Source organism: Amia ocellicauda, chromosome 3, assembly GCF_036373705.1.
Source record: "Amia ocellicauda isolate fAmiCal2 chromosome 3, fAmiCal2.hap1, whole genome shotgun sequence".
Taxonomy (NCBI): Eukaryota; Metazoa; Chordata; class Actinopteri; order Amiiformes; family Amiidae; genus Amia; species Amia ocellicauda.
In genome coordinates, this window is record NC_089852.1 from 48,170,977 (window position 1) to 48,243,065 (window position 72,089).

The window sequence follows — 72,089 nt, forward strand, 5'->3', positions numbered from 1 at the left end:
CAGTTGATGGATTCAAATACATTTTTGATTCAAGGTGCACTACCTCAATAACATGGCTAGCACCTAGGAGAGAAGCTTTAACGTAATCCAGTTAATCACTTAATCATATGAATTACGTGACTGGGAGCTTGGTCAGAACAAAAGCCAGAACACATGGTGGCCATTCAGGAATTGTGTTTGAGAGCCTTGGCATCTTTCATGGAATACATTTTACAGGAAGAGGCATATTAAGAATATATGATATACATCACATATGAGAAACCAGCCAATCACAGAACAGCATTTCCAGACATGTCTCTTTTATTAATGTCATCCCATGCAGAGAATTATCCGTACTTACGATTAAACGTGCCTAGTAAAACCATTCCTACACCAAACCAGAGCAACTGTTTCAACTCTTCATTTAGAATAAATAGAAAGAAATACCTGCACACTTACTATAGCTCCAAAAAATAAAAAGTATTTATTTAGCCCATGCTTCACAGGTTTTTTAGCAACGTTTCTACCAGAGGTCTTCATCAGGATATGAAACACGTTTGCAAACCGTCTGGTCAAATACACACAGGTGATTAAAAACATGAATTATTCAGTCTCATTAATGAGAGTTAATACACATAATCTTGCTACAGTTCCAGCAAAATACCTGCTAGCATCATCTCTTTTATAATCATTTTATTTGATAAATATTATTTGTTTAAATAATTAAGTCATGGCACAAGAAATCACATATGAATAAATACACATAAGATACATGCAATTTCATATCAAACAAAAACCTGTTAAACATCAGCAAGGGTTATTTTCTTGTAAGTTTACAAATATATGTTCCCTCACCATTACAGAAAAGGTTTTAAGTCAAATTCTTCTCCTTTGGGAGACATTGTATTTAAATAGTAAATCTAAAATGTCTCTCTGTGTAACAACAATCGATTCATGTCCCCTCCTCTTCTTGATGTCTTAAGGCATTCAATCCCTATATACAGTATTTTAAGGATGCTATAAGAATGCTATAGGATGTTGTGCTTATATTGTACCTTCTACGGCACGTGTAAAAGAATTTACTGAATGGTTTTAGATTTCAATTAAAATATATAGGGATTGAATGCCTTAGACATCAAGAAGAGGATTGATGAATCAATTGCTGTTACGCTGAGAGACATTTTGGATTTACTATTTAAATATGATGTCTCCCAATGGATTTAATGAAGAATTTGACATAAAACCTTTTCTGTAATGGTGAGGGAAAATATATGTGTAAACTACAAGAAAATTACCCTTGCTGATGTTTAACAGGTTTTTTGATTTGTGTGATTTATTGTGCCATGACTTAATTATTTAACTTATTTGTGCTAAATAATCCACTAAGTAGCCAAGCCCCAAATCAATATAGATCTGACATAAAACTTAGATTACAATGGGATAATTTCTTCCTCAAAAGATCTTATTTTAACTGGCAACATTATAAAACAAAATTAATTCTGGGGGAATTCATATTCCTTACCTTGTGGGTGCTGGAAACTGTAATACATTGTTTTACATATAAGGTCCAGTTAGCTTTCATTGAGGAAGTGCATGTAGGTCTTTTGACAGATTTCCCACAAATCCTCTACAAACCAAAACTGAACATTGTGTGGCCTAACAGCACAGTAATGCAGCACTTAAACATGTCTCCGTAAAATTGAGGAAAAAGCAAAAACAAAACAAACAAAACACGTGCAGAAAGATCGTATCTGTATTATAGGTGGTTTGCCTCCAAGTGAAATGACTGGCTTCCTGTGTAGAGGTTTCCAAGCAGTATTTTAGTATGCAGTTAACTGTAACTGAAATGCAATTAGGTTTGTTATTATATAGAATATACCAATACCCTTGTTACCATCAGTATCTTTATTTAGTCAGATTGCTTGTTAAATGTATTGTTACTATATGCATAAAGGACATGCAAACATAACCAAAAACACTTTCTGTTTCAAGTGAAAGATCTTTTTCTAACAAATTAACAAGATTAGCATAGAGATCCCACTGCTTGAAACACTGATTGGGCATTTTCCCAAAACATGTACCACTGAGGGTGATCATTATAAACTGAATTTAAACTGATATTATAACTGATGAATTGATAATGAAATTAAATGTTTAGATTTTTATTTAAAAAATTCTCTCTACATCGAAACACTTGGTATCGTTATAGCACAAACAGTTGTTGCCCACTGCAGTATTGAATAGAAACTACAGAGTCGTGATACATTATCAGATGCATATAACTACACTACAATATAGTCGGTTTTCGTAAAAAATTTGATGAAATGTAATTTCTTGCACTTGGCATCCAATAAGAGCATTTATTCTGCATTTAGAACTTACTGTTGGTAGACAAATTACAATGATTTTTTTCATTTGTGATTCAGGTTATGACAGAGACTTCCGTCAGCAAAACAAAAACGACTTTAAGGTAAGGTAAATTTAAGGTAACTTAAGATGGTTTTCAGTAGGCATGAGTCTTGTCATATTGAGTCATGTCATATTGATTGAATATTTTATGTTTGTTGCAGGTCATGTTTGAGTTGCACAGGATTTCCACAGTTCTGCACAGAGCTGCGCAAATTCCACAGATGGTGTAGCTGTGCAGAACTGGGTAAGTCTGCGCTACATGAACGCAACCACAGATCTCAGACACTGTATTTACTTAATAAATTCACTGTGTTTCACTCTGACACATTTTTGTGGAAGTCTACAGCAGCCCAACATCAGAATTAAATTATAAATAACCCGAACAGGTAGCAAAATGTTATGCTGGGTGTGCCAGAGAATGATACACACACTCAAACATGGCAGCAGCATACACCTTTTTTAAATGTGACATCCACCCATTCAGACTCTCATGAACACCCACAGATGCATGCAGACATTGTTGATATGTTAAAATGAACATATGAGACAACCAAGAACACACATAATATTTGTTTATGTACTTTTTGTACACCTGTTTGGTGTCTTTGTTACAACCAAGACCCTAGGGGTGGTGGTAAAAACATGGCACTAGCACAAAATATAGCCGGGCTTCATACAGATGTCTTTAAACAAGGCATTGAATAATTAAAAAACACAAGAATATAATAGGTAATTACATTTTTTTTTAACTCTCGTGTAACAATATTGGTACATATTTTGGGAGAATGACCCTTATACATTTCCTCATTGTCTTTCATTTGTTACACAGAAGATTAATTTTCTTTAAATTTATTTAAGTGTGGACTTCCACTTCTGAAAGCAACTTGTAAAACATACTCTTAAAGAGCAATCCATTAGGCCCTGAACATAAGTACTCCGTATTCAGTGTAGCTATCTGCAAATATCAACATGACTTTCATAACATATGATTATCCAAAGTCAAGTGTAATGACAAATGCATTTCTTGAAAAGCATTCTATTTATGCACAGAACTGATTGAAGGTCTAGTACAGGGTAAAATTTATATAATCTTAATCTCTTATAACACAGTGTAGACATTTAGCTTTCCGTGATACATTGAAAGTAGCATTCAGCTAGATGTGATCCTTGATAGGGACCATAATACAAAATCCACTGGGGAGATCTTTCAAAAGCCACCATAGGATTGAGAATTTTGTTCTTACCTCAAGTTGTACTTTTTTACATTTCTGAAGCCTTCATAGGGCAGTACCCACAAGTGAGATTTTCACATATATATGGCCACGGTTAAATGGCCAAATTTTACCGACTGGAAGCTTCTCCCTCTGTATGCTGTGTTTTGTTGACAGATATAGACTACCCATGATTATTTCGAGCAGAGAAGTGTGACAGGATGTCAGAGAATACTGTAGCTGTCATGCTTCATCTGGTGCCGTTGCAGGCAGAAGATAGATTTTTATGTTCATTTCTTTCCAATAAATTAAATCGTGCTGAGACTGATGTATGAGAATCTCAAGGGGTGTAAAGAGGCTGGAAGTGATAGTGTTCTTTACTAAATGAAATGCATGGATTTTTCGTTGGAAAATACCCACTCGTAGCTCATGCAATGAAATATTACCTTGACGCAAGTGGCACAGGCATTTCTGCCTTCAGAAACCTGAACAGTCATGACATTTTCACTGAGATAACCATAAGAGCAACCCAAAATAAACACTAATCGCTACTTCAGTTGGCGTTGCATTATGAATATATTTATTCATAATTCACTGGCTGTGCTCTCATGTGAGTTTCATTTGTGGTGGAAGTCGGTCTTTAAGTGATAAATTTAAACAGGTAAGGCTGAATCACAACAGTGGTGAGACAAGTCCTCCCCATTTTGAATTTGTTTTGCCCAGCTGACAAATACACATGAAACAAAGCAGCACTTAACACATGCCCATGGACAGAGAAGGGAACAAACAAAACATTCTCGTATACTCGAATATAAGTGTTATTAGGTTTTCAAATATAATTATCATCCTTTGTCTCCTTTGTCAGCAAGCACCCCTAGACAAAAATGCTGCTGCTGTGATTTACCGATTGCTTACCGATTTAAATGTGGCATATAAAGCACCACATTCAGCACTAATGAAACTGGCATGAAAATGCAGCCATTGTTGTAAGCAAGTACAAATACGCATGCAGTTTTTAGCTCCTCCTCAATAAAGAAACAAACAATTAAATAAATAAAAACATACATAAAATAAAATAAGAGAGAAGAAAAACGAATGAGTAATACTAGGCAAAACCGATTATGTTCCGTCGTAAAGTGTTAAAATCCATCAGGTTTCAATCTAATCACAGTGCAATAAAGTCATTAGGCGTGAACATTTTATTACAAAAAATAAAAATAAGACACAATAAATATGATATTGTTTTATTGATTTTTATAGTGCATTGTTGTGGTGAGCTAAATGGAATGGAATGCAGTATATTATGTGATTTAAAACGGTTTCAAGTGGCAGTTTTTTTTGTGGAAACTCTATTACTGTTCTATATTTTATGCAAAGGTAGCTTTACCAGTGCAAAAAAAAATCAATATATTTACTTTCCTTTTTGCATGAGCAGGTACAAGGCTCACATGCCTAGTATTTTATAGCATCATGTATCATAAAAAAAGGAAAACTGACAGACTGCCAAGTAATAAATCTAGCAAGCATACTGTATAGTGTCTAATCTCACATTTTTATAGCTTTCATTCGCGACCATACCCACGTCAAAACAGGAGGTTAAAAATAAATAAATGTATAATTAAATAAATAACGGCATGTCAACGGCTAAATACTAAATATGAAGCTCGGTTGAATGTGATTAAAAATTTCCTGAAGTCGTAGGAAAAATTAAAAAGTTACAATTGCAGTTTAGGAATTGAAAAGGTTTGCATAGAAAAATTATTAAAGATACATTGCTTTGCATCAAAATCATAGAAATCCCTTCTTCATACATAACTCTATAAACTTAGCGTAAAGTGCTCAAATACACTGGATATGCTATGACAGGCTGCAGAACACCTGTGGTAGATATTGCTCTTACTTTACCGTGGGCTGTGACAAATTATATTGAAAGGACAACGTGCAGTTATTGAACTGTGTCAACTAAATGTATTTTTATGAATATACATTTTTGTTAAAAAAAACAAAAAAAACAACAACCTGGCATAGGAAATAAACATGTTAGCCATGCCAAAAGATAATAGTCAGATTATACACTGAACCTCATTTGCATTCGGTTAATGATGTTAAAGAAACTTTAGACCAAATCAAAACTTTGACCAACTTGCAAATTGCAAATTACAAATTCGTACCCTATCATGTTTTGCTTTATAAGCAGTAGAAAGTAGCTTCTGAGAATAAACGTAATTGTGATGGGGTACAGGTTTGTACTATGCAAATTCACAGACCGGTCAAAGTTTGGTCTACCCATTATCAGTGTGTTCAAATCAGCTAGTTCCAGCACACCATTCCCTGAGTCTTCAGGTTCCTTAAAAATCCACTTTCTCCTTCAGGAAAGATGTATTGAAATTCAAGCAGAAGTGTGACATCCTTTCCTGGGTTACGTTAGTGGCCTAATAACCTCAAATAAAGAGGCATCTCATGGTAATTCTCAATGCATAACCTCCAAACTGGACCACTACAAGACTTCATCTTTGCCTCTTCTAGACCAGACCAGGGTATGTTTCCTGTAATAGCAGCTCAAGGAGTCTGTCTATCTTGCTACAAATGACCACTGTGTCCATAAAACTCAGACCTGATTGTCACAATTTACTCTCACGGTCATCCTCTTCAACCACCTGATTATCTGCTGTGTCATTGTCCTTTTTGTCAGAATTTTCTAGTGAGTTCTTAGCATTCTCAAACGATGCTTCACATGGCTCATTGTCAGCAGAATGTCCATGGGAAAAAAACTCATCGTTCGGCCCATCAACGTATTCTATCAAATCCTTTTCGAACTGCTCATTGAGGGCTGATCTAGCACTTTCTCTTTCCTTCGTAACACGTGCTACATCCTCCAGCTCACCTTCATTGACCTCCTCGGAAACAGAGTAGATCATATTGGAAACAGACACAGGGTTGATTTTCGTCCGCCTTTGGAATAATCCAAAATTTGAAATGTCCTTCGGGAAGTCTTTCCTCTGTGACTTTTCCTTTGACATTTCAGTAACTAAACCCGCCGCCCCATTGACCAAGCCATTGTAATTTTCAGCAGAAGCTTTTGATGCCGAACTTTGCTGTAGAAAAGAAGTCATAGGGGAATATTTGAATGGATCCTCTGAGTATGTAAGGTTGCAGGCGCCTGTGTTAAGTTTACCTCCCTGTAAAGTGCTCTTACTCCCCTTCATTAACCCGAGAACCTCGTATCGGAAACTTGATATATCTTGCTTCAACTCCTAAGCAGAAAAAAAGAGAAGAAAATCATTACATATTAATTTTTATTTTAACATTTCAACAATTAAATGATTCTTTCCCCTCAGTCACCACATTGATGATTTATAAATATGGCCATTCAGACGCAGTTGAAACATATTCCCCACATATTTACATACTTGGCCTGAGTAGGAATACAAAATCTCAGAAAATATTGACAATTTTGACATATTCTGGAACCAGACAGTCTACTGATCAAAACAAGACTATCCATGTTTTGGTAGAAGCAACACACACCTGTAGAGAGCTCAAAATGGAAAGATGGAAAACTCTGTTTACAGTGTACTAATACACAATGATTTTACATAATTGGATCTAAACTTCTATGTGTTTGAAAGAACATTAAATAATATATACTGGATTAATCGTTAGGTTGTTCTGAACAAATCAAGCCTATTTGCAAAGAAATCCAATCGAAACTGAGTGATATGTAACACCGCATATAACATATACGTATAATGTACATTATTTTACCTCTTTACCGCTTACCTTTGTACCATATCATGTTATTCACTGGACTTGAACTGCTTAAATTTCAATGAAAACTGGAAAAATGGGGGCATTCTAAAACTTTTGACAGGTAGTGTCAACTGGAGAAGAACATACATGCTGATGTGGTACTGAGAATCAGAAGGAAGAATACAGCATCCAAACATGTCTCCTTCTCTCTTTAGTTTGCTAACTTTTGTCATGCTTTACAATTACAAACCTAAGAGTCTTCCTCAGCATTGCACCCTCAATTTGGACTTCTCTTCCAGCTCCGGTGCAGATGGCCCTTTCCAGTTTCTTTATTAGAATCAATATTTTTGATATATTTTGGCTATTCATGCCACATAACAGTGCCACAACAGTGCTTTGGCAACAGAAGTGTGTCATGCCAATAAGGCCAATTTAAACTGAATTGAATTGACAAATACATTTCTTAAATACATACATTAAATATTATTTAATGGGGTTTACTCACATGCAATACCTGAGCTGTATTTTCTGTATCATTCCTGAATGCTTTTACAGATTACAGAAGTTATGTGGTATTGCACATTCATCCGTAAAAAAATCAGAACACACAGAGCATTCTATGAAACCTTAAAAATCCACAACACTGCTAAACAAATTATCCCCTTTACACAAGCATCTGTGACCACCAATGACTTTACCTTGAAATTTTCCTCTGTGAGGCCTTCCTCTGTTTTTGCATCTCTGATCATAGCTGCAACATATCTTTTGACCAAATTTTTCATCACCTCCTGAAATCAAAGCAAAACCAAATGTATCATTCTTAAATACCTGCAGTAAATCAGAGCTAATGATACAAGAACCCTATTTATGCATATTAGACTATCATTGCAAAAACTACTTATGCTGGGGTCACACTACCCGATTTTAAGCCCAATTTGAGGCCGATCTGGCCCTCATGACAGATCGGCACTCATCGTCACGACAAGCAGCCTGGTCGGGGTGCTTCCCCGCTACCGATGGTTGTGTAGTGAGAGACGGACTGCAATGCAATTGCTTGCCCTCCGATCCAATCATAAGCTTGTCGGAGCCGATTTTATTAAACATGTTTCATATTTACGACTCGATCTGCACCGATCATGGAGGGTGACGTAATCAGCAGCCAATGAGAGCTGATCTGATTGAAGAAGAAAAAAGAAACAGGAAAAATAAACATGACAGGAGAATAAGACTTTCATAAGTATTTATTAAAATACTTCAACTACCAATGGTTGTTTTGGGCCAGGTTATTTTAAAATACTATAATAGAGGGGAAATTATATTTTCAAATACAAATACCAATTAGTATCTGTAATTGACCCAGGTCTGTGCAAAATATCGATCCCACAATGCGATGATCATACTGTGGGATGGATATAGCCTGTGTGTTGCTCACCTCCAGCTCTCATACAGAGTAGACAGGCTATTGCCCTCGACTCCCCAGCCATGTCTTCACACACATCCTCTTTTCTCTCCACTTTTTGTGTTTGTCCGCACAGATGAACACAAACAGCAACAGTGGCTTGTGGTTGCATTCTTTCCACAGTTTTGCACAGATCTGCAGAAATCCACTGATCCCATTGGTGGAACAGAGCAGATCTGCGCTACACAAGCTGTGACGCAGATTGCCACGACAAGGATTTCAGATCAGTCGTGTGTGTTTCCCTGTACTTAAGCGGTTGTGTAGTGTGCACTCCTTCATGATGCAAAATACATAAATATGGTGCAAAATAGTCGTTAAGTGTGAGCTGCCCACTTTTCACAAAATTGTGTCAGATTGTAGAAATCGTGTAGTGTGACCCCAGCATAAAGCATCTTTAACAAAGGACCAGAAAAATATAGTCAGATATTGCAGGGCTCATGTTGACATAAATGCAGTCTACTATACTTCCAAAAATTGTGTATTTATCTTTATTACAAGCTGTTGTTTTTGGTTCTTAGGTGTTGTCTGCTTAAAGTATATATATTTTATACTCAGTCTAAGACTCAGAAATACAAAAGTGTAAACTCATGTTTAGTTCACAGCACTCACAACAAAATTATAAGGGTGTAGGAGGAGGGAGGAAACACAAAGCATGAAAAGATTCATGAATCAAAATAACAAAATCCAAGTCAAAATGATTGTAATCTTTGCAATGATGATTCCAAGAGTAACTTTGGTGTTTTAGTACTAGGGTTTGAAATAGTAACAATTCTATTGTTGAATTTAGACTCACTGTTACCTGATACTGGTGACTTGTTCTTAGGTTTTCAGCCGCTCGTCTCTGTTAAATAAGAAGGATGTATATTAAAAAACAGCATGTTTTTTAAAATCAATCATAAAAGTGTGTTATATAATGCAAGCTCTGTAAACGAGCAGACCAATATACACTTAAGGGGAAGTTAATATGCTTATAATTAATTGAAATGTTAGTTTTGAATACATGTAATGTATATGGTTTTAAAACTTCTGATAAAACCAATGAGGGAGATACAAAAAATATTTGTGCATTATTCTTTTACATTAAAACAAAAAATAAATACATAACAACCACAGTATCAGCTCATCTCTGACTATTTAAATAACTTGTTTTACAATGTGCATGGTGAAATACAACTAAAACATGTTAAATCTGTATACACACACACACACACACACACACACACACACACACACACACACACATATATATATATATGTGTGTGTGTGTGTGTGTGTGTGTGTGTGTATATATATATATATATATATATATATATATATATAGAGAGAGAGAGAGAGAGAGAGAGAGAGAGTAACACATTGTGGGGTGTGATACAGGACGGGAGGTTCAGAAGCATGCACCCTCTTATTCCACTGCCCATCATTGACATTCCATTAAAAAAATCACAGTTTTCAGTCTTTACACCCAGGCCGCCATTTTGGTATTTTCAAAGGCTGATGTCGAACAGACACTTCTGATTGGCTGACGAGCAAATCACATTCGATTATACCGAAAATCGCTGCATCCGTCACCAACCCCACACCCACGCTCACAGGAATGTTTGCGCTTACAGAAAATCCTGGGGAAGATTATGATCTGGAAGCCATACCACCACATGGCATCCAAAGACATCACTTAAGAGCTTTTCCTGTACTTGGGGTGTGGGCATTGCTAAATAAATGTCCACAATAATGAAGGATCTATGCTGTCTCCTAAACGTCCAGCAAATTCACACATCCATCTATCATCCACAAACAGACTGACTTAATAAAACACTGCCGTGGAAGCTGACAGGGGAACTGGGAACAGCTAGTGCTCTATTAACTCTTCCCTATCTGAGAGGTTCTCCAAGCCTCTACCGACTTCACCCCATTCATGTTGCTATATGGCCGGAGACCGTGGGGGCTACTGGACAACTTGGGAAGAACAACCATGCCCACACCAATGCTAAATTAAGTATGTACATGAAATGAAAGAGAGGATAGATCACACAATGCCTATGGTCCGGCCTCATCCTCGTTTTGAAACCAGATGTCTCCCTGAGATTTTGCAATGATTACAGGAAGCTCAATGAGATCTCAGATTTTGACTCCTATCCCATGCCCCGTGTTGATGAATTAATCGGCCGTCTGGGGAAAGTCCAATTCATTAGTCCCCTGGACTGGGCATACTGGCAAGTCCCTCACAAACCCAGAGCAAGAGAGAAGACAGACCTATTTCCTATGGAGACTGGGGTATATCAATATTGCATGCTACCGCTTGGTGAACACGATGACCCCCGCACCATCCAGAGACTCATTAACATTGTCCTCCGACCCAAATAGAAATATGCAGCTGCTTACCTAGATGATGTCGTTATCCATAGTGAAGACCGTCACACCTACAAAGAGTACAAGCAGTACTGAGCTCACTAGGAGAAGCAGGCTTAAATGGTGAATCAAAAATATGCAAATTGGGGCTAACAGAAACCAAATACCTGGGCTTTACCATAGGCAGAGGCCTGATCAAGCCACAAGAAAAAAGTAGTGGTGATTCACTCCTGGCATCGACCGGACAAAAAAACCCACGTTAGAGCATTCCAAGGGTTGACGAGCTATTACTGCTGTTTCATTGCCAACTTCGCCCCCATAGCACATCCCCTTACCGAAATGACCAAGAATAAGCAGTCTTCCATGGTGATCTAGACAAAGGAAGCTTAAGCTGCCTTCCTTGCCTTCAAAGAAGCCCTCTGCCAACAGCCTGTATTGGCAAACCCTGGCTTCCACAGACCCCTGCTTGTACAGAAGGATGTGTCCAAGATGGGTCTATGAACCGTACTTTCACAGGAGATTTAGGGCGAAGAGCGCCCCATTATTTATCTAAGCCACAGTCATTACCCCAGTACTCCACAATAGAGAAGGAGTGATGCCATTAAATGGTCACTGAACTCACTCATATACAGTATTATATACTAGGACAACACTTCATGCTAATAACCAATCATACCCTCCTCACCTCCTGCCTCGCTGACCTTGGAATCTCTGGGACTGCTCTCACCTAGTTCTCCTCCTACCTCAATGACCAGACCTACCATGTGACATGGCGAGGTTCCTCATTCACCACCCAACCTCTCCTCACAGGCTCTGTCCTGGACCCCCTTCTGTTCTCTCTCTACACTCGCTCCCTGGGCCCCCTCATCACATCCCATGGTTTCTCTTACCATTTGTATGCAGGTGATGCCCAGATCATCCTGCCTTTTCTCCTCTGACACTCTCATCCCTTCTCGCACCTTTTCCTTGTTTGTCTGCTTTCTCCACTTGGATGCACTCGCACCACCTCAAGCTCAACCTCTGATCTCCTCTTTTTTCCCCACTCTTCCTCACCTTCTGCTGATCTCTCTATCTCTATCCCCTTGGAATCTATGACACATTCTCCCTCTTCTTCCGCTAAGAACCTAGGCATCACCCTTGATCCTGCACTCTCCTACACTCAGCACATCACCACGCTGACACGCACCTGCAGATTCTTCCTGAGCAACATACGGCGAATCTGACCCTTCCTCACCGACTACTCAACACAGCTGCTCATCCAGTCACTGGTCCTCTCCCGCCTGGACTACTGCAACTCCCTCCTGCCCGGTCTGCCTGCAACTACTACTGCTCCCTCCACTGGCTGCCGATTCTGGCACGCATTCAGTTCAAGACACTGACCCTCACCTACCCCTGTCTCAATCAGACTGCACCGAGTTACCTTCAGACCCTCATCTCTCCATACATCCCCTCCAGACTGCTGTGGCCTTCCGGTGCCAGAAAACTAAATCTGCCTCCTCTCCACTCCTCCTCCTCCAGAGCCCACTCCTTTTCATCCCTGGCCCATAAGTGGTGGAACGACTTTCCCACTGACGTCAAAACAGCAGAGTCCCTGACCTCCTTCTGGAGATTACTTATGACACATCTTTTAATCTTTTCAGTACTTGTAATTTAGTCATTTACTTTCCTGTAAGATTTGCACTTATACAACATTTTGTCATACTTCTTGCTTACTTATACAATTTTGATTTGCCCTATGCTCCCTTTCCCTTGGCCCTTGACTGTGACTTAACAACTTGTCTGCACTTATCAGTTTTTACAATCTAGGATGTAAGACCTTATATATTGTTTACTGTATATCTCCTATACACTTGTGTAAATTTGAATTTGTAAAATGTATTATGCCTTGAACTGCACTGTATTATTGCACTTTGTATTGCCCTTATATTTTGTAAGTCGCCCTGGACAAGGGCGTCTGCTAATAAATAAATAAATAAATAAATAAATAATAATGGAACTGAGAAGAGAGGGTGTAACAGTGAGTGGGGTGTGGTACAGGATGGGAGGTATGTGGGGAGCCGGCCCAAAAACCTAATTTATTGACAGCCTGCAGAGCAAAAACACACACACAGATGAGAGCTGTGCTCACACCTGTACTGGGCACACTGCTGCAGGGCGAAAGATGCAGCCACCTGTCTACAATAATTGCCAGCAATGATAGCCTAATAGCCGAATGTATTGCCCATGGGTTTGTCCGAATGTATCGTCCATGGGTTTGTCCGTTTGTGGATTTCCTGTTTGTCCTCTCAAAGCTAAAGATGTTACCTCATTGTTAAGAAAACCACAAGATCGTACAGTTTGTATGCTGTAACAGGACCAGACATCTGCCTCCATGATGGCCTCCTCCCTCGGGAAGGGCAGCTTACAAACTTTGCAGAGCTTGCACCTTTTGAAGCTTTTGAAGCTTTTGATTGCAGGCTTGATTAAAGTTCTATTTGCTTTATCTCAACAACTTTTCCAGTTATTTCCGAGACGGGTTCTACACTAAGACATCAAATTAATCACCCAACGTGGACTGGAAAACCGATACGGCTTATAACCCACACATTTCCCCACATGAGATTGCCTAATCCTCTCAAACCGACACCTGAACTGAACCACCAAGTAGTGGCCTGATACTAGTTTACCTTACAAGTTTAGTTAGCGCCCCAATCTGGGCTAGGATTTATTTTGTGTTGATAGCCCACTTTTCCCTGAGTCTTTCAACCCTGATACCCAGACTGTGTCACAGTGGTTGAGAATGCGTGCTGGGCACTGAAAGACCACTCCACCATGAGTTTTACAATGGAGGACATGATCTGCCAGTTGGTGGAGTCCAATATAGCCCAGATGGTGAGCACGGTGAGCACAGCACAGCTGTGTGGCAAGTTTCATAATGTCTCTCATAAACTGGCTCCAGCAGACACTTGGAGCACAGTGGTCTTAACCAAAATGACCAAGCAAGATGACATTGAGGCTTGTCTGACCTCGTTTGAGCGAATTGCTCAAAGAGAAGCCTGGCCACAAAAGGATTGGGCCAGTATACTAGGACTGTCCTGACGTGAATGCCGCAACAAGCCTAGCAAGACCTAGATGATGTGAAGGTAGACTGAAATCCTCAATTGGTTATGGGAAACAACCAACACTAAGGTACAGTGGTTCCATAACTGGACATTTAACCCAGCTGTACCAACATGCCAGCAAATGTTTGAATTAATATGACTCACATGTAAATGGCTACAGCAGGGGGGTACCCGGGGGTACTTTTGCTATAATAGTATTTGTACCTACCCCGTGGTAAAAGTACAATAGTAATTTTAAATAGGAATACCTGCGGCGGTAAAGCTGCAGGGGTAGACGAGATTCGTCCGAAGATGTTGAAAGCGCTGGACAATGTTGGGGTGACGTGACTAACGTGCCTCTTCAATGTTGCGTGGCAGGCGGGTACAGTTCCTTTGGATTGGCAAACTGGGGTGGTGGTCCCCATCTTTAAGAAAGGAGACCAGAGTGTGTGTTCCAACTACAGAGAGATCACACTCCTCAGCCTCCCTGGTAAAGCCTATGCCAGAGTGCTGGAGAGGAGACTTCATCCTATAGTTGAACCTCGGATTCAGGAGGAACAATGTGGATTCCGTCCGGGCCGTGGAGCAACGGACCTGCTCTTTGTCCTTTCACAGATATTTGAGGGGGCATGGGAGTATGCTAATCCAGTCTACATGTGTTTTATGGACTTGGAGAAGGCATACGACCGTGTTCCCCGGGATGTCTTGTGGGAGGTGTTTAGGGAGTATGGGGTGCCAGGGCTGCTTATGTGTGCCATCCGGTCCTTTTATTCCCAAAGCGAGAGCTGTGTCCGTATTCTTGGTGTTAATTCGAAAACGTTAAATGTGGGTGTGGACTCCGCCGTCTTGTCCCCACTCCTGTTTGTTATTTTCATGGACAGGATATCAAGGCGCAGCCGAGGTAGAGAGAGTATCCAGTTTGGGTGCTTGGAGGTGGCATCGCTGCTGTTGCAGATGATGTTGTGCTTCTTACCCCATCCGACTGTGATCTCCGACACGCACTGGAGCATTTTGCTGCTGAGTTTGAAGCGGTTGGGATGAAAATCAGCACCTCCAAGTCTGTGGCTATGGTTCCCTCTTGGAAAAGAGTGGATTGCCCGCTCCAGGTTACGGGGAGCAGCTGCCTTTAGTGGAGGAGTTTAAGTACCTCGGGGTTTTGTTCACGAGTGATGGAAAGGGGGAGTGTGAGATTGACAGGTGGATCGCTGCAGCATCTGCAGTATTGCGGGCGCTGTATCAGTCCGTGGTGGTGAAGCGGGAGCTGAGTCTTCAGACAAGGCTCACGGTTTACACGTCAATTTACCTCCCCATCCTCACCTATGGTCATGAACGTTGGTTAATGACCAAAAGGACGAGATCGCGGGTGCAAGCGGCAGAAATTAGGTTTTACCGCAGGGTTGCCTCGGAGTAGAGTCGCTACTTCTCCGGATCGAGAGGAGCCAGTTGAGGTGGTTCAGGCATCTGGTAAGGATGCCCCACAGGAGGCTGCCTGTGCAACTCTACCAGGCACACCCACTGGGAGGAGACCCCGAGGCCGACCCAGGACACACTGGAGGGATTATATCTCCCGGCTAGCCTGGGAACGCTTGGGAATCCCCCAGGAGGAGCTGGAATCTGTCGCTGGGGAAAGGGAGGTCTGGTCTGCCCTGCTTAGTATGCTGCCACCGCGACCCTCACCAGGACAAGCGGTGTAGAAAATGTATGTATGGATGGATGGATACACAGTCTCATAACTCAATAGAAACAGTATCAACATTAGTTATGAATTCAAATAAAAACTACTAAATCTAGTAATTTTGCCATTTTTAATTTATCGTCAATTAAATAATCAGAAATATAAATACTATAAATCATCACTAAAATGTAACAAATTTGATTAATAATTGTATTATGTAAAAATAACACATGGTAGGTAGGATTACTATAATAGGATCTCTACCCCCTGGTAGATTTACTGAAAGGCTAGTGATGGATCGATATCTCTGCGCACTGCCTTATGAGATGAAGAAAACAGTCTGTCAAGGTGATCCCCAGAGTGCTGATGAGCTTCTGGACTTGATCGAGTGACACCAAGCAATGACAGAACTGTTACGAAGTGGCAGGATCCATAAGCCCACACCCAAGCTGATATGAAGAAGCCCAGAGTCTGAGAAAGGAGACTGGGCTCCCACCTCCTGGCAGTACCATCTCACTGATGAGCCCATGCCCAACGAACTATCCAGTTGATCCCGTATCCTGGTATCCCGGACAATTTTCTAGTCCCGAAATACCGGGATTGAAAACATGAAATACCCAGGATCACTGGACTGCGGCTAATGAAAAATGTGACTGCAGTAATTCTTGTACTCCGTGCTGTAAGCTATTTATAAAAGAAAATGTGAAGAATTAATACAGAGGTTTGTCTGTTCAAAATGTGAATCTGAAGTACAACCACCCACAGAGTTCAGCCGATCAGCAGAAGAAGGCACTGCTGAGGTCTCGCGGACTTCAACTTTAAAGGTGCAGCTTAAGTTAATGTGCTGCGTGAGAGACATAGCAGTAGCATTGTGTGATTAACTGCATCAAAACAGAATTGTTCCTCTTTGGAAGTGCAGGGAGATGGGGGCTCAACCTGCAATTAACATTAACTGTCTGATGTCAACTCTACCAAACCAGTGTGGAGTCCGAAATCTCATTTTAGCCACATGTGTTCTGTACACAATATACGCAATGCTCTAAAAGAGACAACAGACTTTAGCTTTCTTCGTTATTTTTTCTTGCTGTATTAAGAAACAGATAATAAACAAAATCTAAAAACCATAGGGCTATCGTATATAATGTTTAACTGCTCAGTGTATGTTTAAGTGTAGTAGTAGTAGTAGTCTAGTGCTTGTGGCTGTTTTGTGCGCAAATGTGCATTTGTTTAAATTCATGCCTTAATTTTCTTGATAGTTACATGGCTTTTTTATATATTAGTGTAGTGTCACGGTTGCCTCATGGGAGGACTGTAAAGCTTAGGAGAAAGGACCCAAGTGCAGAGCTAGGGCAATGAGCTGACAGAAACCAAGGAGAATCCAAAGGTCGAGGTCACTGGCTAAGGTCGAAATCCAGGAGGTCAAGAGAAACAGATACAGAATAGAGAGAGAGAGATAGAGACAAAGACAGGACTGAGAGTGAAAGAGGGAGGACAGGGAACGAGAGAGAGAGAGAGAGAGAGAGAGAGAGAGAGAGAGAGAGAGAGAGAGAGAGAGAGAGAGAGAGAGAGAGAGAGAGAGTTACAGGACAAGGCGCTAAGGAGAACAAGGCTTGGTGATGCAGGGAGAGCTGACAACACTTCACCCAGAGTGAGGGCAGTGAGGGGTTTATAAAGGAGAGCAGAAACTAGAAAGGGAGGAGCAGAACCAATGAGAACAGAGAACAGGAGCAGGAGTGCACAAGGGTGAGGAGGAATGTTAATTGACAGAGAAAAAAGGAAAGCAGTGAAGGGAGCAGGAAAAGGCGAGGGGACATTGGTGGCCTCTAGTGGGGAAAGAGGGTCAGGGCTAGGGAACTGTGACATGTAGTATATAGCCTACATTATAGTTCATCTAATAATGCGTTCATCTCACTTCCGAGACTCTAGGCTACTTAGTAGTACAACAATCTGTTTAACATTCCATGCGATCCATGACATGATACAAACGTTAACGTATTTAAGAAAACAATAGGCTACTAGTTTTGTTGTTTTGTTGATTCTATTGGTTGCATTATAATTATTAATACATTTGAAAATGACCCAGCTAATACACAACGTTGCCACAACGTTTCAGCAACATAATAATATGTGTTATCTTGGGAAGCTCTTTTTAAAAACAACAACCCCGAAATCCCGGGATTGAAAAAAGCACCCGGGACTGGATTCCCTACACCAGAGAATATTCCACAGCTGTATTGACACTACTTACCACTCAAGGGCTATACAGGGGGATTCCCAGAGTGGCAAGGAGGTTCCCTCCAATGGACCTGACGCTGATGACGAAAAGAGTGAGGAGCCAGACCAAGGAGTTCCCACAGTTACAACACAGCCACCTCCACCACCTCTCACTGACTGGTTCAGAACAGCGCAATTACAGGACCCTTAACTTCAACATGCTTGACAGAATGTAACCATCCTGAAAGGAACCAACATACATAACAATCCGCTCACCTACCCCCCCTTTGCAAATATAGAACTGACTATTGTACAAAATCATAAAACCACAGGAAAAGGTAATTACATTAATTAATTAAGAACAACTATTAGTTCCTCAACCCTTCTACAACACAGTGATTCAACTAGCACACACACAGACCTGCTGGGCACCCATCTGGGAGAAAAGAACAAGAGAGCACATAATGAAAATGTTTTACTGGCCAGGCATTTACAAAGCAGTGCAGAGGTATTGCAGGAGTTGTGACACCTGTCAGAAGATGGCACCTAAACCTCCATTTCACAGCCCCCTCATTTCACTGCCCATCATTGAAACACTGTTCAACCGCAATGCTATGGATTTTGTGGGAACACTAGTGAAGTCTGTGCTTGATCATCAATATATCCTTATGATTCTCGACTATGCTACCTGATATCAGGAAGCCATACCCCTATGAACAATGAATTAAAAAGGTAAACAACAAGCAGGACTGAACAGGCGCAGCAGCATTTGTACAACTGCAGTGCCCAGCCTCAAGAGTTCCAACCAGGTGATCAGGTACTAGGGCTGATCACCACTACTGAAAATAAATTCTTTGTGAGCTGGAGGGGACCCTACCGGATATTGGAGTAAGTTGGCGCAGTTCAATATAAAGTAGAAGAAATCCTGTACAGTTATATCATATCAAACTGTTGAAGAGATGGGTCAAAAGGGAAAGCTTCTTCGTGTGTCTCCCCCTCAACTCCATAACAGAGAGTTCAAGGGAAACCACACACTGCGGGTCAGAGCTGTCAGCTATACATCGGCAACAGGTGCTGGAAGTGATAGATCAACACACCAGTGTATTTTCCAGTCTTCCCGGCAGAACGAACATGACTTCTCAACCCATTCAAACGACCCCAGCAAAGTCCGCACGGTTAAAACCCTACTGAGTGCCGGAGGCCTGCAGGGTGTTGATCAATCAGGAAGTCTAAATGATGTTGGATTTGGATATTAAAGAAGAATATAGCCCCACTGTCTTGAGTTAATTCACCGGCTACGGAAAGCTCGATTTAATATCACCCTTGATTTGATGAAAGGCTACTGGCAGGTCCCCCTCATCCCCAGCGCCAGGGAGAAAACCATCTCCTCTACAGAAAATGGCTTGTATCAGTATCAAGTACTACCCTTTGGTCTCTACAGTGCCCTTGTGACATTCCAGAGACTCATGGATATTGATCTACGACCCCATCAGAAATATGCAGCTGCCTACCTGGATGACATCATCATCCACAGTGAGTCCCACTCAGTGGCATTGTTAGGGGTGGGTTTCCGGGGTTTCCCCGAATCTTTTTGGTCCAGCCCCGAATCTTTTCATTTATTCTAAATTTCATACAATAATTCATTTTTTTTATATATACAATAATTAGTTTGATGGTACTTTTCCATATTGCAATCATCGCATGCGCTGTGCGCTGCAAGAAGTCCCTTCTGCTCACGGTGCCGGATGTGATTGATCGATCGTGTCCATAGATACATTTTATATCCATGTTCATGTCTATATTAGATTTCACAGTGCATAGAGTAGAGTAGTGCAAACTGCACAACCCAGCAGCAGTAGTAGTGGGTTGCTGTTCACGAGAAATAGTTAATCTGTTCAGTCATCCAATCAGAATTATTAGCCTCACAATACAAGCAGAAATAAAGTCTGATAGTCGGAAATTGTTCCAAAACCCGAAGGTAAAACTTGCGAGACTCAGCCAGGGAGAGAGAGAGCAGCTGAGAGAGCAGAGCAACAAGCAAACAGAGACAAGGTTCACAGGCTGGTGGCTATAGTTAGCAGAAATACAAATTAGTTAAGCAGGGTTGATGATTTAAAACAATAAATAGATTAAAAATTGTAATTACAAGTACGATCCTCCTTGCAAATACAGCACAGAACTAGCTAGTTATATGTAGGGCTGTATAAAATCTGTTTTATTCTTTTAAATTTTCAGATTTATTTTTTCATGATTTACCTTTTAAAAATATGTAAATTGTGCTTAATACACTGACAGCAATAATTAAGCTAGAAATGCGTGAAACAGGAATACATTAAAAAACTTTCTAGACACTTCTGATCAAAAGTCCTTAAAATAAAATAAATTTAAACCAATGGAACATTGTAAATAAAAAAGCGGTGGGGGATATGGGTAATAATAATTAAAGACAGTGTAAATAAGAGCACTTAGAATATTTTATAGAACTTTGGGGAAAACATGCAGAATGGTGTTTTAACAAGATGAAAAAAATTAAAGGCAGGGTAAAAAGGAGCAATAACATGATTGTTTAATGGTACAAGTCTCTAATAGCATACACATTTATCCCCCAACAAAGGCTCTAACCTTGATTAAAATGGTTTGAAAAAAGTTTGAATAAAAACATTTAGTTTAACTCTGTGTATGTTCTCTGTCAAACCGTGTCAAAAGGACCACCCTATTTGGGCTGGGACTCTGGGGTAAGCCCCAATGTCTTAAATTCCTACCAACGTCTCTGGTCCCATCTACCAAGAGTGCAATCAGTGGTAGCCTCACGGCGAGAAGCTGGGCTAATGGCCAACCCCAAGAAGTTTAAACTTGGATTTACCGAAACATAATACCTTCACCACAGGTCGAGGACTCATTAAACTCCAGCGATTCACACCAGCTACTGTCACACATTCATCACCAATTTCACCATGACCACCCATCTATGACTAGGAACAAACAGCCTATTATGGTAGAGTGTACAGAGGAAGCTGAAGCTGCCTTCCTCGCCTTCAAAACAGCCCTGTGTCAACACCCAGTCGTGGGAACTGGTTCCCTTGTATTTATTGATGATGTGACTGCTGACAAAAGCAGCAGGATGAATTCTGAAGTGTTTAGGGCTATATTATCTGCTCAGTTTCAGCCAAATGCTTCAAAACTCATTGGACGGCACTTCACAATGTAGACGGACAATGACTCACAACATACTGCAAAAGCAACACTTTTTTAAGGTGAACAAGTGGAATGTTCTGCAATGGCCAAGTCAATCACCTGACATGAATCCAATTGAGCATGGATTTCACTTGCTGAAGGCAAAACTGAAGGCAAAACACCCCAAGAACAAACAGGAACTAAAGACAGAGCATCACCAGGGAAGAAACCCAGCATCTGGTGATGTCTATGGGTTCCAGACTTCGGGCAGCAACCAAGTATTGAAACTCACAATTAATTAATGATTATGTTAGTTTGTCCTATTACTTTTGAGACCCTAAAATTGGGCGGACCACATATAAAAATCGGTGTAATTCCTACACTGTTTATTCAATTTGGATGTAACTACCCTCAAAGATGAAAGTCTATACTTAAAGCACATCTTGTTTGTTTCCTTTCAAATTCATTGAGGTGGCGTACAGAGCCAAAATGATGACAATTGTGTCACTGTCCAAATATTTATACACCTAACTATACAGTAGCTGCTATAGGAAATATTCACTCCCCCCGCCCCCCCCCACCCCCTCCACTGTATATATAGTGAGCAGCATTTATAGAAGATCAAGATCACACATGCAGCTTTTAACTTACCCCTAGCGATCCAAGGCTTTGTAGTCTTTTCACTCCTTTGTTTTTGCAGATATGCCTCTTAATCCATTTAATCAGGTACCATACTGATTTAGGGCTGGGGATGATATTGAAAGGAGAAGGCAGAGTGCCCCCTTCTTCAAAATAGCTCATCCAAAGCTTTGTTCTTGCAAATTTCCACTCAATGTCCGCATGATCCTACATACATAAAGTGGGGTATAAAATCAAATACATAAATAAATAAATACATAAATAAACAAATAAACACTGAAGTTAATCTTTAATGAGGCAAAATTAAAATAAAATTGTGTGCTTTATTTCAGCATTTCCACTCTCATGTAAATATATTTAGGTAGCTAACAGCAGATTCAAAATGTGCAGCAACATTTAAAGGACAATTAAAATGGGGGTAGTTCAACAAGGACCAATGTTAGGAACCACAGGCCATGATTTGTCCCTTGTAGCAGGACTTTACAGCACCTGATTGTGATTCCTCTTGTGTGCAAAATGTAATACCACGTTCTCCAGCACAGAGAATCCTAACTGAAGTTTTGACCCACAACCTGGATTACTAACATTAGCCACACATGACATGAGAAGCATAAGAAGTCCAAATGGGTCATCTTGTTTCAATTCATAAGGAGTATAACCAGAAATCAGATTAAGTATTTGAATTCAATGGGGTGGAAAAGGGAACATATACTCAGGCTAGGTTTTTCAATAAAATATAATGAACATGCACAGTGTAACTTATGTATCCTATGTAATACGTACCGCAATAAGCTGATAGGAGTTGTTCATCATGGCAATTAGCATGTTGAGTAACACCACAAGGGAGATCACGTTGTAGGTGCCAAACATGGTGGTCCCCACAAACTCTGTAAACTCATGTTGAGGGTCCACATTCGTCACATAAAGATTAATCAATCCAAATATGGACCAGAATAAAGACTGCAAGGTCTCAAATAACCTACAGAGATGACATTTTTACAAAGTTCAGCAAGACTCAAATGGCAGCTTCTAAAGCTCTGAAAGCTGACTGCCTCACATGGTATTTAACAGCATCTTCAAGTCGCGCCCTGACCTGATAATTGAAACCAGACACATATATAAAAACAGTATTAGGCAATGATTACTTAGCAAAGGGAATGATAAGGCTTGAGATTGACTGTCCTCTTGCATATTAAACATTACAAACTAGAAAGTATATGTACTGCAGAAATACATTTCAATACAGTAAAACTGGAGTTGTCTTAACCAAAATTGAAACTACTGTAGATTTTTTTGAAGGGTTACACTTATACTTACGTTGAAAATGCATTGTTTTGCTTATCACACCGTATTCCTTTGCAAGTAGAATTCTTTGTGTCACCTCCTGTCTCGTAATAAAAATATAACTGGTTCAAGCCGTTGGCAAACGCTAACAGTACCAGGCAGTAAATGAAAAGGAATTTCAGGATGTCCAGCAGCATCCTGCCCAAAGAGATCTGGAGAGGCCCGAGATGGGAGTTGGCGGTGAAAAGTGAGATCAGTCGCAACGAGCTGAAGATGTTTGCAATAGCAAAGACGGCTTCGGCCACAAGGGTAGGGTGCCACATCTCCCAATCCTTCCGGTCTTTGCATTCACTGTACTGGGGGGACAATTAAAAGAGCCAAGTCAGCATTTCAGAAAAGATTTTGTATCCGTACATGAACAAGCCCTGATTATGATTAGGTTCAGGATTATGGTGGGATTAATCGACTTCAGCATGTGAGGTTTTGTAAGGTAATCACCTGCTCAGCTATTCTGTAGACCAATTTTTGATTACCTGGAAAGTTACACACTATGAACCCATCTGACCAAGAAAGCTACTATACAAAAGTGTACTTCAAATCCAGTCCAAGCCACTTCTAGTTTTAATGCTGTATGAATTGAAACTAATGATCCGCTTAACTGAAATTCCTGGTCTAATAGTAACAGATATACATCAACTTCTGACACACCACAATGCTATTTACTGATCCCCATGATTGCAACAATTAAGAGCATATCTACGATGACTCTGACAACTGGGTTTGACAACAGTGTCCACCTTTCAAATCAATATATATATTTTTATTATTTTAATAAATAGAATGCCGTCCACTTCATATTAAGTGACATATTAGACACCTCAGTACCTTTACAAAGGCTACAATTTTAAGAGAAATAGTGGCCAGGTACAGGGAATTCATTACAAAATCCATAAGGTTCCACCAGTCATGGATGTAATCTTGAAGTCCACCATCCCACATCTGTTTGATTTCAGTCCATATAAACCCTACCGAGAGAGAGTGAGAAAAGGGAAAACATGCTAATCAGAATGTGTATGTTTTCAGCACTTGGCAGACAAGTTATGTTTGATCGAGTGAGGAAAGCGATATTTTATTCTAAACCCATGCAATGTAATACAAAACTGCCGACAGATTGGATTATTGTATTTCACCATAATCGGGAACAACTGTTATAAATGGCAAGAGCATGTTTTGTTTTACAAACGCTAATATGAGAATGTCCCAACTTTCATTGTGAAGGAGCAGAGAGCTGACAGAAAATAAGCATTTGTTCTCATAGACTCCAGAGTGTTTGGAAATATCTAACACGAGTCTCTGAATGTAAAATATATATGTGGTGCTCCAGAAGCACTCTATTAAAAGGCCAATGTGGAGTGGAGCGATTAGTTGAAATTTTAATGTTTTAATGTTCTGTTCAAGTTTGGTACAGACAAAATTCTTTAAATGCCTTTGAGGAACATTAGCAGCAGAAAGACATAATTGCAATAATGAAATGTAGTTAGAATCATACAGTAGCAGACATTAATTACCCTGTATGGACAGCAAGAAATGAGTCTATCTAGAGTCATAGAGTATTATTTCTGATTAAATAATTTGCCCATTAATACAAAATTTAAAAAACATGACATAATTGACATAATTAATTCCATGTGTTCTAGATTGTTCAAGATTATACCTGGATGAATAGCTAAAGAAAAGTAAATTGTCACAGATTACCTAGAACCCAGGGTAGAATCATCCACTCCACGTTAGTTGGTGGAGGACCTTGTCTGTTACGGTCAGTTTCTACAATATGCTGTGACGCCAAAAGCAGCAGTAAGAGAAAAGTCAAGTATGACGCCGTGTGACATATGAACTTTATGAATGGTTTCCGGATGAAAAGTCCGTAGCGGCTTTTGGGGGCAATCAGATAGCAGACCGAGAATACTGGAAACAGGAGTCCAATAAAGATACAGGTCAGGAATTTTCCAGCCCAGTGGCGTCTTCTCCACCCTGGGAACTCGTCATACCAGCGAGAGGCCAGAAGCTGCTGACAGTTCGGCTGGGCCACAAACTAGGCAGACAAACAGAGAAAACAAAACATTTCATAGAATTCGCACTGGTGGACTTTACATGAGACTTTACAGAGAGAAAGTTGACAGAATAGAATTACAGCATGAAATCCCTGGCTGTCAAATGACATCTCTCTGCCTTTTTAGAACATACAAAAGCAAATGCTTTGCTCTTTAAGATAGGATAAGTGCATTGACATTTGCAGTAGAAATGTGAGTTTAATTGGATTTCCCATGTTGTCATCATTTTTTCATGACTTTCTTGTGTTTTTGTGATTGATAGTGTCCTTTTCTGAGGCCGAGTTTGGGCTGCAAAAACCCTGCAGCAAAACAAAACAACTGTGAAGTATTAAAGCACATCCTTGCAAATTTATTCTCAATCTGAAATGGTTAGAAACCAAACACTGTAAATCTTGCATTGAGTTTATCACTCACACCTGTGACACCTCTTCATTAGTTCACAACAGAGTTGAATCCATTTGACCTATTAACAATAATGAACAATTACTGCATGTAAATTCGACTTATTTCATTGAGAATAAAACTAAGTTTAGAAATTAAATTGCATTCCAACAAAGAAGACTTCAGATTTTCCAAGTGCATTCTACACAAACCAGTGGAGATTTTTCGACATTTAGCTAAAATCAACCCCAAATTTTGCTCCAGGCTCATCATCTGGAATAGCACATCCACGCAGGGAACATATGGATAAATAAACAAGGGAAGCTGCTGTTCATTGCATTGGCTTAAAATGAACATGAGCGAGATTAAATAGATATTTCCTTCATGCATTTTCTTCCCACACTTATTGGCAAACTGCTCTTATGGTAGTACAGAAAGTAACCTCGCTACAGCAAAACTGTATGGCAGTATGCATGCAGTTACATTCCTTATGTATAAAGCAAAGCATATTCAGATCAAATCACTGAATATAACATTTCTATATGCATGGAAAACTAAATATTGTTAAATTAACTGAACTCTTCTTTACAATTTTTTAAATCAAGATCATAAAAAAGCATAATTCCAGATTTAAAAATGTGTTCTGATAGGATATTGCAAGGCATCTCAATTGTTAATGTAATCTGCATTTCCGTGTCATTCGTACACTCTCTGTTGATGCATTGTTGTATTTTCTGCTTCAGTTGCTGTTTATCATACTGAATAGCTATTTCATCAATAGCAGCCCTCAAAAAGCTTCCCCAATGCTAATTGCGATGAAGATTAAAAGGAGAGTAAAATTAGTGTCAATTTAGGCTTTGTAGTATACCAGTGAACCATTGCAGAAGGACGTATACTTGACTAAAATAATTTCTCATCTCAGTTCTCACGTTCTCCGATGCATTTTTGTATTTTTGGGGTGTAACGGGGTGGAAAATTATAAGTAAATGGAGGAGGAGATGGAAAATTAGAAGAACCTTTTTAATCCCTTTAAATTTGCGCAGAGAACTCCAGCATGTCAGCAGGGCCATCTGCTGCACAAATGCAAGTGTGATCACAAGAGACTAAAGTGAACTTCATTCTCGTTACCTCAGTGCTCTAAACCATGCCTTTGAAATTTATTTTATTACTCATGTTAATAGCAACAACACTCTGAGGACACACACACACATAGCTTTAACTTAGAACTGGACCACATCAAAACTTTGACCTACTACCACATTACTAAATACAAACCAGTACCCTTTCATGGTTTAATTTAACTTTCTGCTACTTATAAGTCAAAAAATGATCAGGTACAAGTTTGTAATTTGTGAGTTGTGGGTAGGTCAAAGTTTCGATTTGGTTTAGGCCATAATAATAATAATAATAATAATAATAATAATAATAATAATAATAATAATAATAAAATAAAATAAAATAATTCTATCCATCCAATCATCTTCAAACCCTGGGCACAGGGCAGAAGAAGGAGTATATTCTGGGCAGGTTTATTGCAGGGCAGCTTTATAATAAACAAACAAACAAACAATACAGTACAAGGGCACGTATTGTGTACATTGAATGGTTTGTCAGTCCAGACGTGTCCCATAATTCACATGATGTTCCCAAGGGAGAAAAAAAAGAAAATGCTTGACAATGCAAAGATGACAAGTGTGGTTCTTTATGTGGCTTGAGTGAAATGTCTCCAGTGAAAACCCTTGGAAACTAAACCACTGTGCAGCCGCTGCAGGGCTCAGTCAACCCCTGTTAAGTCTTTCTCCCATCAGTCTTGCTGTCTATCATAAGTGCCCTGCACCTCTCGATGAATTCACCGAGCTGCAAACAGACAACTCCCTCCCCTTAATACAACATTGCTTATTAAATGACTGCACTGAACCTGCAGTACCTGTGCTGAATTGCAATGCTTTCAAAGCTGCCTACAGATCCTGACAGCAGTGTATACACAAAGCGGCAGGCACACAAGGCACTTCTTTCACTGTGCCTGACAGAACGTCATTGAGAACGTATGGATAGAATTCATTTGCAACCAATGAACAACTAAAAAGCAAAAAAGCAAATGGAGTTCAGTAAGGGGTTTGGAGCAGCACATTTTTAACTGAGATCAGAATGGATTTAATCAGGAGTTTCTGCCACTGATCAACACAGAACATGTCCATAATGTTAAAGTTAAAAATATAATCTACAAATTGTTCTAAATTCATTAGTTTTACAGTTTTGTACTGTAACAGAATAAACATATCCTACACATATTACAAATTATTTGTGTAATATCCTACTCTAAGTCCACATGTTAGACTTGCATATGGAATGTTGCTTAAATGTTTGTTATGGTGTTTTAACCTTATTTTAGTTTGCCCTTGAAATTAGTTTACCATCTTTCACTGTATCTAAAGACTTACGTTTTGTTGGCTATAGAAGCTTTACTGTACTCATCTCCATTTTTGTTAACTACACACCAATCAGAACAACTGTATGAAAGAATTCCTGCTGTGTGTGGCGTTTTCCAATAACAAATGCAGTACTTCAGCTGTTTCCCTTTTGAAATCCCTAATTCAGTGTTTTTTTATTTCTCAGTTATCTATTCTTACGTGGATCTTATCTGCCTGTCATCAATGAATTTGCAATCCCACTGAATCTAATTAACAGAAATGACAGAGAGTTAATAAATTTGGCTCTAGATATTAATCAGATACCAGAACACTAATATCAATTAGCATTCTGCCAACATCTCTAACACCTCCTAACTCTTTACTGAGGAATGAGAAGCTCTTCCAATGTAAGCCTTCAAGTGGAGGTATTTGTTGCTGTTGTTTAGTGCTGCAGTCATTCAACAAATCCACACAGACATATCAGGAGAGAATCCATGATGTAACTGAGCATTTGTTGTTTGAGCTGGAAGCACACCACCGATCACCACCAGAGAAACAAGATTCGGTTAATCTTGTTTAATTTACCATGCCGTTTAAAGTGAGCCTGCTCAAATCAAACTGCAAAGTAAGAGAAGGTTTGTTCTTCAAAGACTGTCTCAGATGGCACAGCACCTCACTCAGCAGAAGGTACTCCTGCATCAGGTTAGTGGGATTTACTTGGTAACCATGGGAACCAAGATATCTAGAGATTAATATTAAGACCAAAAGTAGCTGATTAACTGCGAAGAGATTGTCCAATTCTCAAAAAAAGAATGTAAGTCAGTAACTATAATATAATTATAATAATAATCATAATAATAATCAACATTGCTTAGACAATCTAGGAATTAATTGTTCAGTTCAGGGGCCAATACAGAGAAAACGAGAGACTGGAACGATGCTCTCTATAATTTGCTATAATTTCCTTCTTCATTAATGTCCACCGTCTCCAGGAACTGAAATTGCTCATATATATGGTAAGCATTTCGCCATGCAAAAGCCAATGCATGCAAAATCAATTCTACTCTACATGGTTGAATGGATGCTTTATCAAGTTCATATTCTGTTAAACTCGAATGTGTACATTTTACCATGGTGCTGTAAAAAAGCATCTGCTGGATAAGTATGTAGTGGTTCTTCCTGCTCTGTTTTGTACTTTTTTGTACTGTATTTTCATAATGTGTCATGTTGCATACATTATGGGATCTCTCAGAGCAGTATTCTGTGTAGATAATTAATTATTTCAACAGTAACCCACTGATCAACTGCCATGAAGTGATCTATTATTATTATTATTATTAATAAAAAATAAATGTAAAAGAGTGCAATTAAAATGACATTGAATTAGCACATCTGTCATTGAACCTCTGAAAGTGACTTTACTAAAAATACCCACTTTAATCCTAGGCCAGCATATTGCTGGTGATGACTTTCATGTTCCCAGAAATTATTGTCTTTTTAGGAAGGCTTTTCTTTACAAATTCACTGCACTGCACTGTTTTAAGTATCAGTTCTTAAAACATATATATTTGAACACTGCATGCCTACAGCACGCCAGCACACTCCTGGTTTGGGTTAGAGTCCATGGATTTTTTGGTGAGTTGTTGGGGGTCTGCTGGTTTTCATAATTCGGTATCATTTTCATTATTACTGCAGTGAAGCACTTCTTCACAAACGTCCTAGACTGCAAACGAGAAAAGCAGTGCCTCTGGGAAGAGTACAGCTCATATGCAAATCAGACTATTGAAGTGAGTGTATGACAATTTTGCTTTAATAACAAGCATCACTCTCCGAACCATAATAAACGCACAAACCTGAAGAAACCTGTGTTTTATTACAGCAAATTTCATTATCACCTTTAAACAAAGGAACACACCAATTTAAAAGTGTTATTACTCCTGGGACTCGGAAATGTGAAATGCCGACACATACTGCTGCTGAAATCATTATACTCGGGCAAGTGCTGAAAGTACAAAAATAAACCCATCTCGAGGCAGATGCTCAGTTTCTTTCTCTGTAGTTATGATTTTGTAAATCTCTGTTATATTTTTGGATTCCAAAAGGACAGCAACAGAGGTCTATTCCAGCTGCTGCACTTAAATATTTTATAGAGTACGAGGTAAATAAGATCTGTGGACACAAATAACAAAAATCAAAAAACTAAAACTGTTTTCACAGCTTTGCTAGCTTTGAATGTGTTTTTGGAAATTGCATTTTGACAAAATTATCCGAGGAGAAGATGTAATGTTGCTCTTTGTTTGTATATCATTCATATTCACACCATGTCTTTAAAATCAATTAGTAGCTACTTAATTATCATAAATATTGCAAGTAAGGATATTAAAATCAATGCCATTTTATGTATACTTATAACAGACTTCATATGGATAATTTAATTCATAAAACACATTAGTTTAAAGTAATCATAATGTCTAGTGATAAATGACTTTTCGAAGACACCAGAACTGCAATAGCACTTATCTCTCAGCAGGGGGCAACACTAGTCAATGTAATATGACATTTTGACAATAGAACGTCAAGAATATTATAAAAACACACATACGCAAGGGAACATCTATAATAATACTACTACTACTACTACTACTACTACTACTAATAATAATAATAATAATAATAATAATAATAATAGTAGTAGTAGTAGTAGTATTTTTGTTTTTCACAATCTAAGTGTTCTGTAAACTTTAAATGAAGTATGCTTACTTTTTTGTGTGAATTCTGTAAAAAAAAAAAAAACCTTCTCTTACTTGACTTGACCACCAAATACTGTTTCCTGTTTCTCAGCAGTCGCTTTTCTTATATATCCAGCATTACCTGTCAATGACCACGTCTTCAAAAGACTGACAACTGCTCTTTCTTTAAAACTATTTCAAATGACCAGGATTATCACAATGGAAGTGTAACCTCAAAAAGATGGATTTTGGTTTTAGCATGAATAAGTGACTACATTATTTTTACATTAAAGAGGTTTTTAATTTGAGGGAATAATTAACGGCCTGTCAGGGCTTTTGGCTGCACATTTAAACAGTGACAATGAGAGGCCAGTATAAATGACGCTGCCTCCAACAGTTCCTTGACACCAGTGTATTAAATACTGCAAGTGTCATGCATGTAACCGTTCTCTCAGCGACAGGACTGAAAACCAATTAATGGAAAACAGAAGCTTTATCAGGCACAGTCACTCAAGAGGAGTTCTCCATCCCCATCATATTTAAGCCAAGTATTAGTGACCAATCTCATAGAAAAAGTGACGTGTGTGTTAGAATGGGAGAGAGAATTTATTATTGGAATAGCCATTAAAGTGGTTAAAGCCTGTCCATTTCCAAGCCAATGTAATTTGAAAGTGGAGGAACGTAAATAACCTCTACTTTTAATATTGTTGCTCCATACTTCTAATATGTAATATGTAGAAAAACAGGTGCTGGGATCCATTTCTGGGGTCCTGGATGGGAAGTAGTAACTGACTGATTGATAGTCTTGAGGATTTGAAGACTCTGTGATCCACTGTGATCAATCAGTCACTTAGCTAACCCCCCCCCCCACGGCTGCTCCCCACACATCACTCCTTCGTAATCTAATGGCGGTGGAGCTCGTTTCCTGACCAGAGTCATTTGTAAACGACGAGTCCTTTTTCAGAAATGCTACCTCATCGCTCTGTCAGTACACAAAGAACTCAAACTGTGCAATATCATTAAACCAGGGAGCATTTTTCTCCAACTATTTGTTATTATTATATGTCTTATTCTTAGCAGACACCCTTATCCAGGGCAACTTACAACTGTAACAATACATCACTATTTTAACATACGATTACCGATTTACACAGCTGCCTTTTTACTGGAGCAATCTAGGTAAAGTAGCTCGTTCAAGAATACCACAGAAAATGTATGATCAACCACCAGTTCAGGACCTATATTAATCAGTAAAGCTAATTGAATATATCACTCATAGCGAATTTCCAACCTGAGCGTTGGGCCCGGAATAATCCTAGTGTCGTCATAAAGGACACAGCGTTTGATTTAGAGTACCTTATTATAGTTCTGATAAATGAACTGAAGATAATGCTTAAATAAAGACAATGCATATCAGCCAGTAGACATCTTAATTCACTCCTGTCCATTGTTTTGTTGCCTTTATACTCTACCTCTAGAAAGTGTGATTACTCCAGTTGAATAATTGCAAGGGAATAAAAGTCCATTTACAATACAAAAAGGCAATGTTAACTTGTATTGTAATTATTTCCCTAGTAGTATGAATTCATTTAATACTATTAATGACAAATGAGAATTTCTGAAGCTGTTGGGGAAAAGGCACTCACCTCCTTTTGACGGTACTTGATGGCGAGCTTTAATCTGGCCAGGTCATTGTTGGGCTCGTCTTCCAGCAGGCAAATATCGTCGCGGTAGTTGAGGATCAACTCCAACTCCCTCGAGCTCCGTGTCTGGTCCAGCAGGTTCTTGGCAAACTGCTTGCACAGGTGCGAGAGCTCCTCGTACTCCGACTTGAACTCGTTCTCCACCTTACTGAGCTCCTGCAGCTCCCAGCTCAGCTGAAAGGCGGTGAGGAAGGGATCCTCGCTGGACAGGGCGATCAGAGAGGGGCTGGCCAGGGCCCGGTAGATGTTCAGTCGGGAGCGCGAGTGCCGGAGGCTGTCCACATCGGAGCTGGACACGCACTCCACGCAGTTGCAGCGGACCTCATGTGGCTGGGGCACGGAGACCCCCTTCTGCACCAGCATCTTGATGATCTCATAGTTGTTGGTGTGCGCAGCCAAGATAATGGGGGTGATGTCAGGCGTGAAGTCTGAGAACTGCTTATCCAGCAGTATGGGCGGAACCTGTTGACAATTAAATAAATACATAAAGCTGTTATTTGAAGTGGGCTACAAGGACTGTTGACATTTTACATGGCCTGCTGCATGAGGATTATGATCATATTTGAATGGATATTGTAAACAAACACAGACCCTACATTGCCAGCTGGATGCAAAACTCCTACTTCCATTGCAAACTGTTGATTAGAAAATAAAAAATGAATGAATAACATAACTACTGAGCACTACTGATTAAATAGTACTATAAATATTTTAAAGTTCAGCAATGTTCCTCAATACAGTATGTGTCATACTTGGAGAGACTGAGGGAACTGAACCTTTTCACCCTGGAACAGAGGAGACTACATGGGGACTTCATTCAAGTCTTCAAAATCATGAAAGGCATCGCCACATCAAATCAGAGGAGCTTTTCCAGATCAGTGGGGACACACGCACCCGGGGACACAAATGGAAATTGGGCTTCAAGGCATTCAAGACGGAAAACAGGAGACACTTCTTCACACAGAGAGTCGTCACAATCTGGAACAAACTCCCCAGCGATGTGGTTGAAGCTGAAAACTTGGGAACATTTAAAAATAGACTGGATAGGATCCTTGGATCACTTCATTATTAATGGACACCAAACGAGCACGATGGGGCGAATGGCCTTCTCTTGTTTGTAAACTTTCTTATGTTCTTATGGTCACTTAAAGTGTCAAGAACAACAACCATCAAGCAATATCCCACAAGAAAAGCTGCTGATCAGTTAATTTAGGGTTCTCAGTGACCACTGAAGGTGACAGTAGCCTCACAAAAAACACTGCCTGATAAATACGTATTTTTGTCACGATCACTTGCAATGGACCAACAACAGAAACCTGGAGCTGTTTTGCTTATTATATTGATTTTATACAATCCCCGAAAACCAAGAGGCTACCCAAAGAGCTCATAAAGTGTTTTTACAGAATAGGTATTGGCACCCACTGAAACAAAGTGACAAACTCTGGAAACAAGGTACTTTTTTGTTTTGTTCTGCTTATCTTTAAGACTGACCCGTACTCATCATTGCTATTGCTTTCCTCATCACAGAAACAGAATAACATTTTTTTTTTTTAACTAATGGTTAAGGCTGATGTATCACAGTAAGATGACTTCATTATGGATTTGATCATGTGCCGGACATTAAATAATCACAAAATGCTGTCTTCACTGTGAATGTGAATGATTCACTCTTTTGCAGCACAATGTGTTAGACATCAAGTGAGACAGGCACAGATTAAACTCATTATATTATACAACTACCTATCTCCTATCTATTAATTGCTCTGTTCTGCTTATGTTTCCAGAGTTAGACACAGAAGGCTGGTGACCATAAGAGAATGAATTATAAACCAGGCGAAAACACAATCCAGTAACCCCAATTTGCCCCATAGAACTGTGATTTAAATGAAAAGCTTACCAAGCTCACAGCTACATTGCCCAATGAAGAGAACAGTGTAAATGTCTGCAGATAAACTTGTGTGAGTGACTGTGACAGTTAGAGGACTAATAATAAAGCACCATCTTGACAACAGTTGTCTGAAATACGAGCAGATGATCAAGGTGTCAGGAATGTTTTGATGAGAGAGATCCTAGCTTCATTACATCACCCCCCCAAAAAATGCAAAAATATATTGCTGACATTGATCATTTGTCAAACAGAAGAAACGTAGTACATATTTCAATGTATTATTAATATTATTGTTGTTGTTGTTGTTGTTGAGTCCCACACACACATGCTGAAAGCCACACCCAGTGCCAGCTCCCACACCACGCACAAGCAGACTAGAATAAGCATGTAACAAACTTGACCGTCAGTTTATGAAAAAAGAAAAGGATATAAGACACAGATGATTTCAGAAAACAAGTCTGAATTCGTACAGCATTGTACAATTCTTTGTTGCTACACCAGTGTCTGTAATACTGCAGAATATACATTACCCTTGCCGACTGTACAGCTGTCTCTAAAGCCAAACTAAGCAAAAATGTATCAGATTAATCATGTTTGGCTGGGAAGAGATATTTTGCCACAGGTGTATTGTGGAAACAAACCTGGACTACTTCATTTGGCTCCCTTCTATTGTTTCTCATTTCTCATTAAAATGGTCAACCTAATACATCTCAATGACATGTCTCCTGGCTACGTTATGACCCAATGGTAGGACCAGCAAAAGACAATCAGTTCACACAACAAAGTGTGCCACAGACTGGGCCAATACCAAAAGCTAATTCTTACCAGTTTCCCTCAAAGGAAAATGACCAAAAAAAAAAAACATGCCATTATAGGGGCCCAGGAAGTAACTACATAACATACAAATGATCCCAAAAATGAATGTGAATGAATCTCACAAATCACTGATAAGAGAGGGGGGAGGGGAGACTAAACACATACACTACAGTGGACATTTTCCAGTCTAAACCAAAACTCGTTAAAAAAAAAAAGACAAATACTGAACATGTTTACTGCTTATATATAACTAGAGATCAGTGGTTATACTGCACATTATATAACAGTATTCAAAACAAAATATAACAACCCAATGCTGTTCATATAGTTCATATACAATTGCAATTGCAATTAAAATTGTGTTATCCTCTTTGATCTATTCATACCTTATACCTTATAAAACTTTGGATTTCTTCACATATCTGGCAAACTATCAAACTAGAAGCCATAGTTAGAATGGTATTGTAACAGTCCCTTATTGGACATATATACCTATACATTTTTAAAAGCATGTGTGCAGTAAATGTCACTCCGAATGAAACTGCAAGCTGCCCATGTATAGTTGCTTGATTTCTAGTAACAATCTAGTATGAATTAAGGGACAGGACACATTTCAAAAGTTTTAAAAGCATTCCTACCCTTTAACATCTGTGGTGTTGATGGAAAAATGTCCACTTTAGTATATGTGTTTAGTCTCTCCATTTCCCCCCACTCTCTAATCAGTTTAAAATGTTTCCATAACACACAAATATTCCTGGTTGATTATGAATAGCAAGAATTCTTGAGGGTAGGAAATGCTTTGAGAAATTGACCATATAAGGTGCAAAACTGTTAAGCATAACAAGATCGTATTAGTTTTCAGTCTTTAATTGTGTACATTCTTCTCTCTAACAGTGAGGGTAATATTCCACACAAAAAAAGAAAAATACTTGTATTTTACTTAGTAGGGATTTATATAGTTAACGTTTTGGAAATGGCCAAATGAGTATCTTTCATTATGTGCTGGGGTAGGGGCTTTAACAGCAATTTTCATCCAAAAGGATTGTCTCTTGCACTAAAAGTAGTCTGGAGCAGAAACTTTTCCCTTACGGTCTTTTTTCTACAAATCTCCCTGAAGGTAAAAGACAGGTAAAGAAAGATAGTAAGCTGAATAAGTCTCGATGCTTTCAATTTCACGCAGGAATACCCAAAATCCATGATGCTTCCATTCTTTGTTCCACTCGGGAGTTCTTAACTGTTTGATTTGATTAAAGAATGACCTACTTTCTCCAAATTAGCAAGGTGTCGGGTCTTTAGCAGGTGATGGATTAGAGAGACTGATAAAACTCAGTATTCAGCCCTGCAGGAATGGATTATAACATTTTGCAACATTCAGCTATTGTCCGATTTCTTACCTGCTTTTCTCTGCTGGGTTTTTTATGATTAAGCAGAAGTTCCACGGCCCCAACTACCTCCTTCCTGATGGCATGGAGGAGAGCATCTCCCACATAGACGTTGAAGCTCAGCAGGAGCTCAATGATCTCCAGGTTCTCGTTCTCAATGGCTATAAGCAAAGCCGTTCTGCCCAGAGGATCGATGCAGTTAATATTGATTTTGAAATAGATTTCTGCCTCCTCCAGAGCTTGCTTCACGCTGGCATAGTCCCCCTTCTCCACAGCACTGAGGTAGGCTTTCTCTGAGAGGGAGAGCTCCGACTCGGCTCGCACTATCCGGAGAGGGATGCGGTCTCTGTAGGATGAATTGTCCGCCCGTTTGTAATACAGCTGCGCCATCGTTTATGGCATCTCAGGTAACTTACTCTGGAAGGCAAACACAAACAAGTAGACGTTCAGTCTGAGCCATTGAGATGCATTCTGTGAGCCTTTTCTGTTGACTTCCCCTTCGATGCAAGCAAGTGACTTCAAAGGAAAGATTAGAAGGGTTTTTTATACAATTCCCTAAAGCCACCGAAAGTCTCAGAAGGATAATTAGTTAAGAAAGCCAATAGCATCTGTTTCGAAAGTGCAATTGGAGGAAGGTGGGGCAGATACATTATCTGTAGCATTATTAGGTGTTTTTTAACAATGTGTTTAGAGTCTTTGATTGTAAGTCCTAGTCCAAAACCAACACATGTTACACAGATAAATCCCCTCTTCTACCCACTGTCAATCCTACCACTTTTCTTAGCACTTTTTATCAAATACATAAAAGCCAAGTCTGAAATGTTACAATCTCACAGACAACCATGGTGTCAAGAAACATCATCATGTTTAGCACGGTCTGTATGAAGAACAGATGAGTAGAATATATATATAAAAGCCAGTCAATTTTATAGTGCTGCACCACCATAAAGTGCTGGCTGCCAGCACTGCAGGAATAGACAGGATAACCTTATATAGAAATGTATTGTAATAGAAGGGTTATGTTGAACTGGCAAAAAAATTAAAAATGCAATTCATGTAATTTGGCCACTGGTATCATCCTACTTAAACATGTATTATTAAGTTGGTTTATTCTTGTCAGGAAGGTTTCAGATTCTGAGAATAGTTAACTACCCCCCCCCCACCCTAAGAAAGATATAGGGCTGTTTCAACTTGTTGGATTTCCTCTAATTATTCCTTCTCATCTCTTACCTGATAAGACTGAATTACAAAAACTAAAACTAGAGCCTGTAAAATGGTGGCCAACTTATTTCTCTTTGATTTACTTTGATTTAATATCTGTGTTCATAGTTCAAAAGTGTTTTAGTTTCATTTTTCTTTTTCCTGTAGAGAACTGTGCTTTATTTTGTCACCTAAAGCATTGTCTGCTGTTTCTCCTTGACTTGATACAAAAATTAAAAGTAAAAAACCGGAGTGTTAAACTTTGTGCAAAGTCCTTGATATTTTGAACAAATGTCTTGCAGTGAGATGGAGATGATAATGATGGAGAAGGTGAAATCCCAGCCCAATTAGAATTTGGCCACTGGGTTGAGTGCACTGTACTAGAATATGTGAGACCCCTTCCCTACTGTTCGATTGATCATAATGAGATTTTCCAGCTAGGAAAATTTCAAACACAATGCCAAATAATAACAGAATCAGCTTTAGTCTCAGGTCTCCACTTTTCTGCCTCTGGAGGAAGATAAGAAGAAGAACTCTGAAGCCTAGATGTGTTCCGTAAGACCTTTAATCTCGGCTCTTTTTCACATTGTTTAAATTGGGGTTTTGTTAACTCTTCCTTCCCGTTCTCTCTTACACAGGGGAAGTCTCTGTACAATGATTAGGAGTGATCAACTGTACCACTCGGGTACCGTCTTTGGATATAATCTCATTCCTTTGACAAGCGTTAGCCTAGTATAAGATATTAAACTGCATCACTCCTCCATGCTGAGGGTTCTTTCATGGTGTGCCAACTATACCATATTAATGCCTGATGTTGTCAGATCCCAGAAGCTCAGCCCTGTATTTACTGGCATTGGGATGCCCTGTTTACACTGTGTACAAAAACTGAGGGGTGAACACCGCTGTCATGGCCAAAAGTGCCAAATCCAAAGTGCCACTCTTTACTTAGGTTTAAAGAATGTTCCCCATTTGCTCTAGGGCGGAATAAAAGAGCATTTCTGGATCAAAACAGCTGTGTTGTCCAGGTTTATGATACAGGAGAAATAAATTAAATAACCAGATGAAACAGACAGACTGGAATCAGCGGCCAATCAATTATTTGATTTATCTAACCTATAACAAAAACTTTGCCATGGTTAGACAGGAAAAAGTTCCGCTCCATACCTGTTTCAGAGTTGTGCTCTCAAGACAGATAGTCTGGGCAATTTGCCTTAGGGTTACATTTACAGTTGTTGTATATAGCTACAGGTTTTCTGATTGAACCAATTTTATAGAACTGCCATCGGTGCTACAGATCATTCCAAATTGATTTACTTATTTATTAAATAATCAAATATGAACATCGTTACATGTAATTATATTATGGTTTTCCGTCCCAGAATATATAATTGATCAATGTGTATTTAGGTTTTCAATTGCATTTAATTTTTCTTGTAAATAAAAGTGTGTGGTTCTTTTAAATAACACTACTAAACTAATAATAATAATAATAATAATAATAATAATAATAATAATAATAATACTTAAGGTGAAATTTACATCATATGACAATTTTTATTAGTTTTTTTTTTATGTGTTTGACCATATTAGTGAGCTCCTTAGAAAAGCAATGCAGAGAGAGCAGTGTTTTATACAACTCACGGAGTTCCCCTACTTTGCAATATCCCTTCTACATTTGCAACCTTTTAAAAAAAAAAATAAAAAAAAAAAAAAAAATATATATATATATATATATATATATATATATATATATATATATATATAACACAAGGAAAACCCCTGAACCACCACTCAATAACAAAGATAACTGATGGATTCATACAAAATACATGCTTATTAGACCTTCTCTGCATATTTTAGAAACACAAAAACATCAACAAATACCACACGAGTACCTTCACAGCAGTTTATGCATTGCCACCAGTCAAATATACGATTCCAAATCAAAACGGAAAGCAAAACAAATTAGATAAGCCAATATTCTATGGATTTCAGCATACATGGCTGGTTAAAGTCTGCTGACACACACTCACACACAAACATAATAATCCTAAAAAAACTGAGCCTCATCATAATTCTTTAACAATGCTGGTGTAGCCCAAGCTTGTACAATTTTCTTGTTATTTGTCTGCACCAAACAGAGTTGCCATTCTACACCCCCTTTTACAAAGTATCTTAGTTTTAGAAATACAAGAAAAGACTAATAATGTCCCTACAGGGACTTACTTCACCAGTCATAGCCTTATTATTATCATTATTATTATTATTTACACTAAATAACAGCAACATTTATTTTCTTCTAATTACATTCTATGTTTTGTAATTACTCTATATAATAAGACATGTATAGAAAACACACACACACACACACACACACACACATTTAAAGCCAACGTACTTCTGTGTTCAGTCTTCCGAGACTCCCAAGGAAATTGGTGTGAAGTTAAAATTGGAAGATTTTTGCCTGCAACAAAATGCGCAGCAGGTTTTCCAAAAAGTGAAAAACAGACAAAACCTATCGGGGTGGGGGACTGGGGGGGGTGACCTCCTAAAGACACCCCAGTTCAAAAGACGTTACTGAGTGTATTCCAAAATTAGATCTCGCACTACGCTTATTATGCATGGAAATAATGAAATAGTTTAACCTTTCGTCTCCTGAAGCAGTTCCCGTTTTCATCGTGCAACAGATGCCAGCCTTCAAAGGGTCTCTTGCTGTTCCTCCGATGAATTCCCATCATTGCTTCCAACAGTCCACTTGCATGAGCACAGCGGCCAATGCTACTATAATGGTTAGCCTACTATTAATGAAGCCGTCAGTGAAGTTTGATAAGGTCTGTATTCAGAATAAGCATTTGCTCCGTTTAAGTCGCTTTAACACAGAATAAACCTCGCAACCCCCCGTAAGATGCGCACTAGCTGTGCTGGGTATCTCCAGCTCGCCTTTTTTCTTGCTGTTTCTCTATGGTTCGCTCAGTCTCTGCTCTCCACTCCATGCGTAACGACAACAATAATGCGCAAATGCTGTCTACCTGAAGGGGGAAGCCACTGGTCAGGAATCTGGAGAAGGTTTGCCCAGGTCTGAAACGGAGATTTTGTGCCAGGTTGCCCTTACCTCCTCAGTTACATTTTCAGCATGCATTTTAAACGCATCTAATTGGGGAAATGCCTCAACTGTGTTTATTTCTTCGTTTATTAAAATAGGAACAATACAAATATCGTGTTATTGAAATATGTGTAGAGGTTATAAGCTCCAGTGCAAATAATTACAGTGGGGGTAAAGACAATATTGCTTTTGCGATGTATACAGTTGCTGGAGGGTAATTCACATGTTTCACCTGCTTTTTATAATTATTCAGTTTAAAAGCCTACTAAACATCTCTGTAAGAGGGTTCAAGAAGTTCCCAACACCCCCATAAATAATATATTTTTAAAACAACAGTCAGCACAAAAGTCTTTGTGAACAAGTCTAGTTGCTCAGGAGCTTTGAAAAAAAGCTCAGTCTGTTTTCCACTCTCTGCAACTCTTTGCTGCAAATTTAACCCAAGGGCAACATGGTTAATTGTCTTTATGTCTTGTGTATACTCCAAGGAATCCTATCCAAACTGAAGCAACTGGATTTTTTAATAATTCCTACCCTGGTATTTAACAGATAATTGACTTACTGTGTTTGAAATGTTTCAGAAGTGTTTGTTTAATTCACTTCAAACAGGAGTGCTTTGCTCAAGTTGGGTAGAGCAAATCTCATTAAATAATTAGACAAGCTGCAATGGGACTAACCTTCATTCCAAATGTCTGCCATTAGCATAGCTCTCTGTGTCCACACATGCTGAATAATAATTAATCGCCACTGTGGGTATTTAAACCATGCCTTTATTTAAATACAGTAAATGTACACTATTCACACCAACAGTGCAATTTACCTGCGGCTATACTGAGTGACTTGTGATCATCTGTCAGGGTTCAATGTGAGCTGTTCTCCGTCTATCATGTTGGTACTGATCATTTCCAGTCCTTAAAAGAAAGCAAAAATTTTCCAACAGCATTTGCAATCCCTAGTGTGATTAGCTTCATTTTAACCAATTATGGATTTGATTTTAAAATCTAACAGGACATTGTTCTAATATTATATACACAAGCCCCATCTTTCTCCCTCAGTTGTTACATAAATTCATTTCAGAGCAGCAGTTTCTTTTAAAGCTGTGCACAAATGCATGGATATTGACTTCGTTCTTGACCGGTGAAGTTATTTTGGCTTCATTAATGACAATGTCTTATTTTTCTTAGGTTAAGTTAGGTTATGTTTCCATCATTACCCACGGTGTCTCACTAAATGCCACACAAGAATAAATGCCAATTTTAGCTCATGGTTAATGTTTAATTTGAAGGGAAATATGAGAAACTGCTATTCAAAAAAGGGAAAAGCAGGAAAGAGTTGGATACCTGTTATGGCAGATGTAATGGGTATTTCATTGCATACATCCCTGATTTATAGCAATATATAGCAGCAGAGGTGATAGAAGGGGCTCGAGGGACAAGTGGAGTAAGGTGGGTGGAGAAGAGAACAGGATGTCCTTTGCATACTGTGGGGTTGGTATCAAATTCTGATCATTATTTATTATTATTATTATTATTATTATTATTATTATTATTATTATTATTATTATTATTATAGATTTTATAGCAAACACCCTTATCCAGTAAAGTACAATACAGTACAGTATAAAAGTACAATACCGTAATACAATTACAAGTTAGAAATTACATAAGTGCATAGGAAACATACAGTTAATACAAGTCCTACATCCTAGATTTGTGAGCTAATTATTGCAGACAAGATGTGAAGTCATAGTTAAGAGTTCAAGGGAAGGGGACATAGCGGTAAACAATATAAACAACATGAGTACTAGCAATGTAAAAGCAAGTTGCATGATGAAAACAAGATTTAAAGTGCATTTTTAGAGGAGAGCTGAGCCACACATGGGAATAACAACTAAATTACAGGTACAGTCTGAAAAGATGTGTCTTGCGTAATCTTCGGAAGGAGGTCAGGGACTCTACTGTCCTGCTGTCCTGACTTCAGTGGGAAGGTCGTTGCACCACGTAGGGGTCAGGGATGAAAAGCAACGGCTCTGGAGGAAGGAGAGTGGAGAGGAGGTAAAGTTAATCTTCTGGCGCAGGAAGACCAGTGAAGTCTGGAGTGGATGTATGGAGAGGTCAGGGTCTGAAGGTAGCTCGGTTCAGTCTGGTCGAGACAGCGGTAGGTAAGGGGTTAATTTGGCGTATGTTGCTCAGAAAGAACTGGCAGGTGCGTGTCAGCGTGGTGATGTGCTGAGTGTAGGAGAGTGCAGGATCAAGGGTGACTCCTAGGTTCTTAGCGGAAGAAGAGGGAGAGAGTGTTGTAGATTCCAAGGGGATTGAGATGGAGAGATCAGCAGAAGGTGAGGAGGAGGGGGGAAAGAGAGGAGATCAGATTTGGAGAGGTGAAGCTTGAGGTGGTGTGAGTGCATCCAGGCGGAGATATCAAACAAACAGGAAGAGATGAGATGAGACAGTCAGAAGAGGGAAAAGACAGGACGATCTGGGCATCATCTATGTAGAAATGGTAGGATAAACCATGGGATGTGATGAGTGGGCCCGGGAGCAAGCGTAGAGAGAGAACAGGAGGGGGCCCAGGACGAAGCCTTGGGGTATGCCTGTGAGGAGAGGGTGAGGAACCTCGCCAGAAATTCCAAGGTCAGTGAGGCAGGAGAGGATGGAGTGATCGATGGTGTCAAACGCTGCAGAGAGATCATCTGGCAGAGCGTTGATCTAAAGGGAATCGTGTTCACTGTACAATTCATGTTGGCTGATTTGCTTAGTCAACAGTTTAGGAGAAGGAAAACTAACTGTGGTTCCCCTGTTTCCTGGTCTCCGCCCTGTTGGTTCTCACTCCGAATCTTCTCCCTACATTGGTGCATCTTTGATGGAAACATGTCATCTGCTCCCATTGAATTTGCAATTGAAGCTAAAGCCTGCAAACAGCCCACTTCTACATTTGTATGTAACACTTAGCAGTCTGCCACAGGAGAAAGAAAGCAGAAATATTCATCATGCCCAAAATCATAGCTGCACCCCCCCTCCCCCCAACATACTGGGTTTATTTTATGGGTTTCCGAGGTAACCGTCTCTGTCGGCAATACAGAGTACTTATTTAAATCTCAATTTGTTTCCATCTGTATGCCGAGGCTAATTTTAATTCATCAAATGATATACTGGGAGCTCTGTAGCCAATCTTAATAGTTTCCCCTTTCAATGTTTAGATTGTTACTAGCAAACTGTGTTTTGTGTAGAAAATACCCTTCCAGGAAGACATTCAATCCACAAATTATATAGATGAAGATGCATAAAGGTAATTACTCTTGGTGATCACCGCATCTCAACTTAAATGATGGTTGGCAGTCTCTGGGTGGTTTATTTCCCAAATTCCAGCTCAGCTACACAATAAGTAATTATTCTTGCAAGGAATGATAGAAAACAATATTTATTGAGTTGTGTTGGTGTACTCTTTTCATTGTATTCATTTAGGAAGCCTATCTCCAAAATGAAATTAAATTTTTCACTTTGGTTTTACGTTTGTTTATGGTCTAACATTTTTGATTCCTGAAAAGCCCCTTATTTATGTAAGTAAGTGTACTTCGTCTATTTTATTATTTAAAGAAAAGAATGAGGTACATAGCTGGGTTTATTATTAAATGAATCAGAGTGAATTCAGAAAATCGCTTCAGCCCTAAAACCAGCAGAAGAAAGGGATGAGGGCAACATGCATGTGTCCTCGACAACATATGTTGCTAGGTCATCACACAGTTAGCCTACTGCACAGCAGCCAAAGCTCCTGCATTAACAGGGGGGTGACTTATCTCAGATAATGATAGGTTGCGTATGCAACCCTGGTTATCTGAAAAAGGAAGCACTGCCCAAAGGGGAGGGGTTTCTGTGCACTTCCACGGGAACCTGATTGAAACGTCACTCTATCAAAGCTGCCATTGGCCCCTGCGCTCGTCACTCAGAACAGGTCTCTTCCCACATCCTGTTCTATAAAACGTGACGTCAGCGCAGGTTCGTCCTGTTTTGCCGGGAGCCAGGACTCCCGCGCAACCTTGCAACCCTTGGGCAGTGCTTCCTTTTTCAGATAACCGGGGTTGCATATGCAACCTATCGTTATCTTTCAAGTCAGAAGCACTGCCCACTGGGGAGGGGTTACTGTATAACAAAACCATCGCAAGGGAGGAGGCAGCGAGCTGATAAGGGAGGCTGCCCCGAGGTGCACCGCTAGGGGACCTTGGCCACACAACTCCAGACAGTAAACTCAGGGACCCCGTAGGGCCACACCTGAGCTGTCCAGGAGCGAGGACCGTAGTCACGCTCTACCGGGAACTGTCTGCAATCAGCATATACAAAGCTCATGCGCCACACGTGGAACACAGGAGCAGTTGACACCTGTCAAATAGCGCAGCTAACGCAGGGCAACTACAGCTCTACCGTGTGACTAAATGAACTATGTACACAGCGGGGCACTGGAGAACTCAAGTGACCTCCGTTGGAGTCAAACAGCAGCGGTCCCCTACTCTATGGCGTAATACAGCCAGAGCGGGCTACAGACCTACTGACCAATACACAGAGCGGGGTACAGGCCAAACGCATGCACCACCACAACACAACTATATACAGGGTGGCTCGTAAGGCAACATGCCTGTAGGCCGCATGACAAGCCCCGGGAACACATCGACAGGGCTGTCTGTACATCCAGGAGCAGCTCGCGTGGGTGCTTGACTGGAAGGCATAGTCCGGTGGAAGGGAAAGACACGGTTCACTAGCTCCCTCAGGATGCACTTACAGGGGCAGACTGGGAGAGGAAAGGCAGGAGCCAGAGCCTGCAGGCTACTCGGGCTCGACTGCAGCCAACACCGGGTTCCCAATGGAAGGGACCGGTCCCGTCACATCCAACCTGTAGAACCGGGCAAATGTTAGCGGCGAGGCTTAAGCTGCAGCTGCACAAAAGTCCCGGTAGACTCATAGGCCATGATAATGGAGTACACAATCCAATGCGAGAGGCGCTGATTTGAAAGCGCCTGGCCCTGTGTCCGCGCTCCATAAGACACAAACAGTTGGCCTGAGCGCCGAATGTCCTTAGTGTGTTCCAAATAGCACCTGAGGGCTCGCACAGGGCAGAGCAGGTGAAGCTGACTCTTGCTCTTGCTCTGAAGTGAAGGGAGGAGGATGAAAAGCCATCAACTCAATAGGCCTGTTGACATGAAATGGAGACAGCACTTTCGTGAGGAATGCAGGGTTAGGCTGTATTGTGACCCTGGAGTGATCTCCCGTAAAGCGGACACACGATGGGTGTATGGACAGAGCGTGTAACTCGCTCACGTGTTTTGCAGAGGTGATTGCCAGCAAAAACACTTAAGTGACACCAGCTTCAGCTCAGTTGAGTTCAGTGGCTCAAATGGGCCTTGGGAAAGTGCACTACATCAAGGCGCCATGAGGGCAGTGAAAGGGTTCGAGGAGGACGTAGCCATCGAGCTCCCTTTAGAAACTGCACAGCCAGAAAATGAGACCCAGGAGGTTCGCCATCAATCCAAACATGACATGTGGAGATGGCCGCCAGATACACTTTGAGCGTGGACAGGCACTTGCCCTGGTCCAACAGTTCTTGTAGAAATTGCAATATGACCCCGATGGGGCAATTAATTGGGTCTTGACCGCCGTCTTGGCACCAGGTGCTAAACGTCCGCCAACGGTAGGAATACTGCGACCTCATAGAGGGAACTCTCACTGACTGAATAGTGGCAATGCCAAAGCGTGCCCTGCACCTGGGACAACAAGCTGCCAAGGCTCTCCGTGGAGGAGGGCGATCGGGTCTGCGAACCAGAATCTGCGAGGCCACCGTGGGGCTATCAGCAGAACTGTTGCTCGTTCTCTCCTGACCTTCTCCAGGACCACCGGGAGAAGGAGGAATTGTGGGAACGTGTAAAGGAGACAGCACGGCCACGTGTGGGCTAGCGCGTCGATCCCTAGGGTTCCTGAGCGGTCTTGGACGGAGAACCATAGTGGGCAGTGTGTGGACTCTGCCGAGGCAAAGAGATCCACGTCCGCCCTGCCAAACTGGCTCCACAGTTGTTGTACAACATGCGGGTGGAGGCACCATTCCCAAGACTGGGGGGCCTCCCCGAGAGAGGAGGTCCACCGCTGTGTTGGACAGGCCTGGGAGGTGAACTTCTCTGATGGAGCAGAACCGTGGCTAGGCAGTACAGTCTGTGCAACTGGAGACCTCCTTGCCTGTTGATATAGACAACCACCGCTGTCTGTCTGTCCCGCAGGACTGGCAGGAAATGAGACAGTCCAAGGAGTACTGCTTGTAACTCCAGGATGTTGATATGGAGGGCCCGTGCGGGCTCCATCCAGCTGCCTCGCTCCCCAACCCTGCTTGGAGGCGTCTGTCATCATGACTGTTCGGTGGTAAACTGGCCCCAGGGGCACACCGAGGGTCAAATTGTGGGGGCTCCGCCACCAACTGAGCACCTTCCAGCACGCCGGAGTGACTGTGACTCGATCGCGGCGAGGGTGCATCCTGAGAGACCTGAACCACAACTGCAACGGCCTCAACTGGAGGAGGCCGAGGGGGAGGGTTTGTGATGCAGCCGCTAGGAGGCCCAGCAGCTTCTGGCAAAGGGACACCCTGACACAAGCTCTCAGTCGGAAGAGGGAGAGACACATGTGTATTGAGGCAACTCTCTCTGGCGCCAGCGTGGCGAGCATGGCAACGGAATTGAGGCGCAGTCTGAGGAACTGTGCCTGCTGAGTTGGTGTCAGGCGGCTCTTCTCTCGAGGAGAAACGGCCTAAAATCAGGTCCGTGTGTATCCGAACCTGCTCCCTCGAGTGAGAACAAACCAGTCAGTTGTCTACATAATTGAGGACGCGGACCCCCTGGCAATGCAAGGGGGCTAGCATGACGTCCATGCACTTGGAAAAAATGGGAGGGGAGGACATCAAACTTGAACGCTCTGCCCTCGTAGGTGAAGCGGAGAAACTTCCTGTGAACCTGTGCAATGGGGATGTGAAAGTAAGCATCTTTCAGATCCACCGTGATGAACCAGTAACCGGGCTTGATGGCCTGGGACATGGTGCGCACGTTGAGCATCTTCAAGCGCAGCACCTTGAGGTGGCGGTTCAGGCGCCTCAGATCCAAGATGGGGCGGAAACCGCCATCTTTCTTGGGCACAAGGAAGTATGGGGAATAAAATCCCTCGTGCTGCCCTGGCGGGGGCACTTCATGGATTGCTCGTTTCCCCAGGAGAGCGGCGATTTCGACGCGAAGCGCCGCACACTGCAACGGGTCCCTCACACACGTCCACACCACAGCCTGGAATGGGGGTGGACGAGTCTGAAATTGCAGGGAGTAGCCAACTGATATAATTTGGAGCACCCAAGAGTCTTGGGTGCAGAGATGCCAATTGGAGAGTTGCTGGGGGGTGTAAGGGTGGGCCAGAGGCTGCTGGAATGCCTCAGATACTACTGTTTTATTGGGATAAGTATTTTACATTTCATTAAATAAAAACATTCAAAATTTTAATACTTATGATTAAAAAAAAAATCAATTCTTAAAATCACTTTAAAAAATTTAAAATCTAACAGTGATAAACAAAATACATGAACTCAAATAAACGTGCAATAAATCAAATAAACTTGTGATTAGGGAAAAACTGCCAAATAAATCCATTAAACAAATAAACAATATGGTTAAATACATTGAAATTAACTGAAAATGCACCGGACAAAGCAAAAAAACAAATAAAACGATAAAATAAAAAACAAACCAAAACAGTCTGATGCATTTAAAATTATAACCAAACGGCCAATGTATTTGACAAAAGAAAAAAACAGAACAAAACCAACCAAATACCCAAACAACTAGTGCTTTTAAAATCAACTAAATCTTTAAAAACAATCTTTTCATAAAAATGGTTACAAGATCTTGGACTCCAGCAGGGGGAGATGGCCGTTCCCGGAGGTGGATCCCATCACGGGATCCTAAGCTCCCCCAGATCTTGTATTTGCCAGTTCTTAAAGGCTTCCTCCTTGCCCCTCTGATGGACCTCCAGATTGACATAGTCCCTAATTAGTACCATGCCCCTCCGCGCGATGACAATTGGGTCCAGCTCCTGCTTGTTGAATAAGCAGATGTTCCGTCCCTCCCACAGGGCCTGTTTCACTGCGCAGATGACACGCCACCAGCACCTCAGGGTAGAAGATGTCAGTCCCCTGGCTGGTCCATACAGGATCTGCTGGGCGGTCAGAACGCCTCAGAGGTGGGGCTCGGGTGGTGGAGGAGGCGGGGTCGGCCCGGGTCCCCCCCTACCACGAGCTGCTGTGGGCCGCCGGGGGCCAAGGCGGCGAGCCTGGGGGGGGCCTGCCTGCCAGTGAGACGCTGGCGAAGATCGACAGGTGGGCGGAGCTGTGACCTGGGCTGTGGTCTGGCCTGTGGCCTGGACTGTGGTCGGGGGGCCTCGTGGCTGGATTGCTGAGCCTGAGGTGCCACTGGGTACACTTGGGCCAGCTGCAGGGACTGCTCCCTCTCCTGAAGAGTGCACGATAGCATCTCCTCCACAGGGGGGCCAAAAGTAAAGCCCGGCGAGATAGAGGCGTCCATGAGGTGAGTCCTGTCTGCCTCAGGGACCCGCCATGCCTGGGACAGCCAAAGCTGGCGGCACTCCTCCACAATGGCTGCCAAGGATCTCCCTGTCGCCCTTGCCCCCTGGCGCATCACTGTAACCAGCTGATCCACCGCCGCCACTACCTCTGAGATAGGAGGCGAGGTGGGTGATGCACCATGTTGCTCCGAGGGCTCCGCCAGCTGGGCTAAGTACAAGGCCAGCAGGCTTTCCGTATTTCGGAGGCGTGCCGCTTGGGCTCCAGTCTCATACATCCTCCGGAGCAGCTTCTCCGTGACGCGACACTGCCTGTTGGGGCAGGCCAGGTCGCGTGGTCCTGGCATAAGCCTGTCCTTTCCCGTGGGAGCAGGAGGGGCGTCCACGCTCAACAGAGGAGAAGGGGTGGGAGCGACCAGCTCCTCCTCCATGAGCTCCGCCTTGAGCTCTGATTCCTCGTGAGGACCTGTCTCCGATCCTGCAGCCCTGGAGGAGGAGGCAGGGGGGCTCGGGGAGAGGTGAAGTAGGACACTGAACACTGTGTATACCCAACACCAGGTGCTCGAATACAAGCACCGCGTAGGCCCGTAGACTTAACTACACCGTGTGTGCCAGGGTTTCCGGGGACACTGGGTGACGCGGAGTCTGGGGTCCATGGGGGCTGAGGGTATTAGACCACCAGCCGTAGCGGGATCTAAAACCGAGGCACGTACGCACGGACTGGGAGGGCTAGCAGTGCTCGTTCTCAGCGAACTGAGAGAGCGAGATCTCCTACAGCCACAACCGCAGGCCGGCAGAGGAGCACCTCATGCGGGCGAGATCTCTTATGATACACCAAGGCTTAGGCCAGGCAGCCAGGCCTCAGATTTTATTGCCGCTGCTAGCGCTCCTGCTATGGAGGAAAAAGCCCTGTGGACAAAAAAACAACACAGCAAGCAGTTGGAATATATAAGACACTATATTAACAAAACTATTATTTTTAAAGTGTGCTATTTGTAGCCGAAACTGAAACCGAAGCGCACTGGAGCCCCAGAGCGCGGACGGAACAGAGTCGGATTAGCTATCAAAGATAATAACTAATAACACAAATAGACACAGACAATAATAACAACGGTGGTGACAGCACAGCCGTGAAGCCAACCAACCGAGCAATAATAATTGTTAATAAACAATCAGAGTATAATGCACAAGACAAGACACGGAGAGCTCACGTTCTCAGGTCAAGACGAAGAGGCAAAAGAGGACGAACCTGAGCTGACACAGGGACCTGTTCTGAGTGACGAGCGCAGGGGCCAATGGCAGCTTTGATAGAGTGACGTTTCGATCAGGTTCCCGCGCAAGTGCTCAGAAACCCCTCCCCCTTGGGCAGTGCTTCCGACTTGAACGATAACACCCCAGCACACATGTCCCCTGCCAACAATACTGGCGACTCTTATAGTTGTGTGACATGCTATCTGAGTCAAAGTTGGCTAAGATTCAGAAAGCCCAATTTTGTCTCAGAGAGGTCTTGGTTTATACACTCACCTAAAGGATTATTAGGAACACCATACTAATACTGTGTTTGACCCCCTTTCGCCTTCAGAACTGCCTTAATTCTAAGTGGCATTGATTCAACAAGGTGCTGAAAGCATTCTTTAGAAATGTTGGCCCATATTGATAGGAGAGCATCTTGCAGTTGATGGAGATTTGTGGGATGCACATCCAGGGCACGAAGCTCCCGTTCCACCACATCCCAGAGATGCTCTATTGGGTTGAGATCTGGTGACTGTGGGGGCCAGTTTAGTACAGTGAACTCATTGTCATGTTCAAGAAACCAATTTGAAATGATTCGACCTTTGTGACATGGTGCATTATCCTGCTGGAAGTAGCCATCAGAGGATGGGTACATGGTGGTCATAAAGGGATGGACATGGTCAGAAACAATGCTCAGGTAGGCCGTGGCATTTAAACGATGCCCAGTTGGCACTGAGGGGCCTAAAGTGTGCCAAGAAAACATCCCCCACACCATTACACCACCACCACCAGCCTGCACAGTGGTAACAAGGCATGATGGATCCATGTTCTCATTCTGTTTACTCCAAATTCTGACTCTACCATCTGAATGTCTCAACAGAAATTGAGACTCATCAGACCAGGCAACATTTTTCCAGTCTTCAACTGTCCAATTTTGGTGAGCTTGTGCAAATTGTAGCCTCTTTTTCCTATTTGTAGTGGAGATGAGTGGTACCCGGTGGGGTCTTCTGCTGTTGTAGCCCATCCGCCTCAAGGTTGTACGTGTTGTGGCTTCACAAATGCTTTGCTGCATACCTCGGTTGTAACGAGTGGTTATTTCAGTCAAAGTTGCTCTTCTATCAGCTTGAATCTGTCGGCCCATTCTCCTCTGACCTGTAGCATCAACAAGGCATTTTCGCCCACAGGACTGCCGCATACTGGATGTTTTTCCCTTTTCACACCATTCTTTGTAAACCCTAGAAATGGTTGTGCGTGAAAATCCCAGTAACTGAGCAGATTGTGAAATACTCAGACCGGCCCGTCTGGCACCAACAACCATGCCACGCTCAAAATTGCTTAAATCACCTTTCTTTCCCATTCAGACATTCAGTTTGGAGTTCAGGAGATTGTCTTGACCAGGACCACATCCCTAAATGCATTGAAGCAACTGCCATGTGATTGGTTGGTTAGATAATTGCATTAATGAGAAATTGAACAGGTGTTCCTAATAATCCTTTAGGTGAGTGTATATCTCACAACAGTAATAGAAGTCGCAGTTTACTTAAGTGAGTTGAGGTTTTTGATTGGACTATTATGGAACTCCTCTCTTCTAAGGCCTATTACACCAGCCACCACTTGTCTGGAGTCCAACAATTGTACCCAAGCTAAATAAACCACGATTGTCATGAGTGTGCTTGATACAGGTCAATTTCCAACCCTTTTCTGTAACTGATTAACTGATAATGTGTTCAGAATTGTTTACACTGTGGAGTGCTCTCAGAATGGTTCTGTTTACACATTTTTGTTGACAGCCGTACACCTCCAGCATGGCTTTTATTGAAAACGGTTGAGAGCAGGAAACAATTAAAAAAAAAAAAAATAATAATAATAATAATAATAATAATAATAATAATAATAATCTGAAAATATAGTTCAATTAAGGATATAAATAAGCTGAGGTCACAAAGAGTTAAGATGGGATGAAAGCCAGGAGATACAATGATTCTCCAAGACCTGAACTAAAATCCCTGCTGTAGAACATATGAGGTTTTCTGTTAGGAAAGAAGCTCAGAGTAAAATCCATGGCAGGACTTTAAATCGCACTTTAAATCTGCCATAGTTCAAACAATCGAATTCCTCCGAGGCAATTTACAGTAGCTCTATAAATTGAGTCGAGGCTCAGCATAGCTCTCGACTTGGCTTTCTAAAAAGGAGTCAGTGTGAAGATTATAATAACAACACTGCATTGTTTAACAGAAGGTTCACTTCCTGAATATGCACTAATGTCAAAGAAATGTCAAGAGAGGCATAGAAGGCACATTTCCAAGATAAACCTGTTAATCAAATCAAATCAAGACTGGGGGAAACCTTAAAAATATTAAATTTTATGAGCTACTCGGCCTAAACTTGTTTTTTCATTTTAGTTGCAGAGACACTCAAAAGTATTGATTTCCACATTACATATGCAATCTTTCCTCACACGGCAGAGAGACATCATATTTCATATTTAAAATATCTTCAATCCAATCTCCCACATACAGTCTCGATTTCTGCATCTTGCTGGTCCTTTTCTACAAAAGAGATGTCAGTGTAAATGAATACATAATTTGATATGTTGTACCCATTGCAGTAAGGCATGGTAATGTGTCCTACAAGAAGTGTGGATTTGCATTCATGTCTTTCTAGATAGTTAATGGTGTGTATTGTTTTGACATGTCTTGGCCATGTCATATTTTGTAGTACACTTCAACACTTTGTATTATGCTTCTTATTATTAGTAGTAGTAGTATTGGTAATGGTAGTCATTTTTGGAATAAACTATTGATTAAATCACAAGATCATGCCCCCATGACAAGTTTTCAGATGAACATTAAAAAAATACAAGACAACAGAAACACTGTATGGCAACAAACAAACAGTTCTCTTTGCTTACTTTAGGCAGTTCACAGATGGTTAGGAAGGCCTACTCAGCAATGATAACCGACAACAATATCTACGGAGGTAATACTTGCTTTGAACCATAAATATTCAAGCTACCATTAGGAAAAGACGCCACTAACATAACAAGGGCATACTAGTTCTAGGAGAACTGTCCTGAAGGGCAACCTGAAGTCCTGTGATTGCCAATGCCAATAACAATGAAACAGGTAGGAGTGTAATGATGACAAGATATGGGAAGGTTCAGGGGCAACAGCAATACAGAAACATCACAAAACATTTCCAGCTGTGTTGCTTGGAATAGATCCTGTTGCCTAGACTACGAGACCTACTAACAATATATGAAGCTGACATCACTACAGGCCTGAAACAGAGAGCGTATGTCTTGCTGGCTGCTGTGGGGACCCAGATGCATCACCAGAATAACCCCTGTCTCGGAATAGCAAGTGAAAACTTCACTTGCTATTATTGACTGAGAAACAGAAAATACAATTCTGTCACAATGCAGGGCCTCAAGGCAATTCACAGAGAGAGGTGAAGCGACAGTTGGTTTGCCAGAGAAAAAGCCAAGTATGAAAAAGATGGGTATCACAAGGTGCTTTTAAACAGTAAAAGGTTTGGACAGAAAAGTTATTGTATATATCTTGCTGAAGGTTTCTACAGAGGAGTTTTAGTGCAAAGTTGCCCAGGGTGCTGTGTTAAGGATCTTGAAGATCAAAGAGACTGGGAAACTAAGTGTAACTGATATGCAGGAGGAAAGTACAGAATACAGTTGATCAAACAGGCAGGGAAGGGCAGAGCTGTACATGCATATGGAATTAGATGGAGTCAGGTTAGGTAAAATATGATTCAGTTACAATTGCTTTTTTTATATTTTTAAATTTCAAGTTTGTGTATGTATATATATATATATATATATATATATATATATATATATATTTAATACATCAACCCAGATTGGATTTGTTTACCAACTTATCTTATCCCCTATGGACCTCATGTACGTTTACATTCATTTTAGATTCATTAAGGAAATTAATAATAATAATATTAATAATACTGATTTCCTTTTTCAGCTAACACTGTCCATATGTTAAAATTGGTATTATTATGCAATAGTTCATAATACTGAAGTCTTTTTTTTATAAAGACTTCCCCAGCTGGTTACCATTTGATCAGAGGTTGTTTGTGCAACTGGTTATGACTGAATTAATTAACTAACAAAAACAAACAGCACTTTTAAATGTAGCTGACTTTAAAAAAAAACTAAAAACATAGACAGATATATGAACATAAGAACATAAGAAAGTTTACAAATGAGAGGAGGCCATTCGACCCATCGTGCTTGTTTGGTGTCCATTAGTATCTAAGTGATTATTCATTTAAAAATGAATTATTCTTCATAAATTTTCAAAAAAGACTTTTGAATATTTATAGTGACTTCTGGTGATACAGCAAACAATATCAACTTATTAAAGATTCATGCATTAATTGCTTTCAGTGTTGGGGCGCTTTTAGAAAATCTCTCCTATCCTTGTCTGTTGCAGGCAGCTGGTAGCCCTGGCTTTTACAGAGATTTTATTTACGCCCCCACATTCTTAAGAAATTAGTATTGGAATCATTCTTGTCTCGCAAGTCTCTCTAAGAAGGGACATGCCGAAGACATGCTTTGATCCAAGTCAAAAGATGTTGCCAGTATGTACATCAAAAACAGAGAGAGAGAGAGAGAGAGAGAGAGAGAGAGATAGAGAGGAAACAAAATTAACCCCAGATGGTGATTCTTACAATAATCTTTGAAAGCACATTTTCGAATTTTGAATGAATTTGGAGGTAATATAGAGCAGATCACAGATTACAGATACAAACAAGGAACATGCCAACACAAACTCAGACTCCCTACTTCCTGTTTACATAAGATGTCATGGACATTATTATTATTACATTGTTTGGATGGAGAAAGTGAGGAGTCCACATAGACTATTTGTTCTTTCTCATGCGTTACTTCATCTAGTTCTATTCCTCCCATAGTGTAATTATAATGGACATTTTTGTTACCTGTATGTAATACCTTGCACTTGTCCACATTGAATTTAATCTGTCAGCCCACAACTGAATATTATCTAAGTCCCTTTGAATAGCCTGTGCTGCTGAGATTGTATCTGCTGAGCCACCTATTTTAGTATCATCTGCAAATTTGACAAGGTTGCTAACTAGCCGAGAGTCCAGATCAGACCTTGTCCAGGGCGTCTTACAAAATATAAGAGCAATGCAAAGTACAATAATACAGTGCAGTTCAAGGCAAAATACATTTTTCAAATTCAAATTTACACAAGAGTATAAGAGATATACAGTAAACAATATATGAGGTTTTACATTTTAGATTATAAAAGCTGATAAGTGCAGATGAGATGTTAAGTCAAGGGCCAATGGAAAGGGGGCATAGGGGAGATCAAAATAAACAATAAACAATAGGAATACTAGTAATGCAAAAGCAAGAAGTTTGGCAAAATGTTATATAAGTGCAATCTTATAGGAGAGTAAATGACAATTACAAGTACTGTCTGAAAAGATGCATCTTGAGTAATCGCCGGAAGGAGGTCAGAGGCTCTGCTGTTTTGAATTCAGTGGAAAGGTCGTTCCACCACTTAGGGGCCAGGGATGAAAAGGAGCGGCTCTGGAGGAAAGGGAATGGACAGGAGGAAGAGTTAGTCTTCTGGCACCAGAAGACCGCAGCGGTCTGGAGGGCATGTATGGAGAGACGAGGGTCTGAAGGTAACTCGGTGCAGTGTGGTCAAGACAGCGGTAGGTGAGGGTCAATGTCTTGAACTGAATGCGTGCCAGTATCGGGGCAGGAAGAATACCAGATCTGGATAAGCTGGAGTGGGTGGGTAGAAGACCAGTGACTGGACGAGCAGCTGAGTCAAGTAGTCGGTGATGAAGGGACGGATCCAGCGTATGTTGCTCAGGAAGAATCTACAGGTGCGTGTCAGCGTGGTGATGTGCTGAGGGTAGGAGAGTGCAGGATAGAGGGTGACTCCTAGGTTTTTAGCGGAAGAAGAGGGAGAGAGTGTCGTAGATTCCAAGGGGATTGAGATGGAGAGATCAGCAGAAGGTGAGGAGGAGTGGGGAAAAAGATCATTCAAAACATTATTGAATAGAAGTAGTTTTTAAGATCAATAAAATTAATCCACTGGTTAATATATATGAAGTGTGTATGTCTGTGTGTGATTAGATCAAATATGCTATCTGAAGGCATCAGTGGTGATGTTACCATTTTCCAAGATCTCTGCTATTACATCTTTAAATTAGAAAGTAATGTATTCTTATTCATTGTCATTCTCCTGTATGATACCAAAAAATACATAAACAAAAAGCACTGTGAATGAACTGTGCTTTAAGTTAATGAGTTTAGGCCTTAACGTTCCCTGCCAGTGCTGTATTGCTTCCAGAAATAGACATCTTTCTAAGTTTCTAAGCATATAAGGAGTATTGCAAACTCCCTCAGGCTGTCTCACTGTGCTCTCTGACACCAAAACAGCAATTAGAATCCTTACCTTATCTCCCCCTTTAATCAGGGTTTCTCCATTGGATGCCCCTATTGGGGGCATGTTTGCAGGGACACAAAATGGGTGACAAATGGGTTCAAATAGATTGAAAAATACAGTCAGGATTAAAACTCTCAAATGTCATACAGCTCTGGGAAGAGACACAAAGCCTGAACTGAAATGGCAAATATCTGAAAAGCTCCCTCAGTCATGTTCAAGTTTTTGCTTAAGGACAGATCCAGCACATTTAGAAAGCCATTTAGTACTAGCCATCATGAGAAAGTGTGTCTGCTTCTTAATTCCAGATGTACAATTGATCGTAGTTACAATTATTTTCCAGAATTGATGATTTTCTCACTTCTGTTCTTCGCCACTAGTCTAATGAGAAGAACCTGCTATTGTACCACATTCTACACTTCTGATAACACATCCTGTTGAGCTGCTTGGACCTGACACTGTTTGTATGTTATTTGCCAGCCACCTCCACGCCCCTTACACAGCTGCAGCTTATTGCTATACTGGTATCTGCTGGGAGATATTAGAATTAAAGTAAACCATAAATGGCTGAACAACATCTGACATCTAATTGCTTTTAATGATCACCTGGAGTTTTGCATCTGTGCTAGACATGGCACCAAGCCAGGTGCCAGAGCTAAGATGTTGCACTGAACAATAATGAAAGAAAATCAAAGACTAAATAATACAATATTTGGTATTAACTGTCTAATGGCATGCCTTTACTGGACTAATGTTTGAGTGACAGTATGTGTGTGGGGGGGTCAACCAATGTACATGCACTTGGCTCACATGGCTCACAAGATTCTCCAGTTTCAAAACGGAAATATTACCCAGATAAAAGGCTTTTTATTTGAAATCAATAAATACATACAAAGATGTGGCGTTGTTGCCGCCAAAACCACAAGTGCTGGAGTTATGTCAATCAAAGCTGTAGATTAAACCATCAATCACAAACTGTGTCTTATTTCCTTTCTTCCTGAGCAATTTGTCCTGATAGGTATGGTGTAATTAAGGATATTGATCCTCCTGTGTAGAGAGAGAGTGGCTTTTGGGGACAAGGTAAAAGCAATCACAAACTCAATTACAATGATCATGAACACAGGTTAGATTAGGTAATTAAATTTTCCTAAGAAAACACCAAAATTCAATTACCTTCAATTGCCTTTATTGTATTCAGGAGCTCATTTTTTAATTGGATATTAGTCACAGCTTGCCAGAGAGAGTGAATGTGACACAAACAACCACCTTTGTTTTAGCCTGTGACAGTATAATTTGAATGTACTCGTTCTATGCTCAGAAGTGTACTGAATAGTATATTTTTGCTCCAAAGTAAGGAAAGCCAATAGTATACAGAAATTGAAACATTTCTGATGATGATCATGCAGAGAAAAAAAAAGAGAAATGAAATTGAGATATTCCTCAAACAGATCGTGATGAACTTTGTCATTGATTTACATTACATTAAATAAAATGGTTGTAAGAGATCCATATTTAGGGTATTTGAAATACCAGCATTGACTAATACTTCTATTAAATGACTCACTATGATTGTGAAGTGAAAAATGCAAATCATAATATACAGTTTGTGTCTGTGTATGTATTAATATATGCATGCATACATACATACATACATACATACATACATACATACATACATACATACATAGAAATATATAAACACCTCTCCAGTTTCCATGCAGTATGAGCACTCCAGACTCCTTAGAAGTTGCATGGAAACTTGTTGATGGTGTCATGGTATAATTAATCTAAATGGTAATAGTTAGACATCCACAAAAGACAACATGACATATTTTATGACACACAGAACATTATAATCTAGTGATTATAATCTTGTGTGGCAAACAAAATTATAATGTAAAGGCATTTGTTCTGTACTTAGAAGTCCCTCAATATGAGTCAGATGTAATATATGGCATTGCTATAATATTACATAATAATAATTTCTCAGCATGGATAGAACAGTTTTAATATATTCATAATAAACGCTCAAAACCTGACAACGGTTTACTTAAAAGTACTGTCGGACAAGAGAGGAGAAACACCTGGGGGAAAGTATGCTATATATTAGACAACAGATATTTTATACAATTTCCCTACATTTGTAAAAGGCAATTCATGCAATTAATATTTTAAATTAAAACAATTTAATGTTAACATTTGAAACAGACTTGGTAGCCCTGGCTATGTGGTAAATTAAGCAACCAGAATCAATGTTTGGTGCCAGTATTAGTATTAGTATATTCTATGCTTAACATGAAGATTTCCCCCAGGTATCCACTAGCCATAATGCAGACACAACAATAGTTTAGAGTGCCATATATCCTTAATGTCCATAAAAGTAATCAATAATAATAATACTGCTACTACCACTAATAATAATAATTATAATTATAATGTGTGTTTAAATAAAGTGCAGTATAATTTGAATGGCCGTATCTGTGCTAGAGGTTACATCCTATGGTGCTTTCCATTTTTTCAGTAAGAGCAAACCTTGATAGCCTCTGACTGACAGGCCCTCCAGATTACAGATCCTGAAAGGTAAACAAAGATTGCATATTGACAGGCCTACATGAACCCTTTTAGTCCAACACATTCAAAAAATCATTAAAAGCAAGGCCTGTGTTCAGTAGCATTAGAGACTGTCCCTGCTGTCAGCACCAATTTGAAGAAGAGAGATGTTATCGCACCTTTGCCTTTTAACCTAATGGTGTCAAAAGGTACCACAAACATGAGATAATGGCTTGCCTCCAACTATTCCCTCCTGCTTCCTCAACTCACAGGAATGCACCAAAGATGCAGATTGATTGACACACCCACAGAGGGGACGGATGGCCTCTGCAGGGTTTAGTATCCACCACCGATTTAATTAATTTTCCACCATCAAACATGGATGCTTTCCATCAGAACAAGGATTTATTGTGGTCACATCTGAATTTATAGGCTGTCAAACAAAAATGCCACTGCTTCCATATAAACAGACACACTGCCCTCTCAGGAAATGGATTTCCATAACTTATCACTTGCAACCCTTTTACATTGTGCTCAGAATCAGCTTTTCATTTACAGGTTTATTTTCCCCATTTGCAACCTCTAATTGCTAAGCAACGCTGCTCTTCTGTGCTTGTCTGGGATAGCTGAAGACCTCAGGCACATCCTCAGAGACACAGGCAATTAGGTGTCTTTTTTTGTAGGTCCCCTTTAGATTGTAAATTGAGAACTTGAACTAGAGAAACCAATTCCAATCTAGGAGTCTGCACATGTCAGGGGTTGCTGCGTAAAGCAAGCTTCTAGTTGGCAATGGTCAGTCATATGTGTCATGACTGGGTTTGGGTTTTTAGAATGCTCAAATACAGTATAGTCCCAACTAGTTTAATTTGTGTTACTGAATCTGTTATGAATGATGACATGTCTACCATAAACATTTACTTCATTTGTTGCCAAATTCACTTTATTATTAAGGTATATGTAATCTATTCTAAATCCTTCTCTGGAATCAATTAGTTTACAAAGTTTTCCCATTGTGTGTAGTACCAGCTTAAAAATATAGACCAAGGGATACAATATCAGTTGCGATTAATGTTATCCGAGCCACGGGAAGAGAAGTTAAGAAAACATGCTGCCTTCCAGTTAAATATATTTACCTTTTAGCTCATTGTTTTATGTTACAGATATAATTGGTTTGTACAGCTGGGGGAAGGGAACCCATTTTAGAATATATATAGAAGATATTTGTATTTTATATGCATCGTGCTTTATATACTATATATATAAATTACTCCTTTATGTTCTGAAATGAACTACTGTTCCTGAATACCCATACATACATTTAGGTTAAGATATATCATTCTCAATGCAGGTGCCATTTGAATTCTTTGACACTTTATTTATGAGAACGTGACGGCTTACTTTGTTTTACAGAATAATTTTTTGTGCTGAATTAGAAATGTACTGGAGTATCTGTCAGTACGTAGGATTACTTACAATAATTGAATGTACAACTTTGAATAGAATTAATAAGGCTTGCATATAAAAACGTATCTGCCAAAAGAAAAAAGGAAAAAGAAACAGTAATGACTCCCAACATTAACAAATTGAATGTGAGAAGTTCAAATGAAGTTTTATACAAAAGCAACAACTACAGCCCAGGAGAAAATAATTTTCATTCCATTGTTAGCACTGACATTTCTCCTTTTAGTCTTTTATGGACATTGAACAGGGAGTGACAAAGAGAAAGAAACTGACTGCAGGCAGATTTTTGTAGGGATTTAAGAAAGGCTTTGGTATCAAGCCAATTTCTTATCATACTAATAACAACACCCCTCCTAACCAAAGTGGAGCCACTGGAAAATTCAAAAGTTAACCATGTTTTTTGTTTTGTTTATTTTTTCCCCAAAAATGGCTCTTCATTTCCATCATTTCATTTATGTTAATATTTCTAAAGACTTCCTTAGTCTAAAGACTGGAAATCCTTAAATGGAATAATGCTTGCTGATTAATGTTGTAGTGTGCTTCATCGCATACTGAGTATCTTTCCTGTTCGACACAGGGGTGTGTCTAGGGGGGGGCCAGGGGAGGCCATGGCTCCCCCTGAAATGAGGCTGGCCCCCCCAGCGGCCCACCCTACAAATGCTGTCATCCCGCCCCCACTAGTGTGAGTGACACTCCGTCAGAGCGTTGAAGATAGGATGGCTCCCCTTAATTTGCCCTGCGCCCCCACTCGGCCACCCCGTTGAACATTTTTGAACATTTTCTGGACACGCCACTGGTTCTACAATATGAATCTTGAAGATGGAGATCCAAAATCTTTCCAAGAAATGATCTACATGTGGCCAGAGTCATTTTTATGTTTGCTCTGTCTGCAGTAAAATCTTACCTTGTAGACTGAGGTCAAAACTGATTGCAGAATAATTGAAGTGACCAGCTGGCATGCGGCCTTAAAGCCTCCTCTCATCAGATCTTGCAGCTGAGCAGAGCAGAACTTGGTCAACATCAAGTGCAGTAAAATGGGACACTGCATTGTAGGGGATGCTTTCCTGCAAACAAGAAATCAAGATTCTGAGGTGAGCTACTGGTGCAAAATATATCATTCACCTTTCATTAGAAAAAGTGTTTGTGCAGAAATTTAAAAGGCGTACGGTTTGTGTTCCTTCCTTACTGAATGAAAGAATAAATACAAATATGTATACATGATCATTTATAGCCACCCCCTTGAATAGTTTACAATTATTATTATTGTACATTTATTTTTCTTACTAAGTACCTACCTTCTGTATTACATATTATATTCAATTATTATTTTTAAATTACTAAAACAAAAAAGACCCGAGGGTTTTAAATTTAGAATCAGTGATAGGTGGGCTGACCAGTTAATTAAAATAAGTTCTTTCTTGAAAATGTGCAACACTTAAGCACGATGACTGACTCATCTCGAACATACTGTAATTAGATACACAAAAAGGGTCAATTAAATTTTAATTTTGCTCTTTTATGCTCTAATACTACACTTAACTGTCTGACTCAAGTGGGAGGTCCCCATCAAATGAAAGAGCTTGCATGAGTGTATAATGATTTTAGTAAAACCTGTTGTTAAAAAAACTTAAAACATACAATTGCAGAAGATACAGCAGGTTATAGTACATTGTACAGTCATTTATTAATTTAATTCACAAAATATTTACCACATATCTGATGGTTTATATGTTGTTTTATTACATTACTTTTTCAAATAAAATGGGACTTCTGTGTCCTAGGCTAAAATTATGTAAAACATCATGTTTGTTGTAAGTGGTCGGAAAATGAAAAACACTCTGCATTTTAAAAGTAGTTTGCCAAGTCATATAAAAGGTGAAGTTGGAGAAGGAGCCAAAACACCAAGAAAAACAGCAAAACAGCCTAAACTGTTAAAAGATGCATCATTCCAATTCCAAATATCAAAACAAATCTTCTGAGTCTCGGTCTCACTCTCCCACTCCACTCCTCCTCACTCCTACACCCCACCACCCAGGCGAGGTGGCTTCCCACCCTTTATGCAGGAGGCAACCATGGGAGGCTGGCTTGTCAGGTGCACCCCACTGTTGATTCATCACCCCATGTAATGCCCTTCAGGACAGACAGTTTCTGCCCCTCCCAGGTGCGACAGGTACATCCATCTCAGATAAAACTGCTTTTTTCTATTGCCAGAACAGGAACAAAGAACTGTCAGAGTGTGTGCTGAAAGACTGAAGAAAGATCCCCTAACGTGACTTTGGAATTTCTGCCACAGAACTGGGACACGTTGGCTCACTGCTTCAGTCAATGCACCTTCTTATACAGCCGGCATATCTGTAGACAAGAGATACTTTGATCACTGGCAGCATGTGATGATCTTGCAAGATGGCACACCTACACATTGTTCTGTACTTGTCTAATCCTGGTTACGCAGTGATTATCAGGGATGGAGGATATGCAGAGAATGGGACCGTATTTTGGTTTCCATAGTTACCAGAATTTACATCCCTAGAGTTTGCGTGCTGAGGCCATTTTAGGTCATTGCTCTTGGTTTACAGTGGCGACCTTCTAAACCTCGGGAAGCATAGATAATCAACTTCCAGTGAGCTTGATTTGATTCAAACTAAATCTTCAGGGTCAGCATAAAATCAGTGAATCAGAGAAATGTTGCACATAATTGAGGCCAATTAACTGATCCCTTAACTTACATTTAATGTTTTAAACCAGTCTCGGACCACATGATGATACTGGCAGTGAAGTTTAGTAAAGACAATGTTTAACACACACATTTTTCCTAGCTTGCATTAGCTCCTCAGTTAACATGTAATTTCGCCATTATAGTTGTGCTGACTTTAAACTAAGCCTATGTATGAATGTCAGTTCATCATTCAGCACAATTACAGCACATTTTAATACTCTGAATTTTAAGTTTTTGGAATATTAGAAGTTGGAATATTATTTATAATGTATGCTCTGTTTACATGCATTGGAATGTGTGATATTTGGTTTATGCTATTAAGTCAACATTCAAGCATACTTCCTACTGCAAAACTGAGAGCATTGAAAGGGTATGAAGTTCACCTGTAATTATCGGTAGATAAAGCAGGGTGTGTGAGACAAAACAGCAGGGCACCACCTGGGCCTCTCACTGGGAATTTGCAGGTAAGTACTTTATCAATTCTTCTCTTTTCCACAGACACAAACCATTAATTACCTTTCCTCTTTCAAGTGCCAACAACACAGGGAATGTAAAAAGGCAGCGAGCAGCATGTTCAGTTGTATAAAACAATAAGGTCACTCTTAATTACAGTCTTGCTTCAGTGCTTCATTATACACACAAGACACTGACTTTGGCAGCACTACTAAAGAAACCCTTCATACAATCATTAACATAATAATTTGCTTCTTAGGATCCTCCTCTGAAGTCTTCACGTCTTCCTTCTGACATGGAGGAACCCCCCCTGGTTTCCTCCTGCTAGCTACCCTGGAAGCCCGACTCATCGGCTCTGGGGAGCATTCTGAGGATGACTGGCACAAAACAGCCGCTTTACTGTTGCCATGGCTGTCATTGCTGGGCTGCTCTGTCCTTTGCATTTCCATCGCTGGCGGAGTTCAATCTGAATCTCCTTTGTTGTTCAGCTGTGGAGCTCAGTCCGTGGAGAGAGGACTCAGGTGTGGAAAGCGCTGTTCAGGCTGTTGGTAGGCGATGCCGTTCTCCAGCTGCAGGTGTGCTCATTCAAGGACCAGGTCTCAGTAAAACAAAAAAAAACGTGCACGTGACTATGCAATTAAATACCAAAACAAAACACACACACACAAAAAATACACATCATGAATAAATAATGCTAGTGGTAAAAATGTACAAAAAATATATAAATCATTAATACATCCATTAGTGAATAATTGAAATCATCATCACCTCCTGTGACAGATACTTAATATCAAGTCTTTTTTCTTTTTAAGAATCATAAGTGGTTTTCCTAGGAGAATAATACAAGATGAATATTATGATATTTGATTACTTCTTTTCGTAAAAACACATTAAACTGCACAGATTTCAAATGACAGCAGCATAAAAAGCTATTGTTTGTGATTTCATACACTAACAAAAAGCTTCAGTGATACCGAAACATACTTTGCCAAGCAGGCATTTCATGTCAAGTTATTGACAAGTTCAACCTGTTCTCCATAGCTAGCTAAACTCTTAAATTGTGAATTTCTCTACCAAAACAATAATTAACTACTGCCATGTTTGTGTGCTTTCATTTTTTAAACCAGTTACTTGGTAATGCTTCAATTTGAAGGTCAATGCACTACACAGCTACGTCAGAACAAGCTGATCTTGTGTTTTCCAGTGGCACTGTATGTGGCATGCTTAAAAATAAAACTGAAAAGGTCAAAACAATCCATAAAATGGCTTGTACACAAGCAATTGTAGAGGACATGCCAAATGGCTGTGATTTTGAAAGCCCAGCTGTGTAATTGGATTATAGACGAACAAGCAATATGGTCATACCTGGTGAAGACTAACTAATTCAGGAAACGTGACGATAACTGAACTGCACTGGATGCTTTGCAAAATTTGATGAAGAAACCAAGAAGTCTGGGACCACACGAAATCCATATTTAAGTTATAAAGTCATTTCAAAATGTTAAAATGGAATCTTTTGTGTTATTGTAACCAAGAGGGCTTTTTCTTAAATAACAGTAACAGAATTGAAAATGTATTATTTAGCCAGTGGAATAAGCCATTTACTCTACAGTAATGCAGTAGGATGCACCACGTTAACACTCTAGCCTTGAAGAAGCATAACTCCGTACATACAGTATTTCTCAGTCTTAATTTTGATATACTGGTGATTCTTACAGTCCAGTCTGTTTGTGTTTAAGCTGATCAGCCCCTGTATCAATGGGAATATCATAACTAACTTAACAATAATAATTGTGTTGAATATAAAACCTTACGTAACTGAACATATACAGTGGGGGAAAAAAGTATTTGATCCCCTACTGATTTTGTACGTTTGCCCACTGACAAAGAAATGATCAGTCTATAATTTTAATGGTAGGTGTATTGTAACAGTGAGAGACAGAATAACAACAAAAAAATCCAGAAAAACGCATTTCAAAAAAGTTATAAATTGATTTGCATGTTAATGAGGGAAATAAGTATTTGACCCCTTCGACTTAGTACTTGGTGGCAAAACCCTTGTTGGCAATCACAGAGGTCAGACGATTCTTGTAGTTGGCCACCAGGTTTGCACACATCTCAGGAGGGATTTTGTCCCACTCCTCTTTGCAGATCCTCTCCAAGTCATTAAGGTTTCGAGGCTGACGTTTGGCAACTCGAACCTTCAGCTCCCTCCACAGATTTTCTATGGGATTAAGGTCTGGAGACTGGCTAGGCCACTCCAGGACCTTAATGTGCTTCTTCTTGAGCCACTCCTTTGTTGCCTTGGCTGTGTGTTTTGGGTCATTGTCATGCTGGAATACCCATCCACGACCCATTTTCAATGCACTGGCTGAGGGAAGGAGGTTCTCATCCAAGATTTGACAGTACATGGCCCCATCCATCATCCCTTTGATGCGGTGCAGTTGTCCTGTCCCCTTAGCAGAAAAACACCCCCAGAGCATAAGGTTTACACCTCCATTTTTGACAGTGGGGATGGTGTTCTTGGGGTCATTCCTCCTCCTCCAAACACGGCGAGTTGAGTTGATGCCAAAGAGCTCGATTTTGGTCTCATCTGACCACAACACTTTCACCCAGTTCTCCTCTGAATCATTCAGATGTTCATTGGCAAACTTCAGACGGGCCTGTACATGTGCTTTCTTGAGCAGGGGGACCTTGGGGTCGCTGCAGGATTTCAGTCCTTCACGGCGTAGTGTGTTACCAATTGTTTTCTTGGTGACTATGGTCCCAGCTGCCTTGAGATCATTAACAAGATCCTCCCGTGTAGTTCTGGGCTGATTCCTCACCGTTCTCATGATCACTGAAACTCCACCAGGTGAGATCTTGCATGGAGCCCCAGACCGAGGGAGACTGACCGTTATTTTGTGTTTCTTCCATTTGCGAATAATCGCACCAACTGTTGTCACCTTCTCACCAAGCTGCTTGGCGATGGTCTTGTAGCCCATTCCAGCCTTGTGTAGGTCTACAATCTTGTCCCTGACAACCTTGGACAGATCTTTGGTCTTGGCCATGTTGGAGAGTTTGGAATCTGATTGTTTGATTCCTTCTGTGGACAGCTGTCTTTTATACAGGTAATGAGCTGAGATTAGGAGCACTCCCTTTAAGAGAGTGCTCCTAATCTCAGCTCGTTACCTGTATAAAAGACACCTGGGAGCCAGAAATCTTGCTGATTGATAGGGGATCAAATACTTATTTCCCTCATTAACATGCAAATCAATGTATAACTTTTTTGAAATTAGTTTTTCTGGATTTTTTTGCTGTTATTTTGTCTCTCACTGTTAAAATACACCTACCATTAAAATGATAGACTGATCATTTCTTTGTCAGTGGGCAAACGTACAAAATCAGCAGGGGATCAAATACTTTTTTCCCTCACTGTATTTGTAACTGTTAGGTATATAACATATGTGACTGAGTGGATGTGGACTTCCCTTCAGATGCTTTGATGCCAACCATGAAACTGTGAGAGATCAAACTTTGCAAATTGCATATCACAGTCCTGTCCTTAATCGATATAAATCCTGACTGAGGGCTCAAACTAGTTGTATATCATCATGTTCATGTGAACAAAGTATTACTTTCAGATCTTTTTTCCCCTCCAAAGACTATGATTTATGGCATTGTTATGCATAGCTGCATTCATCTAATTTCAAAGATTGGCACTGCTTGACTTCCGCCTTTGCAGCAAGGATGTGAATTAATCAATGTTTGCCAGTGTCAGCTTTTAAAATATGAACTACAAGGGCTTGATCAGGTTCTGCAAGGAAAAAACTGAGGAAAACGTGGCTATTGTGAATCAAGAGACCATGTGGTCGCCCTCGGGGGTTAATGAAATTGCCTGGTGGAAGGCAAAGATAGGTCGTTTTCATCTCCAAGTGAATATACTTATCTTTGTAAACTTTGTAACTTTGCTGTTAGTGCCCCGTAACTAAGTTAGTGTTCTGAGTAAAAGCATAAAGAAAGGTTGGACAGACAGCTGACATCACTGCTTATACTTTCATTGATGATAGAAATCTATTCCATAGAATAAAGTAAGAATGGTAGAATACACAATATATTAACTTTATAGTACACATCCCTTTTTTCCTATTTTTCCACTCCTGTTGTTCTGTAAAGTAAAATGAAACAGTCTCACAGCACCCAAAAGGTTGACATAAATATGAATTTAAATACAAACTAAATTCCTTCATTTCTAAGCTTGGATCATATGTTGTCCGAAATATCCCAAAAAAGGCCAACATAGTTTTTGGCAGAGGGAAACAACAGGTAAAGATTAAAGTTAAAGGTAGTGAACTTGGGTCCCCTTTAGTAAGTGAATAAGAGTTTAGGAAAAGGTATAATAACAACCCTGGGGATAAACCCTGGTTCTGGAGGAATGTATATGTCTTTACATTGACTTGCTTACAATCTGGAAGCAATGCTAAATTTGTTTAATTTTGAAAATAATTGGTTCAATGAAGTAATTGCACATTGAGTTAAAAACAAAAAAACAGATGATATTGTTGGACCTTCAGAACCAGAGTGGCCCTTCACTGCTAACATATTGAGAGAAGTGGTCTTTAACCCCAGTCCAAGAGACTCCTTCAGGTTTTACAGATGTCCTCAATCAAAAACTATTAACACTGTTCATTAATGCTGGTTAAGAAGTCTGGGGCTTTCATGTCATGCTATTTTTAACTACATGGATTCACAGCAGTAGTGTAGTGTAGTGTAGTCAATTGATCCTCATACAGTTTTTCTTTTCATACCTTATAAAGCACTGTTAGTAAATATCAAAGCTGACTGATTCGAGTAGGCAGCCCTCTGATTTATTCATGTACATCATTTAAGGCATTTTCATGCTTTACTGCCTCCCAATCAGTGCAGGTGGTGGTTTAAAACAAACTAAACTTAAAAGGCATTTATTCTGACCTCAGGGGTATTATATTTTTAAGATTGTGGAAATGCGTTTTCTTAATCATTGTTTCTTCTTGTGTGTTTGTGCTTTCAATTAATCTTTAGCTTTGCAGTTGAAGACATGCTTTTGTATTCCCCTGTAATAATTTCTCATTTGTCAGATGTATTCGTTACAATTGGCACGTCACAAAACACCTTCAAATGCCACACTGTGGGATGAACAAAGTCTGGAGCACAACGGCCAAATTCTGAAATAAAATTATTTTCAAATATTTGTGTGACTCACATTGAAGTAATCTCACTTTAAACATGCATATTAATTCCCCATTTAATACTTAGTTTAAATATGAACGTGGGATTGAACAGTCCAAAATAGCAGGGGAACAGTACAAAATCAATGGGATCAAGGATAGGGATTTAACTGACTTGATTACCCACAGAGGAGAAATTTGAATAAGCACCCATTTACAGTCACCACTGTTATCCAGTATAATTACTCACCTTGAACAAAGCAGTCTGCTTTTTAATTCAATGAATGAATGTATATTGGATAGAATTGGATACTGTAGTGTACAAGCCAAAGTACATAAAGGTTGTTGACTCAATATGAACAGGTAGTATTACTGTATTATCTTTAACAGTATGGACCACATTTGCTGTCAATGTATTTAGGATATAGCACACGTCAGTCACTAGGTAATTTAAACCCGTTAATATAATGAAAAAAACTGAAACATGTATGTTTCACCATGTTAAATATGTTTTGAAAGAAGCATGGACTTTATTGTGCAGTTGTGCAGTGTCCAGTGTGAAGCAGGCACATTCATATTAAAATAAAAACCCAGAGCTGCAGTAGCAAACTGCCTGAAAATGCATCATTCTTATGTTGTTTGTATCCTCTTTTATTGTTCATAATGTGTTTTTGTTTTGTTTAAAACTCTGCGGCTGCTGATACACACAAGTATAGAACTGAATATTATTCGGTTGACTCCACAGGAACCTGCTGTTTTTAGATTCCTCATTCCAAAGAAAGTGCTAGTCCTTGCTATTTCTTCTGTAGCAATTCACTACTGCAATAGTGCTATAATGCGTCATTCTGAATAGCACTTATACCAGAATAAAATCAGTAGGTGAATTATTATGATCGGATGTAAGGGCTATAGTAATTTTTTATGGTATTATGATATACCATTACGTTTTAACAATTCAGTATTTTTCTTTTTAAAAGCTGCTAAAGGAATAATCCTAGTTTTTATGATTCACTTTTGACTAAGGCAAACATTAAAGGTAGACATGTATTATAATGTAGTGCAAGAAACCAAAAATAACACAACAATCTATCCACAATGTGTCCTCAAATATAATATAAATACTATTTATAATAATAAAAATATTATTAACATTATTAGTATTGGTTAAACGAAATTAATGTGAAAATGATGATTAGTTCAGTACAGAATTAATGTAAGTATTTTTACAGCTGCAAACTTAAACCTAACAGCTGTGTCTGACAGATGCTTAACAAATTGATATATCAATCTCTGCAAAGAAATATAGATATCATGACAGTCTCATTTATATATTTTTGGAAAAACAAAACAAACAAACAAACAGACAAACAAACAAAACAACATCTGAGAAGCTCATATTGTATCTTTGTTGTCTGTTTACTGGCAGCACTGCTGAAAAAAAAAAAAGAATCTGGAAAGGAAATTCAAAAATCGTAGTCGAGAAGCAAACATCAGAATGTTTGTTCAAAACCTTGATTATGAAAATGCAATTTAAAACTCTGCCCTTTCCAAACAAAGCAAGAAGAGCTAGCAGAAGAATCGAGTAAAAAAAAAGAAATGCATTTATACTACAGCAAAAACGTCCGTAGGGATGGATTTGTGATGTTAAATTCTTGTACCCTGTCGCATGATTATGTAAGCAAATATTCTAACATCTCACAATTTTTTGCCCAAACATTACTGATGCATTCAAAAGCATGTGTATCATTTGTCTGTTGGGATCAAAGCCAAATAGTTGTGGTTATGATCCTATTAACCTCTAATACATAAGATATGGACTTCCAGTTGTGAAACTACTCCAAGCTATATTTGTCTCTATGAAAAGCCTTTGTACACACTGTCTCTCTGACCCTTTGTTCTCTGAAGATGTAACTTCTCCTAAATTCTTATAATTGAAGAGAAAGATCCATTAACAATATACTGTATAAACCTTATTCTACAGTGACCAGTTTAATCACTGTATGTAAGACTATGGGACTGGAAAGGATAAAAGCTGGTAGGAAACATAATTTAGTAATATATGAGAATCACAGCATCATAAAAGATCATAAAGTTAAGAGTTATATTCTGATTAGGAGTTATAGGAGGAAATTACCAGCATAAAAGAAACATGATCCTAAGCTTTAATTTATAATGACTTTGTCTTGACAGGAGGTTGAAAAACATGTAATAAGGTTGGTGCCAATTACTGACCTAATTATAAATCCATTCTGTGGGCAGTGTTTTGTCTGAAAAGGAAATGACCTAATAACATCATCAGCTATTTTCCCGTGGTGGTTTAAATTTCAGTGCTTTTAGTGGAATTTTACACCAAATTACCTCAGATAAATGGGAAATTCTTACAGTTGTCACATGAGGAGATTAATTTTAAGTTACTCTTAACTATACCGTTACATGGTTCACATGAGTGTCTGTAAACTCAAAAGGTAAAAAAGGTAAAAAAGTTAAAAGTACCCAATGGAAT

The 72,089-nt window shown here is 40.0% G+C and overlaps 1 protein-coding gene across 1 annotated transcript; it reads right to left on the reverse strand.

Moving 5' to 3' along the window:
* Nucleotides 1–4,829: 4,829 nt before the first annotated feature.
* trpc4b (transient receptor potential cation channel, subfamily C, member 4b) lies at nt 4,830–40,829 on the reverse strand. The gene is made up of 11 exons (XM_066699795.1): nt 40,487–40,829; nt 36,654–37,058; nt 32,499–33,017; nt 24,976–25,312; nt 24,106–24,245; nt 23,254–23,576; nt 22,720–22,915; nt 21,949–22,143; nt 9,608–9,649; nt 8,048–8,137; nt 4,830–6,853 (listed from the first exon to the last, which is right to left on the reverse strand). The coding sequence occupies exons 2-11, from the start codon at nt 37,029–37,031 to the stop codon at nt 6,221–6,223; spliced, it is 2,853 nt and encodes a 950-aa protein (XP_066555892.1). The 5' UTR covers nt 37,032–37,058; nt 40,487–40,829; the 3' UTR covers nt 4,830–6,220.
* Between the last annotated feature and the right edge of the window lie 31,260 nt (nt 40,830–72,089).

What these genes read in the sequence shown, in the direction of transcription:
- trpc4b (XM_066699795.1), bottom strand. Translation starts at nt 37,031, where the DNA reads ATGGCGCAGCTGTATTACAAACGGGCGGACAATTCATCCTACAGAGAC. An exon ending in CAAAACAATGCATTTTCAAC is followed by an intron (nt 22,916 to 23,253) that starts GTAAGTATAAGT and finishes TCATCTCTGTAG; the next exon opens with GTTATTTGAGACCTTGCAGT. An exon ending in TCACAGAGGAAAATTTCAAG is followed by an intron (nt 6,854 to 8,047) that starts GTAAAGTCATTG and finishes TTTTCTGCTTAG; the next exon opens with GAGTTGAAGCAAGATATATC.